The following is a 72,089-nucleotide window of genomic DNA, read 5'->3' as shown; positions in this document are numbered from 1 at the left end:
GGCCCCTACTGTGCACTGCAGCCCCTCCAGGACACCTCAAAAAAACAGTTTGCCATTTCTCCATAGGCCCCTTGATGAGCCGTTGGCCTTCTGAAGACTTGATTCAGTCATAGAGACAGACAGACAGACAGGGATGGAATTTCAATGAATAGTTAGGTCACTGTAATTATTCCTAAATATTCACTGAAAGCCCATTTGTGCTTGTTGTGATCCAAGTTGTTGGACAATTTTTTAAAATATAGAATAATGTTAGCCGCCCCGCCCCCCCCCACCACCCTGTTTGGTGACATTACTGGAAGAAAAGGGGACCTATTCCACCCTAGAGAGCATCAACCCAGATGCTAGTGGCCCTGTGGCTGCAAACCAAGGGGGCACTGCACAGCAAGCCGCTGGCCCTTTTCTGGTCACTGTCATTCAGCTAAGTGAGCGTCCCTGTAATGTTATAGGATCAAGAAAGCTATTAGTGAGGAGGCCGCGTGGAGGATGGCACCTCATTCGCTCACCTGAGGTCCGCCATTATCTCAGCAGCTGGGAAATGCAGTGGAGGTCCCGCTCTTTAGCCGCCTTAATTAGTTTGCTTTCTACCTCCTTAGCAAAGCAGTAAGATGGGGGAAGGGAAGACAACAGGCGGGGGAGAGTCGTGTAAGTCTGAGTTTTATTTTATAATTTAGTGACGCCACAGGTGTGAGTGCTGCTGGCAGATAAGGCTTTCAGGTCACTGAAGGGCCTCCTCCGCTCCTGCTCAGGACCCCAGCCAGCGTTATCTTGTGCTAACAGCTGTCCAGAGGAGCCCCGGAGTCCAGAATGGGCCAAGGCCTGGGTGGCAACTGCTCTGTGTTTCTGGCTTCCACCACTGTCTGCAGAGATGCATATCCAGGTAGGATAATGTGGGAATGGATCCCGCCATTATTAAGCAGCCCCAGCTGTGACCTGCTCTGAGCCTGGAGAACACAAACAGAACCATTAGCCACCTTAGCTCCTGAGGGAGGCCTGGCTGAGTAGAGGTCTCAGACCCAGGGGTTCTGGTGGCTGCCCTCCCTCTTTAGCTGGAATACTCATGAATACAATGTAGGGCAGAGGACCTGGGGCAGGAACCCCTGAGTTCCAGCAGAGACCTGGGTAATGCAGATGCCCAGGGCCTGCTAACTTTCCCTGGAGACAGGCATGGGAAGGAGTCGCGTTCTGGAGGTCTGGGTCAGCTTCTTGCCTTAGAGTACGCTTTGCTTCAAGGGTGAAATCCCAATTCTAACGACAACTTTCCAAATTAATTCTCAAGTGCTGAAGAATTGCCGCCTTAGCTATCACAAATGGAAGTTCAGTTGCTCCGTGCGAGGCTTTCTGCTCCCGGGACTTTACGCCTGGAAGCAACTCTTTAACCCAAACCTCTGGGTTGGCTAAATGGAGAGCCTGCCATAACCTGGGTCGAAGGTGAACACAGATCCTGATGGCATGTTTGTTAGCAACCCCATAAGGAAGGGTGCTGCTGGAGACCATCACCCTCCTCTGCTGTGTGCTCTGAGCACAGTCTGCCTGTGACGAATGGTCTGGTCGCTATCTATCCTTGGTACAGGATTTGACAGAGTGAACAAGCAGGAACAGTAGACACCCGGAGACACAGTGAAGGTTAGAGATAATCCCGAACAGCTCTTCCTGTCTGCACTTCTTGAACAAATGGCTCAGAGTGTGTGGCAGAAAGAATCTTATGTTCTCACTGTAGACAGTTACACCTTGTTTTCTTTAATCTGACTCATTTTCTGTACCCTGCAGTTTCTTCCTCCATCGGTACAAAATGGAACTCAACTCTCCCAAAGGCTGAAGTAGAGCAGCCATCATTGGAGGGAAACAAAACTTTGAATTTAAATAATTAGAATCATTAAAACACTCATGGTTCTCTAACCTTCCTGATGTCCCTACTTACCTCTGAAATGTTGAAGGTGTTCTCTTCTTTTGTCTTGTGATACCTTCACTGAGCACCTTCATGATCTGAGCAGCCCTTGGAGTAGCGGCTCTGCACTGTCCACTGGGCTCCTGAGCACGTGGAATGGGGCTGGTGCAAATGGAGCCATTTCGCAAGTGCACAGGATTTCCGAAGCTTGGGGGTGAAAAAGGCAAAGTAACTTGGTAACCAGCTCATATTGGTGACATGTTGAAATTATAAGACTTTGAATTTAAGTGACTTAATTTAAGTCACTCCACCGCTTTCTTTTTCCTCTTTGTAGCTACAAAAACATTTTTAATCATTGTGTCAGTTGGACAGAGCCATTCTATACCATGTCCTTTCACCAAAAGTGTTAAGATCAAAAGAATGAAATGGTACAGAATTACCATTGTGGACCAGTTCTGTTAGGAATGCCCTCCCAGGACCAAAAATGCTTTCCTTGGTGACTGTCTTCTCTGGCTCCATGGCTGGACACCATTAGCCACACAGGGGTGCTCGAGGCTTCTTGGGCCACACAGCGTGGTGTTGGGCTCCTCTTGCCCCAGGCAGCTGGCTCAGCCCGGCTGAGTGTCCACACCACAATCCTGATCCTACAGCCCCCGTCACACCACAGTTCCAGACCTGGTTGCCAGCCCTGACCCTGTCTAGCCCTAGACCCTCACCCCAGCTGCCTGGGAGCCACATCTCCTGCTCCCCTGTGTATCCCAACTCCAGGGTCCAGAGGAAGAACTGCCACCCCTCCCTGAAACCCCCCAGGACTGGCAACTCCCTGGCCCTGAGATGAATCCTCTTTGAGGCCCAACACCTCTAGCAAACTCAGGCAGTCATAGTTGTCCTTGTCCTTGTCCCCCCTTGTCCTCCCACTCATGCCCTGTGCTCCCACAGGACCTCAGGTCCATTACACAAGGAGGCTGTGGCCAAGCAAACTCTGTGGTGGGAGAGCACCCAGGCAGCAGCCCTCGCCCAGCACGCAGGACATGCCTGTGGAAGCTGGGTGGGATGGTGGCTCCTGGGGCCTGGGAGTGGTCACCTATGACTAAGTCATAGTTCTGTGCAGACCCCTGGGCACCTGGCCCAGGGTATGCACTCAGGGACTTTGTGCAGCAGGAATGAGCTAGAGCAGTTTCCCTGCCTCAGTCACAGTGATCGTGTTGACATGCAATTCCTGACCCGGTGCTCCTGGGCATCGGGTGCCATTCCACTTGTCTCCCAGGTCCCAGGTGGTGCTGAGGCTGCTGGTCTAGGGACTCCTGGATCACTGCTGGGACCAGCATTGTGGTTTCCTCTGAGTTCATGTTTCAGAGGCCCCTGTTGTGGTGATCCAGGCCTCCCCTGATCCAGAGGGTCTCCTGCTGGGAAGAGCAGGGATGGAGCAGGGCCTCCCCGCACAACCTCTCCCCAGCAGTTCTGCCCAGGAGTCTGCTTCAAGAACAATCCCCCCGCCCTTGTTTAGTAGCCATAACGCTTCAAGGGCATTTGGATTTCCCAGTCCTTGACTTTCTCTGGGGCTTTACATCTGCTCCTAACCCTCTCTTCCAATCATCTTCATTCTCTTTCTTCCTCATCTTCTTTTTTCCAACAACTCTGAGCCCTGTCAGAGTTGAGCCTCTCCGCCCTCACACCCAGGACCACAGCCTTGGAGTCTGGCTCATCACTGTACCCTTGACCCCGACCCTGGGCTCTGAGTTCACTAAGGAAGTCCCCTGGCCAGATGGCTTTGTTCTTGTCCTCCAGCTCTCAGGCCCACCCCTCCATTGTCACCCAAGGAATCCACCACTGCACCACCTACCCATCTGCGTGTCTGTGTGGCAATTACTCTGTGAACCCCTGGTACCTCCTCAATGATCACACAGCATTAGAGCTGACTTGAGTTTGAAGTGACTGCAGCCCATCCAAATGGAAAGGCACAGTAGGCGGCATGCAGCTCAGAGGGGGCCAGGAGCACAGGCTAGGGTTCAAGTTGTTAGCAGAGAGGCCACCGATTAGGCCTCTTTGTCTGAAGAGACAGAGGTGATGAGCATAAAAGCAAATGCCATTTCCAGGTGCCGTTGCCCCTGACTTAACTCACCCGGTCCCTTCCCTATGAGCCTCTGTGCCTGCATGGGACTATTTCATAAGATATTTTTTTAACATTTTACCTTTTATTAAGGCAAGTTTGTGAAAATAATGTAATACAACCAGATCTTTTCATGAACTTTCCACTGACAACATTTTTTAATGTAAGAAACATACAAAAAAACCTACATTTTATAAAAAGTCACCTCAATACCAGAAAATAGTTAATGAAAGATGTTGAACCCAGTTTACTTTTTAAAGAATGCTCTTTCCTTGACTCAAATTCCAAGTGTTATTCATCATCTTTAGAGCCAGTTTTGCTTAAATGCTTCACGACATCAACCCAGTTCCAGCCTCGAGGAGGTTCCCCTTCGTGGTCTGTTGTGTCTGCCAGTTTACGTTTCTGGGCTTTAGAAAGTTGTTCTTTTTGTCTTTTTTCTTATTTGATGGAGCTGTATTTGGAGTTTCAACAGAGATGACATTGCTTATAGATTTTGTAGAGTCAATGGGATGATGATTCCCATTGAACTGTTCTTTATTGTCTTTGGCATATTCAAACAATGTATAGGTCATAGCAGTTCCAAGATTCACTTCCACAGCTTCCTGTAACTTCCTGTAACTCTGCTTTACAGCTGATGATATGGTGTTGTTAAAAAAGCATTCATAGATATAATTGGAGGTGTTTGGGGATAGGTTTCTGTCCAGGAAATCTCTATTAAGAAGGCTTTGGGATCACCATTTTCACCTATCGAAATATATGCACTAAGTACTTTTTGTTCCATTTACTTTATTTCTCCCTTTTTATCATAGAATCAACTTCCACTCTCCCAACATGTGTGATATTTTTCCTTTGTTTTTTGTTGAACAGTTTGAAAGCAATGTCTTCAAATATACATGGGTAAAGTATCCTAAGAACATTCTCTTTTATAACCACAGGACCATTATCACAGCCTATATTGAAATAAAACTGGACTTAATTCCCGGAAACTTTCATCTCCTTCAAAAATAGAACGGAATGCTTCTAGTTCCATCTCCTGGTCCTCGTCCAGGCGGACAGTATTCAGGACAACTAAGAAAAAGCAAGGGCAGCGGCTGGAGGCCAGGACATTCCCCTTTGATGCAGGGTGGGGAGTAAGCTCCTCGGAGCCGTAAATCGAGTTCACGTGCACACTCGGCGGTCTGCAGCATCCAGCAGGACTAGGTGGGCAGTGGGCGGAAGGCCGAGGCCGTGGCAGGTGGGGCGTTCAGGCGTCTAGTAGGAGGCTGCAGGGCAGCAACGGCAGAGGCTCTGCAAGATATATTTTTGATTGATTTTTTTTTTTTATCATTGATGACTTTGGAAAGAAAAAGAAACTCCAAAGATAAAAGCCTCCAAAACATGCTAGCAAGGCTCCCCAACATGGTTGAGCTGGCCCTGCCCCAGGGTGCCAAGGGCCGGCCCAGGTGTTCAGGGGAAGCATTTGGTCTCCCCTGCTGTGCTAAAGAGCATAAGGATGCCCACAGGCACGTGGGACAAATTGGGCTCAAATTGCCATATGGCTTGGATTTCACATTTTCCAGGGCAGAGTCTAATCATTTCTACAGAGTCTAATGCCTTGCAGCAGATTGAAATGATAAGGTCACACGGATTAGAGACCAGTTAAAAATTATAGAAGACATATGCTATGCATTTTACTAATGAATGGCCATATTCAAACATGTTCACTAATTAATGGCAATATTTGAATGGGTCCACTAATGAATGGCAATATTTGAACGTAGTGTTGAATTTGATACCCTGTGACCAGAGCTCCATTTCTAGAAGGAGCCAAATGCTCCATAAGGTCTGGGAAATGCAGATTTGAAAGAAAAATTGGTCAGGCCTTCCAAGATGTTAAAAGAATTCTCAGAGACTGAAATCTGCCCACCAACAAGTTTGTTTAGATGAACATTGACAGTGCGAATATTATCGTCAAATCCTCCAAGAGTCTCAGCTGCTACCAAATCCTACTTCAGCCTTTGGAAACAAGGGAAACCATGAATCCAGAGGGATAGCAGGGAACTCAGAAGAAGGGCATCATCACCATAGGAGTTATTCTTTAAAGTGGTAAAAAAGAAGTAAGAAAGGAAGGGGGGAGTTAGGGACAGAGTCACTGCCATAAATTGTACCTGGCCCAGCTTCCTGTGTCCCCTGGAGGGCTGCTGTTAAGACACCTAGTAGCCCTTGCTGAGGGTTGGTTCTGTCCTGTAAGGCCCCAGACACAGCACAAGGGGGAGCCTGAGGATCCCCGTCCTGTGTTTTCCACTGGGACCTCCAGTGTGTTGGCTTCCTGTGATGAAATCTACACAAAATCCTTTCCCAGCAAACAGGCCAAACTCAGGCCAGGATGATCATGCAGACAACTGACCTCACACAGCAGGAACTGGGAAGGGACTGAATGGCGCTGACACAAGCCACCTTGACCCTGGTTCAGCCACATGGATTAGACTTAGAAGTGGTCCAGAGTTACTTCCTTGGCTGGGAGTATGTCTCTATGGTTACATAACACATATTAAAAGCGCTTAGCAGGCTGGGGATGTGGATCAGTGGTAAGCACTTGCCTGGCAAGTGTGAGGCCCTGCATTCAAACCCAAGCACACACAAAGAAAAGTCTTATGTTTGATTTGACATTCTTTTAATGTGTCTTGACAAATGCAGTGATCAGTAACGCATGAGCTAGGATGGGGAGAGGAAGAGGAACCTCACAAACTTCACATACCTGCCGTGGAGTTCCCAAACACAACCCGAATGTGATATCCATGTACCCTTTGACCCAGCCACTTAGCTTCTGGAAATGATCCCATGGTTTTCCTTTCACATATCTAATACCTGCAACATGCTGCTGTGAGGAAGTCCAGCACCGTGGCCACTCCCAGGGACCCATCCAGCTGTCTGTGAGATGCACTCAGCGAAAATCCAAAGACGTTAGCACAATGCAACATACAATATTTTACATACCACTTTTGTTTAAAAACAACATACTTATGCGTGTATGTGCATGCTCGAAAGCATCAGATATTTATGAAACAATGCACATATGAACAGGTGACCATGGTCATCTCTGTGAAGCCTTGCTACTGACCAAGGAAGGAGACTTATTTTCCACATGCACCTTTTGAAAGTGTGTTTATGTACATGTGTCATCCATTCAAAAATGACATAATCTGTTTTTTAAAACATGTGACCATGTAAATTATATTTCAATAAAACTATTAAAGAAAATGAAAAACAAATGGCCAATAAACATCTGTCAGTTTGAAAAAAACTATCTTACAGTAGAAAGTAATTTTCAATGTCCTGGTCCATAACTATAGATTGACTAGCTTAGTTCTCATCCCCAGGAACATGCCGTCCCCCACACCTCTGTCCACAGCATCTGTGAAGCGTAGCCTCAGCTGCTAGAAGCAGCTGAATGGAACTGGTGTCTTCATTGTGACCCGGTTCTGAGGCAGATACTGGTAACATTTCCACTCCATCGTGTAGCAAGCACTCGAGTTAAGACTGAAACAGCAGGTGGATGCGTCCTTGTCCTCAATGAGACAGAGGATGTGTCAGCAAAGGGTATTTTCAGAATTCCTTTAAGAGCCCTCTTGAGTAGAAATTAAACCAAGGAAAGTAAGGGACATTTCAAGGCAGCAGACCTAAAACAAATGTAACTTTGGGGACACTACCTAGATGTCACCATATTTTATGGGAAACTAGGTAGCATTGTATAAACATCCTTGGTGCATTAGTATAGGATTTGGGAAATACAGAGAAATTTGGGCACTCAGCTATAACCAGCTGCCTTAGAATCATTTATTTAGCCATTTGGAGGTCGCACATAAAAGATCGCCTTGGTCTGTTTGAATTGGAGCTTGGCACAGTTTAAGATGGCCTTCCACCACGGATTCTGAGATTTTAAGACATGGTGTGCTTGAAAGGAAATAATTTCACTTTCTTCTTTTCAAAATCATGTTTTAGTGCATTACTATCTGACACCATTTCCGCTCTGTGACATTGTCTTGTCAATACGAGTTTTGCATACATCAATGGCTGGTCACCCCACCGGGACCCCTAGTCTTTTGATATGTTATTTTTAACACAGAGAGACTGAACATACATATCTCTGCCGCCACCTTCAGGAAAGTCATGTACTGAAAAGAATCCTATTTCTTCTGTCCCCAAAGAAGTACAAATGTGGGCTTCATGCTTTTGATGTTTCCCTTGACTATAGCAAGGGGTCCTAAGATGGTATTTGATTCTCCTGTTCTTTTGACACAGAACTTCAAGAGCTGTGGAAGAAAAATAAATGGCACATAATAGAACGCTTTCCTAACAGATGCAGGCATGACAGAAAACAGGCACAAAGAAATTTTGGCTTCCATATAGAGCTCATTCAACTGTAAGTATCAAAATCTTATTTTAAAGGGTCATTACTTGTGGGTACCAACCTTCTCTTAATGTTATTGATCAGCAGTCCCTTGAACATCCTGATAGTAGTGGAAACTGTTCCTCTGCTTCTTTTTCATCCTTCCAAAAAGAAAATATACACACATTCCTTTTCGGATGTGCCTATTATGGGCATTTGAGAAGTCAGACTCAGACATCAATCAAATAGACGTCTGCACTGACGTGATTAGGAAGGAGTGACATGGCGGACAATTCTGACACTTTCTTGGTAGCGGGGATTGTGTAAGGGATTGACAGTGACATTCCTCTGTGTTCATACGTGTGGACAGAGGGAGGCAGGCCAGCATCCCCCTCCATAAGCAGAGTCTCGCCCTGTGGGAGTTGACAGTGGTATCCTAGCTTCACCTGAGTCTTCCACATAATTATCATTATTACCAGGATGCTAGGAATTCCTCTAATCAACAACGTGCTTTCTGTCACTTATATTTCCATAAAACCATATTGCATCATAAACCTACGAGAAAACTACTGTTGTTTACCATCTCCCAGAAACTGTGTTAAATATCCAACATAAAGGTTGGCCTTCTTTCCAGATACAAAATTCTAAAACAAAAAGACGTTAGGATCACAGGATAATGAAGAGGGCCTCTGTAGCCAGGTCTCTCTGACTTCAGAGGTTCTGTTTTTAAATACTAATCTATATCTGGTTTTTAACATAAACATCTGCTGTGTTATTTCATGAATTATAATATGCTGTCCTTTCACATGTCACCCAGGCCAAATTTCTTTCTCATCCTAAAGGTAAATGCGATTATGTGGCCCATAAGGATGGGCATACCTTCTGGAAATGTGTCATTGGGTAATTTTGCACTGTGGGAGCACCCTAGAGTGTGCTTGCTGATACCAACCTAAATGCACAGTCCATCACACACCCAGATGATGTGGCAGAGTCTGTCGCCCCTGCACTGCAAACCCAGGTGGCCTGCTCCCGTACTGCGTGCTGCAGGCGATGGGCACACCATGCCAAGCATTCGTGGATCTAAATGTACAAAAATGACACAGTATAACTGCAGTATAAAGGGTAAAGTGGCACAGCTGTGTGGGACTGGAAGCTGCTGTGGTAGTCAGCACATGAGCAGTGAGGAGTAAGGCCAGGATGTTGGTGCTCTGCCGTAGACCAGCACCTGCCCACTTGGGCTGTACTGCATTCATTGTAAAAAAAATGTTCTTTCTTCAGTGATAAATTAGCTTATTGTGACTTTTACTTCATACACCTTTTAAATTTTTGACTCTTCCATAACAAGTTAAAACAAACACATTGTACAGCTGTACAAAACATGTCTTTCCTGCTAGGTATGGTAATCCCAGCAACTTGGGAGGCTGAGGCAGGAGGACCACCAGTTCAAAGCCATCCTCAGCAATAGCAAGGCACTAAGCAGCTCAGTGAGACCCTGTCTCTAAATAAAATACAAAACAGGGCTGGGGATGGGGCTCAGTGGCTGAGTGCCCCTGGTTCAATCCCCAGTACCAAAACAAAAAAACCAAAAAATATTATTTCTCTACACCCTTATTCTATAAGCATTTCTATTTTTTTAATGTTAAAAACTAACACACAAACAAACTCATTACCGGGGCCAACAGGGGAGCAGGAGCATCAGTGTCCTCATCTCCCACCTTCACGTCTTGTCCCTTTGTCTTGGGGGCAGTCCCATGCGTGGAGCTGTCACCTCCTGTGATAACAAGGGCTCTTGAAGTCCTCCTGAGGGACCTGCCCATGGCTCTTCTGGAGGAGGTGTCCTGTCAGAAACACGCCCAAGGTGGTCGCTGGCATTGCTCCTTGGTGTCACCCTGGGTTTGCCTGTGGGCGCTGAATGCGCCTGAGCCTTCCTCCGTTAGTGGAGGCCGGTCAGTGCTGGGTGCTCTCTGGGTGTGGAGGGCCTGCCCAGGTCTGCAGGAGCCCCACGAGCCTGCAGGTGGATCTGCTCAGGGTCTTTACGGACCTTCTCTGCAGCTGCCTCTTCTCTGACCTCTCCCAGGGCTGTGAGCTCACTGGTTGGGAACTGTTTCATCACCTGGTGACCACTATGTGTGAAGGGCCAGTGGTGGCTGAACTTGATTGTGTGTTCATGGCTGTCCCCAACACATGTGGGTCACAGGGCAAAAATAAGATTTCACTGCTAAAAAGGGTTCAGTTACTACTCAGTTTTAAAAAAATTGACATTGGGGCTGGGGATGTGGCTCAAGTGGCAGCACGCTCACCTAGCATGCATGAGACACTGGGTTCAATTCTCAGCACCACATAAAAAACATAAATAAATACAGATATTGTGTCCACCTAAAACTAAAAAAAAAATTAGAAATTTTAAAAAAAAGATTCAAATTCTTAAAAAAAATTGACTTTGAAGTTAGCCTTTATTCAAAAGTTTATTTGTTTGTTTTTATTTATTTTACTATTTTATTATTTTATTTATTTATTTATTTTACAGTAGAATGCATTTTGTCATATACGACACAAACGGAGCACAACTTCTCATTCCTCTGGCTGTACGAGTCACTCCACTATACAATCTGAAAAAATACAATCTGAAAAAATAGTTAACATCAATTTTTAAAATGATAAACATATATTTTATTTTATTATCAAATAACAACATTCCTGATCCAAATAGATGTTAACGTGTACTTATATTTTGTCATAATATTAATGACAATGTCACTGAAGGGAAAGAACACATCTGCACTCTAATGTCCCACAACATTCGACTCCAGTCGCTAATGAGAAATGGAAAAACATGCAGCTTGAGCATCCTTAACCTGAATTCCAAAATGCTCCAAAACCTGAAACTTTTTGAGCAGTGACATCATGCCACAAGTGGACTCCACACACATGATAGGCCACAGTCCCAACACAGGCTCACTGAACACAGTGTATACAGTTGCCTTCAGGCTCTGTGCTTGTGCGAGGTATATACAAAACAATCATTTTCATGTTTTGACTTGGGTCCCATCTCCAAGGCACCTCATTATGTATGTACAAATATCTAAAGATTTGAAAAAATCCAAATTTCAAAATACCTCTGGCCCCAAGCATTTGGGGTCAGGGATGCTCAGTACCTGAGGATCGACTGTGGCATCTCTCCATAGAGACGGTTGCATTCTAAAATGCCTTCCTTTTCTGCTTCTTATGTCTTGAGATCAAAATAATGTTCAGGTTGGGTTTTTTAAAGCAAGAAGCCAGACATGGGGCAGGGGAGAAGGGTGTCCACATGGGGCGATGTCTTGAAGGGCAAGCGTGTTGGGTGGGCCGCCCTTTCTGAGCAAGGAGGACTGGGGATGTCTCTGGAATGAAGTTGGTCTTGCTGCGTCGGTTCATCTCGTTTTCATCTTTCTGCTCATATTCATCCCATCTTATGCACAACTGAGCCGAAGTCCTGGCTGATGTGACAGATTTCAGCCTGAGAGTCCCAAGCCTCTGCAGCTCTCTGGGTGTTCTAGACACTGGTGGCTTTCCCAGGGTGTCTCAGTGTCAGGGAGGGGTGACATCACCAGGGTATCACATGCAGACCCTCACCCCCAGCCTGGACAGCAATCTTGGGTGGCTGGGGACAATGACAATAGGACAGACCATATGGAGGCCAGGATCCCAGACAGTAGCCGAACAGACACAGCCTTGCACAAACCCAGCAGGAGTCCACTTTTTCTGTGTCCTTCTGTGTAAGATGCAGGGTGAGGGCAGGGGCTCCCCTAGGTGCCTTGGTAGGTGGGAGAGACACAGACAGGAGCTCTGTGCACCATTGATGGCGAGAGCCAAACAGCGCCATGCCCAAGCCTCCTGAGCCTGAGCTGCCAGACCAGTCCCACCCTCGGGGCTCAGACAACAGACATTTATTTTCATAAACCTGGAGGCGGGAAGTTCGAGACCAGGGCATCAGAAGGATTGGTTTCTTCTGAGGCCTCTCTCCTGGTGCTCAGAGGGCCACCGCCTTGTATACTCACGGGGTCACCCCCAGCCAATGTCCTGTGCTCTGATCTCCTCTTCCTATAAGGAGACTGTCATAGGGACCCATCTTGATGACCTCATTTTATTTTAACTACCACTTTAAATTCTGCCTCCAAATGCAGTGTACTCTGAGGAACTGGGGGTTAAAATTAAACATACGAATGCAGGGGGGTGGGGGATTCAGCCTGTAATAGCCCATTTCTTTTCATAACAGGCTTTCAATACAAAGGAAGCCATTGACGTGGACACAGAAATCTTCTATGTATATAAACAAATATTGAATGTGAAACTCTGGGAAGAACTTGCTTTCCTTGTTTCTAACAAGGACTTTGCTGCAATATTTATTTGCACTACTTTCTTCTCCAATGGGCTGGAAACATCTGGAAGAGAGAAAACATGACTCATTCCCCTTTGCAAGCCTGCTAAGGTGCTCAGAACATTCTAGTAAAGAGTGAAGGATCCCATCAAAATTCAACAAAAAGTTAATGTGACACAGAAAGCATCACAAAGGTTAGAGGAATGCACGTGATGGGTTTGGAAAAGGGGAAGAGCATTCAGGTGGAGGCAACGTCCCTGACCCACGCTGTTCTTTTGCAGTTCATCTTTTGCCGGGACTGTAAGGAGGAGCACCACGAGGGATCCTGCAGCACCCTGCTTGAAGCCTCGGGAGCAGCTAAACAGGTACAGATGCCACACGTCCCTCCCAGGGGCTCAGTCGCTGGTGGGTGGGAGCTACTTCCTGGCAGTCCTCAAGAGTTCCTCCCTGAAGCCCAGGAGCAGACAGCTAGTCCACAGCCCTTCTCCTCCAGGGACAGTGTAGACTTCCCCATGACATCTGGGGAATCTGTACTTCCATGACAGTTTCTCCACAAAGGAATACAAGATAGAGGTAGGGCCTATATGCATGATCAGAGGGGTATTTAGAGAGGAGATAAAACAATTTAACAAACTCTTTATCACAGAAATTAATACTGGTCCTACTTTTATTTTTTAAATATCTTTGTGTCTTTTTTTTGGGGGGGGGTACCAGCGATTGAATCCAGGGGTGCTTAACCACTGAGCAACATCCTCAGCCGTTTTTAAATTTTACTTAGAGACAGGGTCTTGCTGAGTTGCTTAGCACTTTGCTGAGTTGCTGAGGCTGACCTTAAGCTCATGATCCTCCTGCCTCAGCCTCCTGAGCCACTGGGTTTACAGGAATATATTGCCCCCAGCCAGCACCGGCGACTAAACTAAAGGTCCCCCTAGTGAATTTACTAGGATACCAAATAAAACACAGACACACAATTTACCTTTAAATCAAGCTTCAGGATGGATCCTCCGCTCTCGGCCTCAAGCTCCCCAAATAGGAGAGCGAGGAATGTCACTAGAGCCTAACGACAAATTCAGAAGTGAACTTTTATTGGGGGACCCTCATTCTTTAGAAAGTTCCATCCAAAAAAAGTCAAGAGGGGCAAGGTTACAAGGACAGGTAATTTCACCCTGGGGCTGTGGGAGGCCAAGCCTACGAATGAAGACACATTCTGCTACTTCAATGGTGGGACAGTGTCTAGGGCCACTACGAAGGTGATCAGACCACTCAAAAGTGACCGACAGAGCCTCTACCAATCACAGGAAGGAAAATGCTACTCATTCAGTGTGACCGCCCCCACAGGTGTGCGCCACCATACCTGACTCATTTCAAATCTTTGGTGAAAACTCTGGGTGACATGTACAGATGGTCCTCCCCTTGTGATTAGGACAGAATCTGATAAACATTCTAAGTTGATAATAGTGTAAATTCAAAAATGCCCTGAACACATCTCACCTACCAAACATTACTGTGCACACTGCCGTCTGGGACACGGGTGATCTGGGGACTTACTGGGAGCCGTAGCTTACTACTGCTGTCCAGCATCTTCAGAGAGGGCAGCACCACATATCACTAGCCAGGAAAAGATCAAAATTCACAATTCCAAACACAGTTTCTACTGTATAAGGTAGAAAAATCAAAACCATCGAAAGTTAGGGGCTGTGTGTACAGGGATACCGGAATGTGGAAGGCTGGCATTTGTAGCAATATCATGAACTATGCTAAAGTACGTTCCAGTCCTGATTAAGTAAATATTGTGATTCTTGAGGCTTACTTTCCAGTGTGCTATACCAGGCTCAGGGAAATGCAAATGTGTCTAATTTATTAATTATGATCAACCAAATCTTAGGGGAAACAAGTAAAGAGCTCAGCACAGTTGATGAATTTACTCATTATTTTTCTCTTAATATAGACATTAACAAGGGTCTAAACACTAACTCCATGCAGATGAATCCTCTAGTCATTTCCTTGATAGGATCCTAGTAAGCAGACATACAAATTCTATAACATTTTCATTTTATACTAAAGAATGCTAAAGACCTAAGTGATCTCAAACCAGAGCATAGAGAAGCTATTCCTGTATGGTATTCTGCGGATGTGTTTATCCAAAATCGCATAACCAAGTAAATGTCATTAGTGAACTGGGCCTTCTCATCAGCTTCTAAATTGGTGACCAGGAGCGTATAAGGAATTTAGAAAAAGCTGTCATTTCCATAGCAAAGGGGTAAATGCTCCTTGATTTATTTTAGCTCAAGGAAATTCACATGCAAGCTCTCTTGTGCTTGCTGCAGGAATGATAGTGGTATTGAGACCCTCTGCCTGGGGTCACTGCAGCCAGGAAGAAAAGCCTATGGTTCTCGGAAATGGGATTAGTCTAGCAGTTAACACCATGTGGTCTTTGGACCACAGAGAAAAGGCTTCCAAGAAGTGGTATGCTGACATCATTTCTTTGAAAACAGTACAGTAAGATGAGGAGTGTGCCCCTTGCCCTTACCCTGTCCAGGCACCTGACTGTCCCTGTAACCCTATTCATTCTTCATTCATGAGGATCCAGCCATCCTTGATGTTGAAGTTGTTTTCTTTTTATTGTATTAAAACCTTAACATTCAACTTAGAAAAATGGGGAAAAGAAAGTGAAAGGTGACCCTGAGCACAGATGGCCCTTGTGAAGGAGCTGTGTCTGCAATGCGTCAATCAGCACACATTCCACAGCCTGCTGGACTCTCCTGCAAAATGCAGTGAAGTACGGTTCTCTTCAGAGGCTTGAAGGGAAGTCATGGGGGAGCTGCACAGGAAAACGGATAATCGCAGCAATATGCCAAACCAAAGCACAGCAAATATAGCACTTCCCGGGAGTCATGGAAGATGGCTCAGAGCTAGCTTGTCAAGAGGATGCAGATTAGGAATGATAGACCATTCCAGAAGTGAACACTGCATGGGCAAAGGTTTGGGGCAGGGACCTCTTCAACCAGCCTCTTCCATCCATCCCTAGTCCCCAAGTCAAGAGAGAATGTGGTGCATACACATTTAATAGATGTTTGTTGAGGGTTGGTAGCATCTATAATGAAAGAGGCATCATTCCACTTGACAAAAATGTATTAAAACACCTCTGATATGTTAGACATTGTTCTGATCCCTGGAAATAAAGAGCAAGATAAAGTCCCCGCTCTCATAGCAGTTCTATCACTTCATCGGGCAGCACAGGGTGCTCAAGCAATTCATATGAGAGGAGTTCCCAGTCCAGACCAGGGCGAGGTGGCCCTGCCCCTAGTCCTCCCAATGATGAGCCCCCTCCTACTTCTAGCCCCTGGTGACAGAGCCAGCCTCCTGTCCTCTCACAAACAAACCAAACTGACCAACAAACCTAAATCAGAAGGTCTAGAGTATCCGGTGGGTCCACGCCCACTGCACAGAGCCTGCATTTGCTGCCATTTCCCGAAGTCTCTGAATCAATTAGGACTCCACAGGGAAGTGACCCGGACTCAGACGGGCACATGGAGGGGGTCTTAATGGAGGGATGACCTACGGCAGTGGGGTGGGATCACAAGAACCAAACCACTGGAGTCTAGCCCAGTGGGAGCGGGACCTCACTAGGCCAGTGGTGCCAGTGGAGGAAACGGGGCTCTGTGAACCCCACAAGTGGGAGCTGCAGAGAAAGGGGCCTCATGACAGGAGGAGTGATCCCAGAGGGTCCAGCTTTGCCAGAAATGGGCTCCAAGCAGGTCAAGAATGTGGGTGGACATCTCAACTTCTCTCTTCCACCTTCTGCGCTCTTACTGTTGTCTCCCACTGGCCAGGTCCAGTGGGAAACCAGCCCCAGGGACCCTGGGGACACAGCTCATGAGAGTCAGCCCTGCAGGTCAGGACAGTGGAGGGAAAAGAATCATGCTCTGTGAACCAGTTTGCCAGGGCTCCAAAGCCTCCTTATTTCAGCCCTGGTTGCTGAACCCAACAAGCTACAGCACCAACACTAAGGCCAGGTCCACTGGGTAGTAGAATGAGGGTCTGGGTTTTAAGGGAACCCCTTACTTTCTATCCCCTACATTTCTCTCAGTCTGCAGAGATCTCATGGAGGATAGCCTCTGAACTTCCACTGACCAAATCCTTTGAAAGGACCATGCTATGCACCTCTGACCATCCAAAGTTCACCCGGCCCCTTGAAGTGCATGCATTAGATGCTCCTGGATGTCTGAGTTTTGCTAATACAACAAACTACCCTCTTTGGTCCTCTCCACATCTTCTTTCCCATTGAGCTCACCTGCAACTTTTTTCCTCTTAGCCACTCATGGCTGCTCTCCACTCTCTTCCTCTAGAGGTGACTGGTTTCTATTCTTTGCTATTACCCTCTCCAGCCTGGCAAGTCATTTCCCCTGGGGCCCAATCAGCTTTTCCCATGGGTTGGGCAGCTTGACTCAAAACTTAATGCATTTTTTGATTAATGCAATATTTTTTTTTCAAAAAAAAAGCAAACTCAAGAATTGGTTTTAAATTGGTTTTAAAATATTGAACAATCTTTAAGTTGAGACTGCTGAGAGTTTGGGAAATCATTGACAGATGATCAATCCATCTCAAGCTAATGAGAATCCGGTCCTGTGTACCTCTTCTGGCTCTCGCTGGCTTGTTCTCCTCCCCTGTTCTGTTCCCTCCCATGTCCCCCAGAGGCTTTCTAATAACTAACCACTTGCTCTTGCAAACCACATAGATCAATGCACCCTCCCAGTGGTTCTAAGTCATTGATGTTACTACTCCCTATTTAGTGGAAGGGCAAACTGAGACATCTTGAGTTTTAATGACGCTATCTAAAGCCACAAGGGAAATCAATTTCAGTGGTTATCCCTGATCAAGTGGTTTGGGAACAGCGACTGCTCTCTCTGGTTAATAATCCTCCTGTGTCTAAGAGGAATGTGCCCATCCCTGCCCACTGTGCTCCTACTTAACCCTCAAGACCCAGATTAGATGTCCCCCCCTCTGTGAGGCCATCTGCCCACCCCACTGCCTCCTCTAAGCCTTGAGACAACTGAAGTGTGTTCCTCTCTCCCCCCGGAAGGCTGAGTTTTGCTAGTGCAGAATTTGCACCTGCTTGTCCGTATCCCCCAGGGCCTGGCACATAGTCGGTACTCACTGATTGGATGAATGATAACTCCCTCCTTCATCCTCACACCTTTCTCTTCCTCAGGAGGTTGAAAAACCACCTCTAAAAAGATGGTCAGTCGCTTCCAGACTGGGTTCCGTCTCAGTAATCATTTGAAAAATAAGATTCCCATCGTCAAACGCGGTTCCCTCTGAAGTGGGAGATTAAGCCACCATCTTGCCTGGGATGACAGGAACCCTGTACACTTACAGAGGATGTGTTCACAAGGCTCTTCCAAATGCGCCCTCTTGTTTTTAGCCCATCACAACTTTGTGTGGTAAATATGATTATTGGCCAGGGCTAGGGAGGGAGAGAGGCCCATGGGGCAACAGAGCTGATGAGCACCAGGTGATCATGATGCCCAGGCATGTGGGAGCTGCAGCAGGTGGGACCGTGGACCACGTCAGCCCCGTGAAGCAGCAACATGGCCTGTCAAGTCTTCCTCCTGGGCCCTCTGCTTTGACAAAGAGGGACTAGAAGGAAAACTCCAACGCCAGCAGAGACCAGAACCTTACAGGAACAAAATAGGCTTGATTCAAATCAGGGACTCCCAGCATTTTGATAAGGAGACAAAGATATAGTTCACTTTTGTGCTGTCTTTCCTAATAAAACTGCAATAACAAAAACAGATCAGAACCTTAGCCTGGGCACAGTCATACACAGGCCCACAGTAGAGGCTGCAAACCTTGGAGTACGCGGCTTGTCAAAGGAAGTGGCAGCCACCCAGCTCCTCAGCGCCAGTCAGTGTGTGCCACACAGAAAGGTGGGCCTGTATTAGCCAGCTTTCCATCCTGTGACAAGTCAAATAATAAATAATAAATCAAATTCAGTGGCTCACAGTCCTGGAGGCCGGGAAGCTAAAAGCAAGGGGCTGGCGTCTGGTGACAACCTTTTTGCCACATCATCCCATGGTGGAAGGCGGAAGGGCCAGAGGGGGCAAACACAGTCCTTTAAAATGGCCCGAACCCACTGGACACAGTAGCACACACATATAATCCCAGTGGCTCAGGAGGCTGAGGCAGGAGGATTGCAAGTTCAAAGCCAGCCTCAGCAACTTAGCAAGGCCCTAAGCAACTCAGTGAGACCCTGACTCTAATAAAATATTAAACAGGGAGCTAGGGCTCTAGCTCAGTGGCAGAGTGCTTGCCTAGCATGGGTGAGGCCCTGGGTTCAATTCTCAGCACCACATAAAAATAATCAAATAAAATAAAGGCATTCTGTCCATCTACAACTACAAAAAAAACTTTTAATATTAAAAAAAGCTGGGATATGGCTCAGTGTTTAAGGTCCCCCGGGTTCAATCGCTGGTACCAAAAAAAAAAAGGGGGGAGGCACAAAACCTGCCCATCAAGGTGATGAAGGTGGACCCTCCTGGCCTCCTCCTCTCTTAAAGAACCCTCTCTTATTACTCTTATGAGCAATTAATTCACAAATTTGGGAGGAGACAAGCTCTCAACTGTAGTGACACGGAGGCTTGGAATTTGGGTTCACTTTGCGTGTGACACACTCCCTACATTATATACATTCCAACTGTGTCTCAGCTAACTCTTATTTCTTCTAACAAATGGAAAAAAAGGAGTTATAGGGATGTTCTCTAAGTATTTAAAGGTATCTATCCTGTACATGCATCACCTGCAGTATCTTGAGCACTCAGGAAGACATATCTGGCCTCTGACCTCACGACATTCATAATCTAGTGCAGCAGAAGAAGCAACTGATCAGATTATTAATTGCTGTACTCTGAGAGGAACAAGAGAGGAAGGATAAGAGGCTGTGGATGCATAGAAATGACATCAGTCTTCTGGGAGCTTCAAGGAAACATGTTTTATTCCACTGTTTGCTGCTGTGACTAAAAAATCTGACCAGAACAATTATAGGAGAAAAAGTTTATTTAAGGGCTCAAGGTTTCAGAGGTCTCAGTCCACAGACAGCAGGCTCCATTCCTCGGGGTGCAGGTGAGGCTGAACATCATGGCAGGAGAGGGTGGCAGAGGGAAGCAGATAACATGATGATCAGAAAGCAGAGAGAGAGAGAGGTCTCCACTCTCCAGACACAAAGTACACACCCCAAGTCCAGGCCCCCAGGGACCCCTACTCCAGCTGCACCCCACCTGCCTTCAGTCACAACTCAGTCAACCTCATCAGGGATTAATCCAATGATTGGATTAGAGCTCTCATAATCCAGTATTTTCTCCTCTAAACTTCATGCATTGTCTCACTTGTGAGCTTTGAGGGACTCCCCACATCCAAACCATAAAAACCTTTCCCTGAAAGAGGTGAAAATTGAGACTTTTAAGGATCAGCTGTCCAAGCACAGAGAGGACTTTTGGGTGTTCTAGGGAAAGAAAGGAGGTGTGCAGAGTTCTCCAGATGACAGAGCGGCATGTCCACGGGCAGGAAAGCAGCTCATTTAATCATGGCCTGAAATGACAGTGGCAACAGCCTGATCTGGAAAAGTAAGCAGAGGCCAGCAGAGGCTGACAGGTCACATTGCAGAGGTTGAAGTCCAGGGCAGTGAGAAATCACCCATGGACTCCACGAGGTCAACCTCATCAGATTGGTGTTTTCAAAGGTCACCAGTGATAATAAGAACCCCAGATCGTGTTTTACAGGAAGAAACTCTGAGCTCTTGAGACCTGGTTGTGGACGATTGTTACTGGGGTGCCTGGGGGACTGCACTCTGCAGTGGGAAGGAAGGGAGGCTGGACAGAGAGAAGGGGAACTGCCATGGGTTGCAGCAGCCAAGCTCACAGGAGTGCTGTAGCTGGGACAGTCCCTCGGAGCCATTCTGTATCAGGAGGAGGGCAGGATGGTACCCCGTGGGCATGAGCTGTCCTCCCCTCTGCTCCATGCCCAGGGGGTAAAGCAGCTTCCTTAGGCTGAGGGCAGTTCCTCGTCAGGGACCTGGTGGGGAGTTGTGAGCTGCCAATGAAGCCGGTGGCTGAGGAAGCAATTATCTGAATCCTGAAGCAGGGAGCTGGTCAGTCTCAGTGTCCACTACAGTCCACCTGATGCTGCCCAGACCTCTGCCTCTTAAGCAGGGAAGAGACTAGGGAGACTTGCAAATGGAGATGGGAGAGGTGAGCAGAAGTTCACACTGCTGCGGGGGTCTCTGGGTTGCAGCTAGCTCCAGTGGTCCCCCTGCTAAGACCACTCTATACCCTCTCTCAGATGAGAACCTCTAGTGGCTTACCTGGTGGTCACCCCAGTGGTCCCCACTCCTGATTGTATGCCATTCTAAAGCCATGACCACTGAACCTGACTAAGCGTTGTCAAAATCAGCCGAGGAGTACCAGAGAAGCCACAGTGCACCTCCCAGGTGCCCAATGTACCCTGCCCATTCTCATACTCACCCCCCATAAGGGCCTGTCCCTTTGCTTCACCTGTGAGTCACTTAGAGACTGGAACTCGAGGTGTCCAGATGACTGCCCTGACTGAGCTTACCAGAACTCTCCGTGGGCTCTCTGTAGACATGTAAGCCAGGGCCCTGTATCTGCAGGGCACGTTGCACAGGGGAGCAGAGATTCCCAGGTGGGGCTGTTCCTCCTTAACCCCTTGATTCCTGGACGGTTAGATTCTGCTTGTTGGCATTGTGGAGCTGTGTGGTGGCTCTGGGTGTAGGGCCTACACTTTGTCATAGGGGCCAGCGCCCCATCACGCAATGAGGAGCTCCAGCTGCAGGTGGGAGCTGGCCCATCCCTCTCACCAGTCCACAGCTTCTGGGAAGTGTGATACATAGAAGGACAGAGTGGTCATGTCCCCACTGGGACAGTTCCTTTGCTACTGGTCCTGTGAAGGGTCATGCAGGGTCCTGCCAGCATCAGATGGTAGAGCCGCCTGAAGCTCTGCCATCAGGAAAGGCCAACCCATGCCCAGAAGAGGGCTGGTTCCCCTCAGGATGGACTCCTTCCCCTTCCAGGGCTTCTCTATGACCAACATGACCTTAGAGGGCCACACTAGCAACTCAGTGCTGCCTCGGCTGACAGCAGCTTGGACAGGGGCAGGAACAGTGGCAACCCCAACCTTAGTGAGGAAATGCAGACCGCAGGGTCCACAGGGCTCTCATCTTGCCACCAGTGCTGCTCGGCTCTAGAAGCAGGGTTTTGTGGCCAGTAATGAGGTGGGCCAGGTCACGGAGCTGGGTCTTCTGCCTGCCTAGTTGTTTAAGGGTGCTTCTCAATGCATGCTGTGGACATTGATGTGAGTACCTGGATGTTCCTGCTTCAAGCCCTCTCCATGGCGGGTCTGCCTGCCTGCTCTGCAGAGCGCTGGTCTTACCGGCCCTCAGTCATCTTACTAGTCACCAAGATGTTTGGCCTGCTTGTGAGTCTGTATCTATTCTTGGCTCAGCCCTTTTCTTTTCACACTGAGCATGTAGTCAGCTGCCGACTGCTCGCATCTGGAGCCCTGAAACAGAGCACTGTGGACTGCGTAGCTAAAAACAACAGGAATTTATTTCACACAGTTCTGGAGGCTGAGCAGTGGAAGATCCGTCGGCAGCAGCTTGGTATGGTGAGGACTCAGTTTCTCGCTGCACCCTCACATGGTGGAAGAGGTGGGTCTGCTCTCTGGGGTTCCTTGTATAAGGACACTAATCACATTCGAGAGTGCTCCACCCTCCTGACCTCCTCACCTCCCAACAGCCCCAGCTCCTAACATGGTCACCGTGGTGAGTGGATTTCCAGACATGAACACTGAAGAGACACCAACACTCACCCCAGCGAGTGCACTTCCAGTGCTGCCCACTGGGAGCCCTGCTCACTGCTCTCTGCCAACACCAGGAGGAGGTTCCAGCAGAGCAGCAGCCCATCTGTGGCTCACACCCACAGGCCAAGCAGTTCACCTGTAAACCACACGGGGATCCTTCATCTGCCCCCAAACAATTCCCCCCCGTGGTGCCACCACCACCACGGGGCCATGGTTTTAAGAGGCCACAGTGCCACAGTGGTGGGAGCCTAGGGATCTGTGTTGCCGTTGACACAGCTGCCTCATTCCATGTGGCCCGCCTTGTGCTTGGCCCTGGAAATTCTGGGTCCATCTTATGAGGATGTGGCTCAGAAGCACCATCTCTGCCAGGCATAGTGGCACTCTGGGGGCTCTTTTTCAAATGCACAAAACTCTTAGTGACTGGAGTCCTCTGTGGGGATTCTCTGCCTGGCTTGCAGCAGCTGCATGTGATGCCGCACAGCTGGACTGGCAAGGCCCAGGAGGGGTAGGCTTGAGGCCAAAGCCACAGAGCAGCCACAGAGCCTGGTGCAAATCAGAAGACAGGCTATGAAGTGGCCAGTTAGTGTTGATGCTTGGATTTCTGACTGGGTGGCAAGTGGTGCCATTCCCTGGGAACACAGCAGGGGAACAGAGTGTCCAGGGAGCAAGATCAGTTCACCTTGGCCTCCACAGAGGAGCTCAGTGGGCAGAGGAATGGATGTACAGAGCCCTGATAGGGGACAGCTGGCCTGGAGCCAACAGTGAAGACGGGATTCTCCTCTCCAAATGATGGGATTCTCCTCTCCAAATTCTCCTCTCCAAATCACTAACCCCCATCCCTCCCCAGGGGCTCTGCTGCTTTGTCACCAGAGGCTCAGCTAAGAGCCTCCCCAGATGAGAGTGAAGCAGCAACCACTCCAGACAGCCTCGATTCTTCTGGATGTTTTGCCTCTGTGCCTCTCCTCACGTACCTCCCAGCCATTTCCTGCAGTTATAGGAGCAGAGTCCTTGAACTGGGGACCGGTGAGATTTACTATTCCTGGAGATCTAGCTCCCTAGTTATTTGGGAGTGTGCTTCCTGAATCACTTGTTGGTTTAAGTAAAACAGTTTTATTGATGTCACTTGTACAGAATCCTTGACTCTGGACGCACAGTCTAAATGGATGTGCATGCGGGACAGGAGGGCTGTGATAGATCTCCATTAAGGCTGGTGCAGCCTCCCAGCCTGCAGTCCATCTCGGGCAGCTAAATAAATGCCAAGGACAGCACTAGCCTCTCCATAGTGCGTTTCCAAAGAACTTAGCCTGTGAAAAAAGGCTTGCTCTGGGGAGACAGAAATGGCCCTGGGCTGGTCGTCACACAAATCAGCTTGATCTTCTGCACTTCCAGGCAAGTCACTCAACCGCGTTCAGCCCTCTCCCCCCTGCCACATGGGGCCCGTAAGATCTTCTGAACCATAAATAATGAAATGAGAATGAATGTGAGGCATTTTATAAGTCATAAAATACTATAAAATGTAAAACTTTGGGGTTCGAGTTTTTCATGGCTGAATGCTAAAAATGTCAAGCACTACAGAGAAAAGGAATGATAAGATTGAAAGACAAATGAGACGTGCGTGCACACGCACAGACGCTCTCCTGGTCTGCTGTCTGCTGCCTGCAGGACAGAGGAGGTAGTGATTTATACAGGAAAGCACAGCTTGCTGTTCTGGAAGTCAAACATGGTACATCATGGGTTCAGCTTCTCATGGGGGCCTCACAGTGGTTTTCTTAGGAGGAAAGCAGAAGGCAGGTGGGTATGTAGAGAGAAGGGAGGGGACAGAGAAGCCATCCTGTTTGGTGACAACATGCTGGCATGAGAACTAATCCAGTCTGACCTCTGGAAAGCTCCACCTCCCCACACTGCAGGGTCCAAGCCATACTTCACCTTGAGTCCTGGCCAGGGGTGACCCCATCACACTGCAGCACTGACACCCGGTGCATACCCCCTAGGACATACGCCCCAGGACATCCCGCCCCTCCGACAGACCCTACCACAGATCAGGTCCCTTTTCTTTGGGACCCTCCCTGTCTTGAGACACTTCTCTTTTCTTCTGGGCCTGTCACTCCACAATGAGCATCACCCGCCCTGCTACAGCCCAGCAGCAGGGGGCTCCCTCCAGTCTGGGTCCACCCATGTCACACTACAAGTCCTGAGCTCTCCCACCTGGGCCCGAGCAGACCACACCTCCTTCCCAAAGCCCCCAGCTCCCCAGGAGTGACAAGGTGTCCCAAGAGCTTCAGATGCCAAGGGGTCTTAGGATCCTGGCACCTGATCCACCAAGGCTTCCAGGGCAGTCCCTGGCCTGAGGTTCCCAGTGTGTGCCCTGTGTGCCAGGGACCATCCGCAAGCCACAGAACCACTGGGTAATGAGGAAATGTGTTCGCAGAGCCGCTGTCACTCACACACGTACACATACCACACCACACAGCATGGCACACACACTCTATACCCCAAGTGCTACCTGCATTCGCCCCACACACTGCATACTACCACAGACCCACAGTACACAGCACATAAACAACACTCGCACCACACACAGGCCCCTGCACAGTTCACACACCACGCCCACCCCACACACCACACACACACCACACACCCACACATATCATACATGCACACGTGCCCAGTCCCTCCCGTTGGGGTTCTTTGCAGGAGCAGGCGAGGGAGGGCTGCACAGAGCCGCTGGCCACCAGAGTACGCTGATCCCTAAGGCAACGTGACATTCACAAGCTGCAGAGCTGAACCACCCTTGGTTATTGCACAGTGGCGCTGGCATCAAAACAGCAGGCCACACTCAGTGACACATATGACCCTGTTAAACACAAGATTCTGCAAAACAAAAATGAAATGACCTGGGGGGAGTGGGGGGAGCATGCGCCTCAAGGGAAGCCCCATCAGGACCACAGCCCGGGCTGAGACCACAGGGCATGTCCCCAGAGGGCGTTTCTGAGAACAGCCTGCATCGTGGGCTAAGGAGAGGTCTCGTGGGCAGCCTATGTCCCTGCACGTCAATGCTGTGGCCTTAGTGCGGAAGGGGCTGGTGGGCTCCACCGAGGCTCCCTGGCCGATGCCCCTGGGTCAAACGCAGGTGCCAAGCACGTGGTATCGGGGCTCACGCTTCCTTTCTTGCTGCAAGAACCAGCTGCCTCACGTGGGGCGTGGAGGTGGGGGGGGTATGAGGCCAAGCAGGATGCGCTGGAGGCCAGGGAGGGTGGGCTTTCCGCCCTCGCCAGGCCTTAGAGTGAACCTGCAGGTCTTTCTTATGTGGTTGTTTCTCTGCAGAACCCTGGCTGGTCATCCTTACGTGAATGTTGTCCCCATGACACAGAACACTGTGAAGTTGGGGGGACTTAATGAAATAACTCATGTGTGGTACCTGCCTCAGGGCCTGAAAGTCACTGTGTGAGCTGAAAGTCACTGTTCCCACATGGAAGCCCACAGGCAGGGATCTTCATTGTTTATTCCTCAATTCTCCTCTTCACCAATGTTCCTAGTGTCTAGGAGAGTGCCTGGCAATCTTAAGGACCCAAAAAATGTTTTACAGGTTAAAGAGCTTCTGTGCCAGCTGTAACAAAAATAACATTATGCCCTTCTCACCCCTCTGCCCTGACACCCTGGTGTCCTGCTGGTGAAGCTTCTGCATTCTAACTCTTGTCTCTGTTGGTCATTTTAGTCACTGACACCCTAAGAGAACTGGAGATCTCCTTCATCTATCAAATTAGCTTTTCTTTCTCGCTCAGGTTAGATTTTTTCCACTTTCATCTGCTTATGGTAATAGTTAACACCAAGTACTTTAAAACTTCCCAGCAAGTGGTACCTATTGATAATCTTTCTACTTTAAAAGTATGCTGTTCTGTTTCCCCATCAATTTCAAAATAGCTTAACAGACATTATTAATATTATATACTTCCCTCCCCTTTATGAGGCATTGAGGCCCCAAGGAGCAGGACTGTTTAAGATCTAACCTGTGGCAGTTGGTACACATTCCACTGAGAGCAGAAATCACCACCACCCTTATCATCATTTACAGGACGGCCACACTACATCCTAAGTGTGCCCCAGGAAGTTTGGAACTTGATGGAGAAAGTGTAGCCTCATGTCCACTCATTCCTCAGTCAGACACTCCATTAAATCTCAGCACTCTGGTGAGTTTTTTCTTTGAAAATATATAAAAATAATAAGTTCAACACACACACTCATTCCTCTAGAACAGATAGTAATAAAAGAATGTCATGAGACAATAAAACAAGTTTTGTGGACCTTCTCTTCTCTCATTAGCATTATTGATTAGCTCAAGGCCCTTGGAAGGTGGTGCTGTCTTCTTGGTCACCAGCAGGGGGCGGACTGCTCACAAGCAGAAGGCTGCAACTGGACCTCTGCTTGACTTTGCAACTGGCAAGGCTCCATTGGAGGGTTTCAGTAATTGTTTGACAAGTGGGTGTTAACCGGCCTTTCGATTTTGATGAGGAAAGTGAAATTTACCTGAAAAGATTCGTTCTGAATTAAGCCAACCATTTTTTCAGTGATTAATGACAATCTGATCCTTTTTGGAAAATAGATTTAAGTTAACTTCTAGGATTCTTGTCCAATTACTGGCCAACCAGGGGTCACAAATAGTCCCCTAAAGCAGGGAGGATAATGCATACACATTCTCTCAGGCTGTTCCAGCTTATGTGGACATTAACAGAGCCTCCCAGGCATGAATTTGGTGTTTACAACCTCTGTGAGGACACCTTGCTTTGCCTGCGTTTTTAATGGAGACTTAAGACCAGTCCAGGTGGCCTGGGCATCCATGCAACTTCCCATAGTGTCCATCTGCCCCTCTCTGTCCGCCAGAGATGCTGGTGATGATGACAAAGTAGCAAAGCTTGTGATGTGACCTGCAGCTCGTATCCAGGATGCATGTGCTCCAGGTCACGATGACCCTTGTGAGAGAGAGACACATTCATCACACGTCTGCAGGTGAGCAGAGACAGGCCAGAGCTTCTGTGCAGGGACATGTGCAATGAGCAGAGAAGGAATCTGGGCCAAACCCCAGCCACTTCCCATGACGCAGACATCTCCAGTTCACTGGACACTGATCACCACTTAAAGCAAGGACGATCATCCCCTCTTGGCTGGCGGATTACCTATTGGCCAGCACTTGGCCTTGTAGAGGCCATTTGACACTCCCTTCCACTCTCTTTCTCCCTTTCTGACTCTTTCCCATTTTCACATATAAACTACAGTTAAATATCAGAGAAAATCGCTATTTTTCAGCCATCAAATATGTCAGTAGAGAGACTTCTCCCTTCCACCCTCCCCTGCGCATACACACACACATGCGCATGTGCACACACACATACATACACACTTCCTTCCTAAGGACCTTCCTAAGGACACTACCCCAGACCTTCTGAATCCAAATTTCCAAGGTGTAAGCACAAGAATCTGCAGCTTTTAAAAGTCCCTTGGATGACTTTACCAGCAAGCATCTGGCTACTACTTGAGATCATTCCAGAAGGGTTGGAACACTAGCACTAAAACCACTCGTAAAGGATGCAAAGCAAAGGATGCTTGTCTCAGGAACTGATGGTCAAAGATCTAAGCCAGGCCCCAAGCACAGGCCGAGCCTGTCAGGCAGGCCAGCAGCAGTGAGTGGTCCCTCACTTCCATGGGTGAAGGCCAGATATGGGGAGGTTGGGGGCAGGGACTCCTGAGAAGCTTCTGGGTGACTCTGCTTTGCTACGAAGGAAGATGGCCCAGGGGTTAGCATCAGTGACAGTCGGGATGATAAGGACAAAAAGGCTGGGCTTTGGCAACTGGAGTCCCATGTGTCCTTACTGTGTCATTTCAGCAGCTCAGGCAGAAGTGGGAGCCCCCAGGTAGAAGTGACTGCAAGCAGAGTCAGGGGTCAGGGCCAGGAGGGTGGTTGTCACTCCGGGGACCCAGGAGGTAGGAGAGAGCCAGAGGCGATGGCCAGGAAGGGCCCTCCCCACAGTTACCAGGACCTCAGCTGCCTCAGCTCCCATGCCTTGGTCCCTTCATAGCATGTGAAATGAGCACATTTCTCTGGTCAGAATGATGGCTGATGTTGTGCCTCACCTTGGGCCCAGAGCAATGGAGTTCTCCAAACATGGATGAACCTCTGAAACCATACCCCAAAATAAACATTTTCTCCTCTAAGTTGCTCATGCCGGTCATTTTGGTCACAGTAACACAAAGCTGACTCAAACAACCTGGTTGTAGTAGCAGAGGGGCTGGAAGTGTGCAATCTGGGGCCTGGATTCAGATCCTGCTGCTATGGGCCAGTGACCACACTGGGGCTGGGCTTTCTTCCCCTGAGCCAGGTGACCCCAGGCCCTGCCTTTGGGATGCTGCGCTTACTCAACCAGATGATCTGATAAAACCACTGCCACACAGCACCCTCCTAAGGTCACAGACATGCTGCTACTGCTGGTCCTCCAGCCTTTCCCTCCTGGGCACAGTATCAGGGCCAGCTGCCCTCCCCTGCTGCCCACTTGGCAGGTGTAGGGACATGATTCTGACGCACGGCTTCTCGTTAGCCCATGCACAGGTGTAAATCATCAGATTAATGGGGAAACTGGCCACTCCCAAGAGACGGGTTCCATGCACACAGGAGGAGAAGAATCTCATCTTGTTCCTTAGGAAAGAATGGCAGAAATGACATCTCCAGCTCTGTGCAGATCCAGTTACTGTCCTGGGGGATGAACCATTACCTTTTAAGAATCTCTTCTCTACCAGAAAAAAAAAAAAAAACGTCTTCATGCCCCACAAGCTCACCTGTTAGTGCCCCAGGCTATGGAAGACCTGGTCCCTCATAGTTGTGGGTGGTGATTTGCACAAGGCTACCACCCACCCAGGAGATCTGGGCGACTGTCAGGCAGGCTTCCGAGACTCCCCTAGTTCAGAACTAAAGCAATAACATGGTTCTCCATTTGGCTTTCTTCCAAGGTTTAGGTGTCTTCTCCTTCCCTGGGCTTTTTCCTCTTGTCTTTCTATATAATGTGTTAACACAACACCACACACACACACACACACACACACACACACACACACACTCACACACTCACACACACACACACTCACACACTCACACACACACTCACAAACTCACACTCACACACTCACACACACTCACACAGTACTGTGTAATATTTTTTCATGATTTAAATATGCATATTTCAAGATAATTGGTATCTATACAATTTGTATATTCAATATTCTCCAGTCGGAATGGCAGCTATTATGAAGACAAACAATGATAAGTGTTGGCGAGGATGTGGGGAAAAGGCACACTCATACTTTGCTAGTGGGACTGCAAAATGGTGCAGCCAATATGGAGAGCAGTATGGAGATTCCTTGGAAAACTTAGAATGGAACCACCATTTGACCCAGCTTTCCCTCTCTTCAGTCTATACACAAAGGACTTAAAAGTGTTCTCAATAGCCCATGTGTTAAAGGCTTGGTCCACAGGGTGGTGCTCTTAGAAGGTGGTAGACGCTCTGGGAGGTGAGCCCTGGTGAGAGATCCTTAGGTCACTGGGAGTGTGCCCCAAAGGGGAGAGGGGCACCCTGGCCTCTTCCTCATCTCTGCTTCCTGGCCATGAAGTGAGACATTTTGGTCCACCACGTGCTCACCACTGTTGCCTTGGGCACCTCCACCAGAGGCCAAAACCTGAATCCACCTGATGTTGTATTGAGGATACCTCTAAAACTGTGATCCAAAACAAGTCTTTTCTCTTTAATAAGTTAATTCTCAGGTATTTTATTACAATGATAGAAAGGTCACACACACACACACACACACACACACACACACACACACACTAAGAAACCCTCCTCTGGATCAGGGTGGGTGTGGTCAGGCAAGTAGTGAGCCTAGATCAATGCCCACACCCTGCTCTGTCCCCCCTTGAATATGTTGCCTTATATGGCAGAAGGGACTATACGATTAAAGGTTGATCACCTTAGATCATCTGATGTAATCTGCTTCTGTTTAAATGTGGCCTCCAAAGTTCATGTGTAAAAACCTCATCCCCTGGGCTGTGTGGCTCAGTGATAGAGCACCCACCTTGCACCCTCTAGGGCCTGGCTCTGTTTGACCTCAGCACAGAAAAAAAAAGAAGGAAGGAAGGAAACATGATGCCCAGATTCATATGCTCATTAGTATGTGGAGACGGGGCCTGTGGGGTGCTCAGGATCAGATGAGGTCTTGAGGCTTGGCCCCAAGATGGTACTCAAGGCTGTACAGGGGGAAGAGAGACCCAAGCACTCCTGCTGTGCATTGCCACGTGACACCCTCTGCCTCCTCCTCCTCCTCCTCCTCCTCCTACTGCGAGACATCCCCAGCCACAAGCCCTGCAGATGCTGGAGCCATGCTCTTAGATTCCTCAGCCTCGAGAACCATGAGCCAAATGAACTTCTACTCCTAATAAATTTTCCAGCCTTGGGTGTTCTGTTGTAGCAGTAGAAAACAGACCAAGACAGGGCCTAATCTCATCACATGAGCCCATAAAAAGAGAGGCCCTTTTCCTGGTGAAATTTGAGAAATTGGGCATGTGTGTGTCAGACTTAATGTTGCTCTAACAAATCCCTGATACAATCAGCTTAAAAAGTAAAAAGGTTGATTTTGGCTACAGTTTGGGAGGTTTTAGTCCATGATTGGTTGGCCCCATTGCTTTGGGACCTGTTTTGAGACAGCACACAATGGTGGGGAGTGTAGGCAGAGCAGGTCATCACCTCCTAGCCCGGGAAGCAAAAGAAGAAGAGACTGGGGCCCCACAGTCCCTTCCAGGGCACAACTCCAGAGCTAAAACCTCCACTAAGCCTCCCTCTGAAAAGCTTCCCCCACCTTCCAACAATGCCTGGAGACCCAGCCTTTAACACATGGGCCTCAGCAGAACATTGTAGATCCAAACTCTATCAGGCAGAAGAAGCAGGAGCAGTTCCACATGACAGAGACTCCATCTGTCAGTGCTGCTGCCAAAGACAGAAGGTGCCAAGCGCTCGGGAGTGACACCGCTCAAGACTGAGAATGCCACCCACTGGACAGACAGCCAGGGACAGGTCATTAATCCTGCAAGAACCTGCAACTCAACTCTGCCACAACAGAGGCACTATGCACACACAGGCAGGACCCTGCTACAGACCAGAGGCCGTGTGTGCCACTGTGGTTGGTGGGACACCTGCAGTTGCTTCTGACACTCAATTTTATGACTTCTATTACTTTCTATAATTTTATTCTATCATTTATTTCCTTCTTTTAGGCTTTTATGTTTCGTTTTTGCCTTTTCCACTTATTCTACTTTTTTTTGCTTAGAAAGAAAAATCTTTCTCTTTTACCAGTGAACCTAGAAATTTAAGCATATTAATGTGAAAAAGTCTACTATATGATCTCTCACAGGTCATTCTTCTCCACTGTGATTTCTAACCAATGAATTAAGTGTCATTTTTACATAACTAATATTGACTCTTTCTCTTTGCTGAGAGCTGTTCCTTGAAGCCCACGCCTTCCTTCTGAACCTTTCCTATCTATTCTTTTAGTGAGGTTCTGTGGTTGGGTAGCATTCTTTATCTTGTGGCTGAAAGTCTTCATACTTCAGATCAACTTTACTTCTGTAGAGTTCTAGTAGCTGGAGTGAGCTTCCAGTACTCTGAAGGTCATGTCCGCTAACACCTTTGGCTAGGAAGTCAGCTGTCAGAATAATTGTAACTTCTTCGCAGATGATCTGTTTTATTTGCCACTGTCCCTGTAAATGCCATTTGTCCCTTCTGTTCTTTGTCATCTCCTTCTAGAGCTCTAGAGAAGCTGGGGTTTCTCACCTTGAATACCTTTCCATATCCTCCAGGTCCTTTCCTGCGGGATTTCTGTGGGATTTCTTCACTCCATTTTTCAGTTCACCGTCCCCTCTCCTTGCATCTAATTTCTGTGGAACTCATGAGCTCGTTTCTAACTTTATTAGTTTTTCTAGTGACAGCGGAACGAGGCTAGTTTTCTCCTGTTGTGAGTTTTCTACTTTTGACCTTCCAGCTTCCTGGAGTTTTATATTGTGTACTTTCTCCCAGGTTCAGCTTTCTAAGGTGCATTTCCCCACAGTGGCTCTATTCGGTTCCGATGGTTCTGGAACATGTACAAGTCTCCCTCTGAGCGGAGCCTGGCTTGAGCCCAGGCAGCTGGTTCCAACCGGCTCGCGTTCTAGCCTGTGTCCACAACTCCAGAAACCTTCTTCTCTGTCATATTCTCGCTCTCGTTGCTGTCTCTGTGACATCTTTGGAGTCCCCATTTCCCAGGTGCAAGAAGTAAGGAAAACAAGATGTAGAATGAAGGAGAGATTGTGGAGTCCCACAGACTCTCCAACTTACTGGTATTGAGCTATTTATTCGATTTGTCTGACCCTCAAAGTGAAATGAAGACTAGTGTACTCGTTTCACCGGTGACAGAGTGTCTGCTAAGAAGCACGTGAGAGCATTGGTCACCACACCTGACGCTAGTCCCCAGGGAGGTGGCATTCCTCACAGTGATGACGAGGACAGAGGGAGGGCTGCGCCCTGTAGTCGTCTTATCAGCTTGTTGCTGCGTGCCAAGAACATGTGTCCAGCGTGTGTCCAGAGTTGGCCAGCCCTGATCAGGCCAGAGGATGTCCCAGCTTCTGGGATCTTTAGGCACCCCTGTTTTTAAAGTTTTTTTGCACATTAGATTTTCAAGAAGCTGAGACCCCAATGACAGTCAGAGACCGAGTTTGACTTCCTCTTGTCTACCCACCAGGCCTACAGGGTGAATGAGAGAGCCGCAGAGCACGCGCGCTGGGAAGAGGCCTCTAAGGAAACCATCAAGAGGACCACCAAGCCGTGCCCTCACTGTGGGGTGCCCTTGGAAAAAAACGGTGAGTCTGCACTGGCCGCTGGCCAGGGGAGGATGTCCTGTGCTCTTGCTGCATGGCTGCACCCTCGGGGCTCTGGGAGGCGCGCACCCCTCATACCTGCCTCGTCCATTCATTTAGAGCCCGGCAGCCAGCGCCCTGGAGCCCCTTCTAGACGCGCCCCGTTTCTGCCAGTGACCAGCCCCAGCGCCAGCCCAGGCGAATACCAAACCCAGGCGCTGCTTTCCCACGGCCGCTCTGAGCAGCGGCTAGGCCCTGGTGGGTAGAGGGCAATCCCCGGGGCACTCGGTCCCCCTGCCCCAGCTGTTGTTCAGCAAGCACATGCCACCCAGCTCAGCGGCAGGAGCAGGCGCAGCACCGGCCAGGTTCTCTGGAGAACTCAGCCCAACCTGGACCATTCCCCGTGGGCAGGATGCGTGGGACGCGGAGGACCTGCGGGTCCAGCCCACCTCCCCTAGGCTGCCCGCTGGCACCGGGAACACAAGGGGAAGAAGGCACAAGGCCTTCACTGGAGGGGAGGTGGTGGCTATTGAGGGACAGGGCCAGCACTCAGAGGCGCAGGGATTTTTAAAATGAATTCAATACTGAGGCCATTTTGCTAGGATTAAAGAACTTTTGTGTACATTTTGTTGTTGTTTTGTTTTTAATATAATCCTCAACGTTGGTAAATTCCAGACTTTTCTGGAAACCACTTGGCAATATACATATGTAAAGAAATTAGAGTGTCTCTGTTCTTTGACCCAATAACCCTAGTTCTGGAAATCTATACTAAAAATACATATGAACAGGTACACATACATACCACATACATGCATGCAGGTACCACATATCCATGTGTATAAGCATGTGGGATGTGTGTATGTGTATGTATATATGAGTGTGTATTTGTGTTATGTGTATATGTGCAAGATATTGTACATGTGTGTTTGTGATGTATGCGAATATGTGTATGCATGTGTATGTGTTCACAGTGTTTGTATATAGTATATTTTATGTGGGGTGTGTGTCTGTGTGCTGTGCATGTGTATGATGTATGTGGTATGCATGTATATGCTTAGAGTCTGCAGTGCAGGTATGTGCATGTGTATGTGTTGTGTGAACCTCTGTTGTGTGGGATGTATGTGTGCATATGTATATGCATATATGTCCATGTATGTGGTGTATCTATAAATGTGTATATGGTGTGGGTGGGTGTATGTATGAATGTGTATTTGTGATATGTATATGTACATGGGGTATGTGGTGGTATGTGTCAATGCATGTGTGTGTGTATTTGTGTAAATGGTGTATGATGTGTGTGTGATGTGTATGTGGTGTGTTTATGTCTGTATATGAATTGTGTATATGTTTATGGTATGTATATGAATGTGATATATATGTGTATGTATCTTATATGTGTATGCATGTCATGTGTATAGATGCATGTGTGTGCATACATATGTGTGCAAACACATGAATATGTGTATGAGTATGCATGTATGTACACTGTTGTGGATGTATATATGTGATGTGTCTTTGTGATGTGTTTGCATGTCTACTGTGTGTATATAGATCAGTAGTGTATATATTATTGTTTGCAAGCATGTATATATATATATATATATATATATATATATATATATATATATAGTATGTATGTGGTGTGTTCATGGTATGTATAAATGTGATGTGTGTACATGTGAGAATGTATATTTGTATCTGTTTTATATGTGTGGTGCATATATATTGTTTATGTAATGTATATGCATGTGGTATGTGCTTTTGGTGTATCAATACATTATGTAAGCTTGGGATATATGTGCTATGTGTATGTATGTGTGAACTTGGGGGCACATTCACATACACCACATGTAGAAACACACCTTACAGATACATGCATTTATGTACATGCACATACCTCATACACATAGCACATATACATACACACATGCACAGACACCACATATCCACCACATGCATACACACACATTTATACACATACACCACAGACACACAACTCATATATGCCACACATGCACATACACCACATACATACTCAAATAAAAATACACACATGTACCTACATACATACCACATACATACATAGTATATGTACCACAAAACCTACACACCACAAACATACACCCTTACTCAACACACACCCATATGTACAAACACCACATACATGCATATGTACACTACATGCATCCATGCATGCATACACCACTCATATACAAATAGACATACATATCCATATTACATATGCACATACACATCAGCACACACACCACATGCATACCCATATGCACAAATATACAAAAAGCACAGTCATACACAGCCACATACACACATGCATATGTACACACATCACATATACGAACACACTCCCATCACATCACACACATACACACATGCCACATATATGTACACATCCCCAAACATACACAGCACACCATGCACAGAACATATATATAGAAATACAAATGCCACAAATCTACATAGACCACACACACACTGCACATACATATATACCACAAACAACACACAGGCATGTTTATACACATGTATACACTCATGTCACATACATAGACACGTGTCCACATGTTAAATGTATGTCACATGCACATGTACACATATACATGCTTATACATGCCACATGCATAGACACATGCTCATATACCACATCCAAACACATATTGCATACATACACTGAACACATATGCATACATCCATACACGACACATGCATAAACATACACATATACGTGATGATACATACATATACATGCCCATAAATACACCACATGCATACACACATGCACATATATACCACATATAGACATGCATACCACATGCATGCCTACTCCACAAAACACACACATACATGCATATACATGCACATGTATCCATACACATGCCCAAACACACACCACATACATACACATATGTACACATACACCACATTAAGCACACCAGATACATAGCAAAAATACACATCCACATGCATGTATGCATGCAATGCCATACATGCACATTTTTGTACATGCACTCATGCACAGCACACACATTACACATAACATGCACATACTACACCTGCAAACACACAGGCATGCCACATACACATATGCCAGACACATGCAAAACATGTACCACCAACAGACATTCACAAGACATGCATCAAAACACATGCCACACATATGCACATACATGCACAGTGACATGCTTCAGATACATGCACATGCGTGCACATACGCATGTGCACATATCACCTGAGAAAACACCATACACCAAAAAAACATAAACAGAGGCACCCATATAACACATACATAGACACATTTACATACCACATATTCATACACACATGCGTGCCCATGTTAGGCAAAAACTGCTAATTGCAGTATTATTTATGTTAGGAAAAACCCAGTCCTCTAGCTGTGGCTTCAGAATGAGAAAGCTTGGTTTGCCATATGAAGCCCTGGGAAGCATCACGCAGCCCCTCCTTGCTGTACCATAGGGGCTGAGAACACAGACTCTGGGTTCCCAGGGGCTTTTTGGGGTCTGGGTCTGCTGTGTACTGTGTGGCCTTCTGGGCCTTATTGTCCTCGTCTGTGCCATGGGTTTATACTAGAACTTGCCTGGGCTTTGGCTTCTTAGCGAGCCCAGTTGCTCTAGTGTTAATCACTGCAGTGTAGCCAAGGGTGAAGCTTCGTTACCGAGGTCTCCTTTAGGTCTGCCCCACATTCAGCAGAATCTTAGGAAGCAGCTCTCCTTAGTGACACTGACAGGAGAGCCGTTTCCATGTAAATGTAGACAGAGTGAGCCTGGGCACATGCTCCTGGGATACCCTGCAGGCCCCAGAAATGTCCTTGCTTACTCTGTCTCACACAGACGGGACTCTGGATCCATTCTCTGACCAGTGATTGCCTGTTGCCAGGTACATTTGCTTTCAGGTGGCTCCGGAGCTTCAGTTCATTCATTAAAACCCAGAGGAGGGGCCGCTGGCCAGAGCAGGGACAGCACCTGCAGGGGGCTGGGGCCAGTCAGTGGACAGGACTCACTGGAAGGAGGCTATGGTCCCTTCATACAAATATCTCATATCTGTGCGCACCTGTCAGCAGCTCCCAGCTGCTATTTATGATCATGTGTCACCTGCCAACAGGGGCTGTTCTGAGAAGTGTCATCAGACCACTTTGAGATTGTGTGAACATCCTGAGTGCACCTTCTCAAATCTAGACAGTGTAGGTCAGCCGCAGGAGGCCTTGGAGCCACAGACTGCTTTACAGTAAACAGGAAAGCACTACTAATGCCATCCCCTCCTCCACTTCCTGTCCTGCTCTGTCTTCCATTGTGATTCTGTTTCTATTGTAAAATGTGATTTGTTATGCTAGGATTCTGGTGCATTAAAATTTTGATGTAATAGGAAAACATTCTTATTGACATTTAGAATTACTTTAATTCACTGAGTTTTAATATATTGCTCAATATTTTTTATTTGATTTTTAGGAGAAACTAAGTGGTTTTAAAGCACCACACTATTTTATTGGATTATTTACATCATAAGGTACAATCATTAAATATGTTGAAATGACACTCCCAAAATGGGAAGTATTAAGATAAAAATGTCATTAATAAGTTATCTGATTATTTTTTATACGGTCAATTTTATTCATTTTATATGCAATTTTTATGATCTTTGAAACAAACTAAAAGAAGCAGAAAGTAGAGGACTTTAAATGTATCCAAGTTATCCTAAGGTAAATGCCTGTGTCTATATATTCATACATATTTTCAATTAGTGGAAGTTCTCAAACTAGTTTTCTAGGAAAAATGAGACAGTACTGAAGCAATTATGTGGCCATTAGTGGGAGAACAGAGATACTTACAAGATAATTGGTAAATTGAAGAATGGAGTGCTCAATGCCTCGCAGAAACACCGCTAGGCTCCTGTGTCCAGGAAACCAGTGCGCAGCCGTGATCTCTGTGCAAGGCTGCCCGCACACGGCTCGCTCCACGTGAAGCAGAGCTGGTTTCCGCTCCCCAGAGCCAACAGAGACAGCGTTTAACACCTGGGGGAGCCAGGCAACCCAGAGTAGGACCCAGAGAAGAGGCAGAAGAGGCAGGCCCCGCTACAAAACCAACCGGAACCTCACGGACCTCGGTTAATCCCAAGCAGCAACGGTGAAAAGCACTTCGCCTTGAGAAAAGTCTACAACCAAGTTATCCTCTGAGTTTTTGAGCAGTAAATGAGTCATCAGACCCCTCGCTAGCTCCTTTGTGTTCTTCTCGTCCTAAATTAAATTTAGAATAGCATTAAGGGACGTATTCCCTGTTAGAAGTAATATACTGTCCCAATTTTTGTTTTATGAATTTTGACAAGCTATGTATCTCCAAAGAAATGACAAAAGTAATCATAAAATATTATCATGTTAAATTATTAAGTGCATTTTATGTATTTAAAACATTGAATTCAATATATATTTAAATTTATTTAAATGAGGATTTGACTGTGAAACACAAAGCACTTGTCTCTAAATCCCATTTCAGGAAAAACAGAAAAGCTCAGATTTACAAATAAAATTTGCCGTGGGTGGAGGGGTGCTGTTTGCTTTGCCTCCTCAACAGCGTCCCAACGTCAGAACGCCCTCGCTGATCTCCCATTCCCTCCCCCTGCTCAGACTCCCTGAGAAGGGACCCCTAGACTAGCCTGTGGCCTGGGGTGTGTTTTCCAGGCTGCTGCAGACCCACCGTGGCTTGTCCTTTGTCTCCCGCAGGAGGATGCATGCACATGAAGTGTCCGCAGCCCCAGTGCCGGCTGGAGTGGTGTTGGAACTGCGGCTGCGAGTGGAACCGCACCTGCATGGGTGACCACTGGTTCTACGTGTAGCTGGTGCCGCGGGCGCTGCGTCCTGGCCACGCCATCCTCTCGGAAGCACCCAGCGCCCTGCCTTCGTTTTCTACTTCACGTTTCTCTAAACACATCTCACACACACACATACACACACTCACACACGTGAACACAGGCTTCAAGGTCTCTCTACAATCACAAAAGCAAAATAACAGAGAAAGCTCCTGGATCTCTCTTACTACATCCATGAAAAACAGCAGAGCCAATCTGGACACCAGCAAGAGGTATTTCCAGGCCTTAGAACTATGCCCAGAGTAAAGTGCAGCCTCTCTATTCCGAATAGATCCTTCTTCTTGCATGGATTCAAGTCAGGCTGGCTTGGCACAGGGAGCGAGGTCTCCAGATCAGTTTCCTGCATTCTACTTTCAACAAACACAGGGGAGGAGCCACTGGCAAGGTGGGGACAGCTCCTGGGGTCTGTTGCCTGAGGGGCCTCTGCAAGGTGGACTGCAGGGACTCTCAGAACTGAGTTCCTGGCTTTCAGAGCAATATTCAACATTTAACTTTTCAGAGAGCATCCAGTCCTCAAAAAACCCCAGGCAGTAGTAAAAAATATGTGTTTATCCCTAAGAATTCTATCTTTATAAATTGTGCTGATGAAATATCAACTATGCACAAATCAGCTTGTTAACTAAGTAAGAAATTATGAAAGCCAATTTGAATGTTGAATGTTTAAATTACAGGGAAGAAAGCAACACTTAATGTGCTTTCATTTCATTTATTTATTTGCTACTTTAGAAAGAAATCGCTTATCTGAAAATATTACAAAATCAATTGTTTGATTTTTAAGTATTCATTTTGCAGCTTGGAAATTAGCTTGTGCATTGGCACTACTGTAAATGTAATGGATAAAGGGCTGTAAAGGAGACATTTTCAAAAACCATTTCATAGTGATATTGAATGCTAACAAAAGTGCAGGTTATTAAGTAGAATCTTTAAAGAAAGAGCCTTTCCAAGGCGTCCAGATGAAAGCATTTATGACCCTCTTCATTAGAAGGGTGAAGGCCCCATGTGTCCCCACTCTCCCTCCACTGCTAGCCCCAGGGAGCCATGCATGGGCAGCCGGCTCCTGCAAGGAGAGTTCTTTGCGTAGGACAATAAACTCACTTATTCCTCAGGTTACCTGCATCAAATTTGAGTGTTGCTCAGATTTTCAACTTTTCTCTTTTGGAGGCAAATGCAACACATCAAAAAAAAAAATTACTCTAGATACTGTGAGATGCATTTTCTACCGCAAAAATGGAGGTGAAAAAACACAAGAGCTGCCTGTTGACAGCTCCTCAGGAAGACCGTGAATGTACCTGAGGGCAAAGGAGTTCTGGCACAGGGGGCCCTTCTGGGTTTGGGGAGCTGGAAATTCTAAATCGGTCACCAGTCCTCTCCTCCTGGGTGGGCTCCCTGTGTCCTTGCTGGTGGGAGGAGAAGGGGTTTCCGAGGTTACGTCCCAAGGACCTTCTTTCATGCTCCAGGGAGCATTCTGCCCTCCACCCCCTTGCGGGTACTGTGTTGGGACAAGACAGGGCAATGACGCCCTTGTGCACAGCTGCTCCAGCATGTTCAAGGCCACAGGGAGGTCGGTGGCCGTGCTGAGCCCGACCACAATTAGGACACATGTCACTGAAAATCCCAGCCAATTGCAGCTCCTTGCACCAACTCAGGGTGACACCCCAGATGGCATCGCCTGTCCTGTGGCACATGGGGCACTTTGTATCAGTCTTAGCTTTTTCTTTGTGATGCTCTCATTATTGCTTCTTCCAAATCCATGTAGTGTGTTGGGTTTGCCACCGTGAGTTGCAGGTACTGTAGCAGCCCCTGGAGCTGTTCAGCTGTTGAGCATGTTCTCCTTTATGGTGATTTTTTTTCCAGAATAGAATAGTAATTCTTAAAATAACTTAAAGGAAAAATAGGCACTGAGTATGAACATGAATCACAATATTATTTGAACACGAACACTGTAATAAAATATAGCACAAGAATGGAAGTAAGATCTTTGCAGAAAAATCTTTATTTTCCTCTGAAATGTGTTAAGAAATATCTGACAGGTATGTCTGCGAGTGTGCTTAATTATCAATAAAAGCATCCTAAGAGCTCTTGGGTCTGTCTTTGAGAGTATGTTTTTCACAGCTGGGGAGGTAAGGGAGGAAGCACAGATTGTGATTTTTTGGTACCAGAGATTGAACCCAGGGGCACTTAACCATTGAGCCAAATCCCCAGACTTTTTATGTATTCATTCATTCTAATTAGGCGTGTATGACAGCAGAATGCATTTTGATTCATTATACACAATTGTAGCACTTTTCATTTCTCTGGTTGTACAGGAGGTAGCGTCACACCATATGTGCAGTCACACATGCACCTAGGGCAATGATGTCCCTTTTATCCCACCATTTTTTATATTTTATTTAGAGGCAGGGGCAGGATCTTACTGAGTTGCTTAGGGTCTTGCTACATCGCTGAGGTTAGCTTTGAATTTGTGATCCTCCTGCCTTAGCCTCCCAAGCTGCTGGGATTACAGGTGTGCACCACTGCACCTGGCATTAGGCAGCATTTTTGAGGTTACTATTGAGCATAAAATCTTCACTCAGTATTTTTTCCTGTTAAATTTCTTTACAATGTTTTTTTAATAATAAAATAATTGTTACTTATTAATGCACATTTCAGAAGCTAAAAAAGGTGAGAAGGAGAATAAAATCCATCTAGAAATAATTATTTTGCTTCTTATTTGCACTTAGGAATGCATGGTATCAATGGGCTCCTAAAATGAGCATTTGGGGGGCTTCATCATGGCCTGCATTGTATATGCTAATTAATGAGTTTTTTTTTAAATTTTCAAACCCAATATAACCATTCACAAGTAATGCAGTTATTAAACAGTATAGATGTGGAAACGATTGTGTGACATGCACAAACGTTTACACTAGGGCCGAGGGTTTGGCCCAGTGGAGAGTATTGGCTTAGCATGTACAAGGCCCTCGGTTGGATCCCCAGCATTGGGAAAAAGGAAGAAAAGAATGGAAACATTTACAATAGAATGTTGAATGGAAAGCAGTACCAAAGTTGCATGTTCACTATAATTGCAATTATGCAAAAATAAATAAATTCTAAGAAATAAACAATTGGAGACTGCTGTGGTCAGATTGTATTGCCCCAAAGTCTTAGGGTGAAATGCTGCCCAAGGTGACAGTGTTAGGAAGGGGCCCTTGGGGGATGAAGTCATGGGGATGGAGCCCTCATGAATGGAAAAAGTGGCTGAGAGATCCCTCACCCTTCACCATGTGGGACCAGGTGAGAAGACGCCATTCTATGAAAGAGGAAATGGTCCCTTGCCTGACTGGGAGCCTGCCAGCACCTTAATCTTGGACTTCCAGCTTCCAGAACTGAGAAACAACCTTGTGTTGTGTGAAAGAAACACAGTTTGTGGAATTTTGTTATATCCACTAAGACGGAAGATGTGTTACAATAGAGTCTGCTCTGTTGATGAAACTGTATGTCAACTTGACTCATCTCTGCTCTTCAGGGTTTGGGGCAGTATGAAAATATCACTTTATAATGAAAAAAAAGATTTTTAAATGTCCTGTGACAATCCAAGGTGGCCTACCACATGCCCCTACGCAGCAAAGATCTTCCCTCACTCCATCTGTTTCTGATTACATGAACTTTCTAGACTCATAGTGAAACATGGTGAGACATTGCACTGCCCGGTCAGAGGAATGTTACCAGGTGACTCTGGCAAGGATGGAGTATGAGAGATGAGTTGAAGTGACTTTCTAGGCAGATGCCCTGTTCTTCCAGCCCTGGCATGAACATGGCACTTCTGATGGCACTTCCTGTAGAGAGGCTGAGATGGGATATGGGATACAGAGAAAAAGAACGCTGGGTCTCAGGGGAGAAGCAGCTGGGAGTGTGACTGGGGACATGAACATGTGCTCCTTACCTTCCTCAGTAACCCTCTGCCTCATGCTCTGGAGTGCACTGCGATTCTTCTCCATCACACACATCAGGGACCCCATCGTCCCCAGTAGAGTCCCCTCTCCAAGGCCTCCTAGAACACTCCTCCAGTGACAAGGCCACCACCTTCCTGCTTTGCCCAGGACTGAGAGGGTTCCCCGCACGAGGGATGGGGGACTTTCAGTTTTAAAACCACAAAAGCCAGTGGCTGTTCCTGTTGCCTGTGATTCCAGTTACCCAGGAGGCTGAGGCAGGAGGATGGAGGCCAGCCTTGGCAACTTAGCAAGACCCTGCCTCAAAATAAAGAATAACAAGGGCTGGAGATGCAGCAGAGTGCATCTGGGTTCAGTCCCCAGCACTGGGGGGCCGGGGGAGAGAGAAAGAAAGAGAAAGGGAGGAAGGGAAGGGAAAGAAGGAGGGAGGGAGGGAGGAAGAGAAAGAAGGGAGGAAGGGAGGAAGGACAGACGGACGAGCTGGCCACCCTGTCTGTGAGTAGCCAGCCCCCAAGCAGCAGCGGGCCTTACTGGCCTCTCAGCCTCCTTGGGCTAACCTTGGCCTCTTAGGCTTGAGAATGTCCTCCATGCGCATCCCCTGGGCCTCCTGCAAGCTGACCTAATCCAGACGCTGATGACTCTCATGTCATCGATTCCCAAAAGAGTTGGGCCCACTCAGAACAGGATCAGTGGGAAGCCTGGCAAGCTTCAGATTCTCCCGAGGGACCGTCACTTGGTACTTATGAACTGCCTCTCTCATCAGCACCTGGCTTTGTTTCCAGGACCATTGCTCATGCAGGCTGGACGCCCTGACCGCCCAGGTGTGCTGAGGACTTGTCTGGCCCTCTCTCCTTCAGTGAGCTGCTGGCTCCCCCACACCTCATTCCGCTCCCACTCCTCACTTGTCTCCCACAGAAGCCTTCCCACCAATCCATGCAAGGTCCTCTGTCCCCATCCCTGGCATGCACTGCTATCTACATGAATCCTAACTGGGCTGTTTGCAGGGCTCTGTGTCTCCCTCATTGGCATGGTAGGTCCACAAGGGCGGTTGGTGGCTGTCTCTCTGTTGGTTTCATGGTTGACTAGAGGACAGCTGTCAATCATCAGCTGAGTCGCTCACTGTACCCACCTCAAATCTAGGAAAGTATGGAGAGTTGCTGCATCAGGAGGACAGGCATGGACACCAAGTGCTATGGCTCTGGCTGTCCCTAGAACAACTGCCATTCTTCCTTTCAGCAGGGATTATCGAAGTCGCCTGTTTTCATTTTCTTGCCATCAATTTCTACTTAAAGTTCTAGGTGACGTTCTTCAGTCTTCAGGTCTTCTCATTCTTTTTGTCTTGGTAGCTCAAACAACCTTAGTTACAGCAGGTCCCTTAGTTGATTCACTGCTCATCGCAACTTTAGGAAGAATGGGAGGCACACGGCCCCCCAACAGGTGACTCCCCCTAACTGGAGTTTCTTCTGAAGTTTCTCCACAAATAATCCCTGGCCCGTGTAATTTAAACTACTAAAAAGCATCAGTACAACCCAGTTTCAGGTGTTTGGAACAAGAACTCTGAACATCAGGGAAAGAGCAGGGGTTGGGATTCAGAGACAGGCAGTGATCACCACGGCGTGGAGAGTAAGTAACTGTGTCATCTTGTTTTGGGTGGTGCTGGAGATCCCTCCGCCCTCCCAGGGAGAGGAAGTAACTGTAGACACGGTTCATTTTTCCTGGGATCCTCCACACACTGAGAAGCACCTCACATGTTGCCTGATGGTTGCTGTCCTCGAGTGGTTCATCATGAATGGCCCCTCCCGCCACGCCTGCAGGCCTGGTTTAAGCCACCAGGAATCTCCATTAGCTCAGCAGGTTCATTGAGGGGCCTGTGAAAGAACAAGGTAGAAGGTGACCAAAATTGGTTTTGTGATTCCCAAACCTATTTTCTAGGATCAGCAAAATGTTATTTGACTGCTTTCCCAGCTTATTTTATCCTGGCTCATGGTGATCCTCATGGCTAGAAAAGCAGTATGTGATTACAATCACAGAGCTGGCCATGACCATGCTGGGGATCCATGCTGGTCTGGAAATGCTCTGGAGAGAGCATTGTCAGGTCAAGAACCCTAGGGCTCTGGTGGACTAACAAGTCCATCAGCCATTGCCCGTACCAAGGACCGGTCACACTCCTGTAGAGGGCTAGGAGTAGATAACCCAGCCTTTGCTGGCCATAGGACTGTGTCCAAACCCCTCACCTCTAGCTTTGCAGAGTGGAAACAACCAGGGACAGCGCACAAGGGAACACACATGGAACCCACTGGTCTATGTCCCTCTACAATGCTACCAAATATGGGCAGCGGTCAAAATGGCCTAATGATTGCTGAAGTTTGTTTATCGATTCCCAAAAGAGTTGGGCCCGCTCAGAACTGAAAATGGGCTGGGGTGTGGCCCAGTGCTACAGCACTTGCCTGACATGCTTAAGGACCTGGGTTCCTTTCCCAGCACTGCAGAAAATGCCATTATTTTGAAATAACTGAAAAGCTTAATAGAGCCAGATATGAAGTCATGTAAAATGGGAAGCACTAATATTTTTCAGACTTACATTAAGTATTCAACAAATAACTACAAGGTTTTGAATAGGTTGGCTGCCAGGGCTATAAAAATAAAGACAGGTTTTCTCTGCTCAGGATTCTCACAAAGCTGCTGGACAGCTGGTGTGGGAGAAGTGACATCAGGCAGATGGATGCAGTAGCACATGCCTGCAAACCCGGTGACTCAGGAAGCTGAGGAAGGAGGGTCAGAAGTTCAAGGCCAGCCTGGGCAACTTAGGGAGAACCTGTCTCAAAATAAAAACTAAAAAGAGCTGGGGATGTAGCTCAGTGGTAGAGTGTCTGGTGCCCAATCCAATGTCACAAAGGGAAAAAGAAAAGAGTGAGATCCTGCCAAGGGGGAGAATGCCGTGTCCCCTGGCATAGCCACAGTCTTCCTGTGGGGGCCTGGGCATGGGAGATGTTGGGCCACATGCATCAGAGGAAGTGGTTACCAGATAGCTTCGAATCTGTGAAGCAAAGTTTGCACTCTCTTATGGGTTATGGGAAGCCACTGAGAGAATTTAAGAAAGGAAAGGACACAGTCAAATCTGTGTCTTAGGAAGCTCTTTCTGTAGGAAACAGCTGTAAGGAGAGCAAGGCCACAGCAGGAGAGCCTTGCAAAAGCTTTCTATAAAGTCCAGGAGAGAGACTCGCGGCCAGAGCTAAGGTGGTGGCATGGCCATAGGAAGAAGGAAGATTGTGTGTTTAAGCATTGAGTCAAGTCCTCAGGGGGCAGGAGCAGGGTGTTAGTGGGGAACTGGCGAACAACAACAGATGGTGCCGCGGAGGGGGCCGGCCGTGCAGACCTGGGGACAGAGCCTGAGGATTCCTGGGCCCTAGGTGGCTGGACAGTCCTACGTAGACCTTCAGGCCGTAACACCTCTCCCTGCTCCTGTGCCTCTTTCCTGGCTGCCTGCTCCTTCTCTTCTCTGAGACTCCCTAGTTGCACTTACTGTGGATTATTCTGCAGGAACTGGAGGACTTTCTTTTAGTCAAAAAAACGGAATTCCTACACAGGTATTTAAATGTGGGCACCATCCATGTGTCACTAGGATGTGGCGCATGCCTAGAACGGAAGACTGCTCGCCATACGAAGGAGTGGAGCACGATACCTGGCTCAACCCTCAACATGAGGTGAGTGAAGAAGCCAGCACAGACCACATGCTGTGGACGATGCCGTTCTGTGACTCTCCAGAGAAGCTGGTTTACACTCAGACAGTAGAGCCCTGGGGCTGCGGCTGGGGCTCAGAGCTGGGGACAGGGAAGCCACTGCTAGGGACAAGGCACTTCTGGGTGGTGGCATGAACTAGATCTTACTGTGGTGACAGACACGCAACTCTGACCCTACTCTGACCCTATACTAGAAGTCACTGAATTGCACACATTCTTGGATGAGTTGCACGGTGTGTGGATAATAGTTCAATAAAAGTGTTACCAAAGGATGAAAAGAGGATGGGGAAGTAGACAGAAAAATATGACCTTACTATTTTGAGGAATCTTGTGGCCAAGGAGAGATGAAGGGTTGAAGTGAGTTTTAAGTTTCAAGCACATTAGTGATGAAAGGACAGGAGCCAGAGGTTGAAAATACAGGGCAGCGGCTGGATGTTCTAGAAAAGAGAAGACACGGATTGTTCTGAGAGGAACTAGTGGCCAGCAAGAGGCTTACCCTGTTCACTGATGGTCCTGTCCTGCCCAAGCCTGGGGACCAGTTCAGAGACAGCACCAGAGACCACCCTGTCCCATGGGGATGCTCGTGTGAGAGACTACAGAGAGGGGCAACCCTGTGGGACACCAAAGGACAGAGGTGTGCAGTGAGAGAGCCACCTCCGCCTCCCCACAGAAAACCCAGTGCCCTCCCTGACCCACACTATCCTCCACGCCCAGGAGGGAGAAGCACAAGCCAAGCTTGGAGACCAAGTGTTCATCCAGTTCTATGGAAGAGCAGAGGTGGACAGGAGACACCAAGGGGTGCTCACCATTAGCAAGCCAACCGTGAATGCCATGGCCTTCCAGTGGAAATCCACCCTCTGAACGCTAAACATGTCATGGCATGTACTTTGACATTTAATATATGTTTCAGAGAAACCTTTACAAATGTGGTCTGTGCCATCATCAGACATGCAGAGGAGGGGAGGAGGTCGGGGACAGAGCACTTGCCTGGCACCTGGAGTCCCTGGGTACCATCCCCAGCACTGTTGAAGGAAGGAAGGGAGGGAGGGAGGGATGGAGGGAGGGAGGAAGGAAGGAAGGAAGGAAGAAAGGAAGGAAGGAAGGAAGAAAGGAAGGAAGGAAGGAAGGAAGGAAGGAAGGAAGGAAGGAAGGAAGGAAGGAAGGGCAAAAGGGCCAGTCTTTCTGCTGGAAACCAAAGCTAAGTTTGTCTTTTAGTGTTTAAGCAGTTACTTTAAAATAGTTTTCTAACAATCAGTTCAGAAGAAGTAGAGATCTTGACTCTCCTAACACTCTTTTCCATAATCAGTGGGTACTCGTGGTAAGACCTGGGAGTACCCACGTGGTTGAAGTCAGAACAGCCTCTTTCCCCAGGAGTCGTTATGAACACACTCCAACCTAAATTAACTATGTTTGAAAAGCAACATGTAGTCTAGGTGTATTTTGAATGTTCCATAGCTCAGGTGGTTGTTCAAAATATACATATGTCCACGTGTGTCTTCCCAAATGGTGGAGGCAGATGGGAAAAGGTCTTCCCTCCGTTGCAGGAGAAACACCTCATTCAGGACTTTAGATGAAAGAAGTAAAATTTTAAAGCCACTTTCGATGAGTTGGGAAATGAGGAGTTTGTAAGTGATTAATTAGTTTTTCTAGTTCAACAACTCGCTTCAACTTCCTGGATGAGATTGGTCTACAGCAGGGAGTGGGGGCAGACATTGGTGAACATGAGAGGTGAGCAGAGGGAACAGTCCAGGCAGGCGTCAAGGCTGTTGGGTGTGACAGGGATGGAAAGGAAAGGAACGGCTGGAGATGAGGCTCAGTGGTGGAGCACTTGTTTGACATGTGTGGGGCCCTGGGTTCCATCCCCAACACTGCAGCAGGAAGGGAAAGAAAGAGAGCTGCCATCTCTACACCACCCACATCCTGAGTCCTGTCTGAGTGTTCCCACTTGATCCTTACAGCCACGGTATACACACTTCTATTATTCTTATTTTCTGGATAAAGAGAAATTATTTCACAGAGATATGAAATTGACCCCCAAGTCATTCTATATAAAAACCATTTGCAAAAAAAATGGCGGACTTTGGTAACCAAAGAGACATGGGTGTCAAAGACAGCCCCTGAGTTATGAACACAGGCATCTCTGACAAAAATCTTACAGGCAAGAAGGCAAGCTAGCACCCATCACCCAGCCAATGGGAGCCAGACTTCTCCTCAGCACCATGGCTCTGGGAGGTCCACCCACAACCCCCCTCCAAGTATATTTCCTTGGAGTTGTCCCTACACACTATGGTTACCAGCAGATCAGCCCCTGACTCCCCTCCAGTCACACCATCTTGCATCTTATGATGTGGTTCTCCACCTCCCCCCAGACTGTGACCACACTGAAGACAGACAGCACCGGGCACAACAGGATGTTCATCAACCCACACGCACACCCCACACCCAGGACCTGTAAGAAGAGAGCCTGGTGATGGCGGTTGCCAGTGTTCCAAGGGCCATGAGTGAAGGAGGAACTCGCCGTAGCCGCCCCGTCTGGCCTATCTATCCTAGTTCATCAACGTAAAGGAGGAAAGGTGTTTTGAAGAAATGTAAAGGGAAATTATACAATGTCCCAGACAGTTGCTGATTCACATTTAAATTTAGAAACTCTCGATAGATTCAACGGGCCTTTCCTAGTTACCTAGTTAAGGACTCGTGTGGGGTCCTAGGGACCGGGGAGGCATCAGGGAGTCCATGTGAATCCCAGGCTTGTCCTGACCAGGTGTGAGGCCGTGGGTGGCCCAGCCCCTCTCAGAGCCGCAGGCCCTCACCTGGAACCAGGAAAGGACTGTGGTGGCATCTGCCCTATGGGGACCGTCTAAGCCAAGTGCCCAGCACAGCCTGCCCACACCGAGTGCTAAGTACTCACTGGTGCTGTGGAGATGGTTGTGACTGGATTACCAGCATCTTCACAGGGGCAGGAAATTCAGCCCCTTGCCTTTGTGCCTCCATTTTTCATCTATAAAATGGGAACAGTGATGGCAGCCATGCTGCCTCATGCTGTGGAAACGCATCTGGGTGGTGGAGCCCTTCAGGAGAGCTGGGAAGTACATTCCGTGATTTTAAAGTAAACCACGCAGGGCACACGCCAGTACTTCCTGCAACCACAGGATCTCAGACCTGGGGAGCACAGTGTTCCTGCCTGTGGTGGCATCCAGACTCCTGGAAAAGTCTCAGATGGAGCTTTACCAGGGTGACCTCCCTTCTTACCTGCACCCAGACTCAGCTGAGTGTACCAGGGACTCAGCAAAGAGCTGTGCAGGCAGACAAGCCAACAAAGGCAGGGTGTCTGACATTCCAAAGGCCTTGCCGGCACACGCATCAGAACTCTGCTTTCCCCAACAAGGGCCTCCCCAGCCACAGCACCGGGAACAGCAGGCTGGACAGCTCCTTCCCTCAGGGGCTGTGCTGTGCAGCACACGATGTTTAGCAGCATCCCTGGCCTCTACCCAAAAGATGCCAGTTGCCCTTGTTGCCAGCCCTGATTGTGACAATCCAGAATGTCACCAGACACTGCCAAGTGTCCCCTGGAGGCCAAGCTGCTCCCCATGGAGAACCACTGCCCTGCCATACTTCTAGAACTTTTTATGTTTAGGTAACACCATTTCAAATCTCCCATCCGTCTACACCAGGTTAGTTTTTGACCTAAATTTTTTGATGGCAGAACGTCTGCCTGTCTCTCTGCAATGACCAGGTGACAACAGTGAATTCCCAGGGAAGATGGACATGGTGTGACTGGTTTTGGGAGAAAGCCCAGGAGGTTCTGGTGGAGCTGAGACGTACCTTGTCAGCCACAGGAGAAAAGACCCAGGCTGGAGGTGAAGCCTACAATTATTGTCACTCAGCGGAAGCTTGAACTCTGCAGCTGTGCTTTGCTTGTGGATAACAAGGACCCTGCTCGAGTGTTCCAGGATTCCTTCCTGTACCTGTCGAGAGTGTCTAAAATCACACAAAATTAAACTCCAGCCAGGCGAGATGGTACACCCCTATAATCCCAGTGGCTCGGGAGGCTGAGGCAGGAGGATCATGAGTTCAAAGCCAGCCTCAGCAATGGCGAGGCACTAAGTAACTCAGTGAGATCCTGTCTCTAAATAAAATGCAAAATAGAGCTGGGGATATAGCTCAGTATAAGCATATTAGTAGTCAAGTGCCCCTGAGGTCAATACCCAGTATCAAAAAATTTTAAAAAAAAAATTAAAATCCAACTTTCTGGAAGTAAAATAACCAGGACTAGGGTTCTGCTGTGCTCAACAAAGTTTTCCATTTCCTCGCTCAGCTAGGGAGTTTCTAATCGCTACTAAGATCTCACAAACACTAGAAAATGATTGTGAATTACTTCTAGAACTAAAAATGTACTCTCAGACATTTAGGTGTTTTATAAATCCAGCCACTTGCCCAGCTACAAAATGATATCGTGGGTGCACAGTCCATCCGCATGACCTGTCACACCGCATTACTTTCCCTATCCCAGGGACCGTGCAGTTTCTGTTATATAAAAGTGCCTCTCACTTTATGTACCTGGCAGAAACTGATGGAATTTCACTTCCCAGCACCAGTGCCCCACTCCACGAGGTAAACAGGGGTGCCCCCGGGTGCCGGCCAGAACTTGGCTTTCTAGGTTCTTTGGGTCAGGGTGTCCCTGGGGCGTTCAATGTTCTTTGGGAATGAGTGGTACTGTGGAGTGTTGTCATTTGTGATTTTAAGTGACACAAGTCAACTCTTTACACTTGCCACGGAGCAGGAAAGGAAACAATAGCAAGCTGAGCCCACAACAGGTCCCTGTGCCCTGCTCAGCACAGGCCCGTGTGCACCAGGAAGTGCAGACAGGTCTGGGTGTCTGGCCTCCACTGCTGCCATCCTGCCTCCAAACAAGGGTGAGTCCCCCATGTCATTCACACACTGCAGTGTGAAGCACAGACCACTTACTTGGGCAGGCATCAGCCTGAGGGACACAACTGCTTTAGGCCCTGAAGAAAAATTGATCATGTATGCAACAAAATAAAACTGAATCCCCTCCTCTTGCCATGCACAAAAGTTAACTCAAAATGGATCAAGGACCTTGATATCAAATCAGAGACTCTGCGTCTGGTAGAAGAAAAAGTTGGCTTCGATCTACATATTGTGGGGTCAGGCTCCAAATTCCTCAGTAGGACACCCATAGCACAAGAGTTAATAACAAGAATCAACAAATGGAACTTACTCAAACTAAAAAGTTTTTTCTCAGCAAGAGAACAATAGAGAGGTAAATAGGGAGCCTACATCCTGGGAACAAATCTTTACTCCTCACACTTCAGACAGAGCCCTAATATCCAGAGTATACAAAGAACTCAAAAAATTAAACAATAAGATAACAAATAACCCAATCAAAAATTGGGCCAAGGACCTGAACAGACACTTCTCAAAGGAGGACATACAATCAATCAACAAGTACATGAAAAAATGCTACCATCTCTAGCAGTCAGAGAAATGCAAATCAAAACCACCCTAAGATACCATCTCACTCCAGTAAGATTGGCAGCCATTATGAAGTCAAACAACAACAAGTGCTGGCGAGGATGTGGGGAAAAGGGTACTCTTGTACATTGCTGGTGGGACTGCAAATTGGTGCGGACAATTTGGAAAGCAGTATGGAGATTCCTGGGAAAGCTGGGAATGGAACCACCATTTGACCCAGCTACTGCACTTCTTGGACTATTCCATGAAGACCTTAAAAGAGTGTACTACAGGGATACTGCCACATCAATGTTCATAGCAGCACAATTCACAATAGCTAGACTGTGGAACCAACCCAGATGCCCTTCAATAGATGAATGGATAAAAAAAAATGTGGCATTTATACACCATGGAGTATTACACAGCACTAAAAAATGACAAAATCATGAAATTTGCAGGGAAATGGATGGCACTAGAGCAGATTATTCTAAGTGAAGCTAGCTAATCCCTAAAAAACAAATACCAAATGTCTTCTTTGATATAATGAGAACAACTAAGAACAGAGCAGGGAGGAAGAGCAGGAGGTAAAGATTAACATTAAACAGAGACATGAGGTGGGAGGGAAAGAGAGTGAAAAGGGAAAGTGAATGGAAATGGAAGGAGACCCTCATTGTTATACAAAATTACATATAAGAGGTTGTGAGGGGAATGGGAAAATAAACAAGGAGAGAAATGAATTACAGTAGATGGGGTAGAGAGAGAAGATGGGAGGGGAGGGGAGGGGGGATAGTAGGGGATAGGAAAGGTAGCAGAATACAACAGTTACTAATAGGGCATTATGTAAAAATGCGGATGTGTAACCAATGTGATTCTGCAATCTGTATTTGGGGTAAAAATGGGAGTTCATAACCCACTTGAATCTAATGTATGAAATATGATATGTCAAGAGCTTTGTAATGTTTTGAATAACCAATAAAAAAAACTGATCATGATCAAAGCTTTGAGAAATTCTACTTCAATTCCTCAAATGGCCAACCCCTTTCTAAGAAGTGTCTGAGAGTAATGCTACGGGTCCACCTTTTCAATATTCTTTGAGAGATTTTCTGAACTGGGACCTTTAGGTGTAAGCAACGAGGTCTCAGTTGTTTCTGGGTGGACAATGTCACCTCCACACCTTTGCCTCATATTAGGCTTCTTGCAAGTTCTCACCTGCTGCCACCTCTCTGATGAACTTGTCTACAATGTCCCTTTTTATTGGTTTGTTTGGTGGTGCTGGGGGTGGAAACCAGGGCCTTGTGCCTGCTGGGCAAGCATCCAACCCTGAGCCCCACCTCAGCCCAGCACTGCTCCTGTGACTTGTCTTTCTCTCAAATCATGGAAGAGAAACACCTCCACACAGACCATTTTTCATTTTTATCTCTTATTACAGCTGAAAGCATAGATAAGATTCTTCCCTTCTTGTTACCCCATCTTTGTTCCCTTTTCACTTTTCTTTTTATTTCCTTAACCCAATAAACCCCACATTCTCAATTCTGTGAATATTTCAGGGATACTGATGCAGGTATGTTAAAATAGGATGAAAATTATAATTCATTATTATTAATATTAATAAGATTATTAATATTTATGCTATCATAAATAATATTAATGGATATTATCACTAATCACTTACCTATTAGTTTTCTCAAAAGCATAAAATATTAAAAACATGAATATTTTTGACATTACCATAAGTGCATATTTTTGCTCAGTTTAAATCTTTTAGTTGTCCCCTAAAAGGGACAATGGGACATAATAGTTCAGCTTCACTTCAGCTCACTCTCTTCCAGGGGTTTTGCATCATTGAGGGTACAAAGAAAAGTACAAGACAGCCCAGAGCACAGATCCAATATGGTACCTGAGATGAGTCCAAGGTCAAAGGGGAGACATTCTAGAACTTTCCACATTTAGAGAAGATGACTGCTTAAAAACAGAATGAGCACTAGCGTAAAATTTGCAATCATAAAAACCTTTTAAGAAGCTTCACAAGCATTGAGTGTTCTATCATTTTGACGACATAAAATCAGTGCAATGAACGAGATCTCATTTTCAGACGTGAATTAGAAGGTTGTTAAGTAAGGCCAGAGATTTTCATGCTCCAAATAAACATTAAAACAAAATCCATTGGTAAGAAATATGGGAAAGATCTTCCTGAGAGAAACTATCTTATTATTAAGGTTCCATTCTTGTCACCTAATAAAGAATGGCATCTTAATAATAAGATAATAAGTGTCTAATAAACACACCTAAATGAATGCATGGGAAAATGGAGCAGGGGTTTCCCTGAACAGGAAAACAGATGTCTGTCTACGTATGCTAGGTCTCGGTACTCAGGAGTCTTCTCTACTCTTGAGTCTCATTTTCATTCTGGCCAGGAATAGAATAAAATGCAGGGGCCTCAGACCCAGTTCTCAAACTAGACACGGATGACTGGACAGGGAACCTTCCTTTGCTTCCATCTAAAGAAAGAGTCACCGGAACTTTCTCTGTGCATTCTGGTTTTCTAGACTAGAAATCGAAACATACCTTTCGGAGTATATTTCTTGTTCAAAACAACATGTGGTTTGAGTTAATAATACTTGTCACTGTTGTCAAGTAAGTGCTAAGTGTTTTACCCGAGTGACCCATTGGCACTTCTCCTGAGAGGGTGGCTTTATCTGAGCATAGGAGGCTGCCTCATCAAGGTCCCCATCTAGGCATGGACTCACCGAGGCTTTGGATCCATAGGGACGCATCCTTCACTACCGAGTGTCTCGCTGTCAGTTGGGGGACAGCTTGTCTTACAGAGACTATTTTCTCACCTAAGCATTGAATTCAGGCAACGGGCTTCAATCAAATGGTAAAAATACATCTGACTCAAATATTGCAACTACATCCAGGTTCACTGGAGCATGTTTCATGTGACACAGGCTAATCTGTGATAGCCCAATGATGTCACCTAATTTTTTTTGGGGGGGTGGGTACTGGGTATTGAACCAAGGGAACTCTACCATTGAGCTACACCCTCAGCCCTTTTTATCTTTTATTTTGAGACAGGGCCTCCCTAAATAGGCAAGGCTGGCCTCAACTTGTAAGCCTCCTGCCTCAGTCTCCTAAATCATTAAGATTACAGGCATGTGCCTCTGCATGCCCCATCACTTCCCAATTCTGATCTAAGCTCAGTACCCTCCCTTCACAGTGGGAATGGTACGGTACTCTTCAGACAGGTTGGTTGCCATTTCATCTATCAAAGATTGGGGTGGTTCTAATGTGTCATCATTTTCTTTTAAGAAATCTATCATTGATTTAAAAGATAAAGGATAGAGTAATGAAGTTTATAAAATAACCAAAACATGTCCTTAAATTCCACCATTTTAACAGTAACCTGCTTCCTAAACCACAGATACTGATATTCTTCTGTCATCCTGTAGGAAATCATTCCCTAGTGGGAGCAGATGGAGTCCCTTGGAGGCTGAGGATGTAGCTCAGTGTCCCAGCACTTGCCTATCAAGCCTGTGGCCCTGGGTTCCGCCCCAGCACTGTAAAACAGAAATAATTACTTGGTTTTTGGCTATGTCCCCATTCATTTTAGGTAATATTTGAAGGACGACTGTGCAGGAGGAAATGTCAGGCATTTGGACTAGGAGAAGTTGCCCAGAGATCATGAGGGATAAAGGAAACCTATTGTCTAAAAACAGACACCTGCCCGGCTTCCAGCCTGCTTGCCCTAGTTTGAAAAACTGTGGTGGCTTCACATCAGATGTTCTAGGGAATCGTTTTTTTGGGAAAAGAAAGCAACACCTTCCTGGACACAGGGTGACTGTTGGGCTGTCTGAGGCTGGAGCATCCTTGGTGCGCCCACTGCGTCACTCCAAATGTGGCACAATGGGGCTTTCTTCTGGACGTGTCACCAGAGAGCCCTGGAAGAACAGGAGGAGGGGATGGTGCTGAGAGCTGGGGAGGGACTTCAAAAGCCACCCTCAAACCTGAAGAGTGAAATTTCAGTTTTCTAAACAAATTGCTGAGGAGAGAAGGAAGCCAAATGAAAACAACAAAACAGAACAGAACAATAACTCAGGCCCCAGGGTTTCCACCCAGCAGCGGCTCATTCTAATGCACAGGCAGTCAGGAAGAGTCCCTGGGGTGACGGCTTTGATGGCCCTGGAACTTACTGAACGGTGACTGCTTCCAGCCCATTTGTGCTGAAACTGGGCTGCAGGGTCTCAAGAGCCCAAGTGGGAAGTGTTGGAAGAGACCAGGGAACCGCGACCCCCCAGGTCAGGGAGGGACTCATCTGGCTCTCCCAGCCTCTAATCCCCGGCGGGTGGGCGGGTGGGTGTGGTTCCGAGCTCCTGTCTCGCGTGGTCTGACTCTTTGGAGGCCATCTACATCCCCAGAGGTGGGAGGACAAGACAGGCAGCAGGACTCCAGCAACCCCCAAGGGTGCACAGCCGCGTGCTGCGCACATGGGTCTCATTCCACAATGACTCCACATCCTGGGCTTTTGCTGGAACCATTTGGCCTAGAAGAGAAGAGGTTTCCCCTCAGATACGAGGAGGGGGTCCGGCCGCCCTGGGCACGTGCTGTCCGCGCAGCATAAATGGTGCTGTCGGGATCTGTAAAAACCTCTTCGTGCCGGTCACCACTGGCCCTGAGGGTGACCACAGAAGACCCTGTGCCCTCCTTGCGGCTAGTGGGGGACCCTCCCTTCACTGTCCTCTCCTTCCCCTGCTCATTTGTGCGGTGTCTGCTTCTGATGGTCACTGCTGGAGGTCAGCATGGTAGCCAGGCACTTGGGAGCACTAGGGCCTTGTAGGGTCAGGGAGAGGGCAGCGGCGGCATGGGCAAGCAGGATCCAGGCGTGCCAATGTTTCCCTTTGACCAAATGCCTGTTTCCTTACCCTGAGAACCTAAATGTCACCTAATGACTAAAAGCCACGGCTGCAGATTCTGACTTCTGCCAGCTCCAGGTGTCTGTCCTGAGAAGAACTCCAAGGCGCTTTAATTCCCACAGGGAGCCGCCCACCTTTCCAGGCTGAAGGCACATCCAAAGAGGTTTGTTTTCATTCTTTGCCATTCAACTGACATTTATTTGGGGACTCCTGTGTGTGTCATCTTAGGCCCAATCCTGAGTTGGATGGTTATGCAGGGAGGGGTCAAGGGGCAGATTCAAATCTGAAAGTTACATTGTGTCCAAAAAAGAGCTACAGAGCACATAGTGTCAGAGCCCAATGTTGAAGAATGCTGCATTCCCCCAGATAATGCTCATATTATGATTGTGTAGAAATTTTTAAATATTTCTTTAGTTGTCAATGGACCTTTATTTTATTTATTTACTTGTGGTGCTGAGAATAAACCCAGTGACTCACAGGAGCTAGGCAAGCACTCTACCCCTGAGCCACAACCCCAACCCTGTTCTGTTGTTCTTGAATGACATAAGTTGAGGGGTCAAGTGTCATGATATCTACAACTAACAAATTGTTTCACTAAAACTTTATGTGTATATGTATGCAGGTAAATACTCATATACAAACATATGATGTGTACATGGTGTATATATCCTATGTGTTACATGGAGAGAGAGAGAGAGAGAGAGAACATTGCAAATAGTAACAGTTGGTGAATTCAGGTGAGGAGTATAAGGATGTTCCTTGTCTCTATCCTGCATTTTTTCTGTAATTTTAATTTTTTTTCACAGCACAAAGGAAAATCCCTCATCTCCAATCTCAAGGAGCTCACAGTCTATAGATCACTCATTTCTTTCTAATAATAAGGAAGATGGGGAGGACTAAATCAGAGGGTCAGAAGCCTTTGGAGAAGGTCTTGGCTGGCTCATGTCAGTATCACCCGCAAGCTCCAGAGGTGACAAGGACTCAGCAAATGTGGCAGGTGCTGCAGGGCCCTGCTTCTGCACAGAGGTCAGTGCTTCCCTGGGACCTTGGAGGGCACGGGGCAGCCTGTCCACAGCAGTGGACCAACCATAGCAGGAGTCCAAGGAGCCTGCTCCAGGGTCATTCCTGTCCTGGGACCAGGCAGGGCCCTCACACTGCAGGTGCCTCTTGAGCTCCGAGAGGACCAGGGGACACCTGGGCAGGATCCAGTGGAGAAGGCTGCAGGAGGGTGTTCGTGAGCCACAGCGGAGCGGACGTCCTACTCGCTGGAAAGGACTTCATGGAAGACGATGGGAATGGCTGCAGATACCACTGGCATTTGGGGCCTTGGGGACACTTGCCACTGTGGAGATCATGGACCCCCTGGGAGAGGAGGAGGACCCTGGGGTTCTCTGTGGATAATGTTACTGCACGGGGAAGAAGAGAGGAGGGCACTTAGGGGCTTGCAGGGTCAGGGAGGAGGTAGCTGGCAGCGTGGGAAGGCAGGATCCAGGCTCTGGGACCAATGGCCACACTGGCATTGACAGGCTCAGAAAGTTGAGGTGCCCCTGCCACGTCCAGCTCCCACAGCCTAAGGAATGAGACTTCCCTAGAGCAAGGCTGTGTGGCTTCAGCCTCCACCGGCCCTACCCTAGAGGTGGCATGAGCTGCAGTGACGAGGCCAGGCACCTCCCATCACAAACCAACAGGAAACGGCATGAGAACCCATGAGGAGATGGCACTGAGGAGTGGAGGAGAGCAGGAGGCCCTGGGATGACCTCCACTGGACAGGTACCCTGCCTGCCTCCCCCAGAACAGTCAAGGTGCTGGCACACTGGTGTGATCCAGGACACAGACATAGGCCTGTTACGCCACCAAGCCCGAGTTCTTCCCGTACAGCTGTGAATCTGCAGAACCACTCACTGGATGTCTTCCCCTCACTGAACCCGAACCAGGTTTCCTGTCTACTCAGTGGTGCTTATGGTGTCCACACCAACGTTGACCTTCCCACACCCCAGCTGCCTGGTTCCTGGACCGTCTCACTCCTGCTGTCGGGGGCCACCCCAGCTAGCAGTCCTAGACAAGGCCCTGGGTGTCCACTCCCAACGCCAGCCCGGTTTCCATCTGTCCCAAAGCCCCACTTCCCAACACTGTCGCATAGCAACACTGAATATAGACGGAACAGGTTCAAGCTCTCGAGGCATCCCAGGCCTGTTCTCGGGGTCCTTGTCCTGGGCTCATGCACTGGGTCCTCTTCAGTGCTTCCTACAACTGTGTGCTCCGAACGCCCTCAACACGGAGCCAGAGTGTGGTGTGGGGGTTTGTTGTTGTCATTGGTGGTGGTGAGGGGGGGGCACTGGAGATTGAACCCAGGGGCACTTTACCACTCACTCACACCCCAGCCCTTTAAATTTTGTTTTGAGACAGGGTCTCACTTGGTTGCTGAGGTTGGCCTTGAACTTGCGACCCTCCTGCTTTGGCCTTCAATGACTTCGGAATCACAGACATTTGTCACTGCAATGCACTTACTTTTGACTTAAGCAGGTGCCTCTTTTTGCTGAGTCTTGTTCGATGACACCACCACCATGCACCTGAGATGTCCCTGGGACCACCACTGTGCACCTGAGATGTCCCTGGGGCGTGTTGACCCACTCCACTTCTGCTGCATACCGTGCCCCTCTCTGCACCTCCTAACCTCACGCTTCACCTTCCACTCTACAACATTCTTAAAAGGCAGCCACTGTTAAGAGGCACCTTTGACTCATGGAAGTACTGAATTGTGACTTTAAAACCCTTACAAGGTACTGTGCTATGGATCATGGTCCAGTGTTGGACACAGGCAGAGGGACTTGTGCCTCTGGCTCACAGTCGTCCTGCCAGTTACAGAGAACAGCCTCCCTCCTCCCACGTCCCAGGAATCCATCCACTGTGCCCCTGAAGCTGGGCAGAAAAACCAGGGCTCTTGGCGAACACAACCCTGTGTCCCTTGTGTGTGTCTGGCCGGCACATCATGAGTGACCAAGGCAAGGTTCCCATGCCAGAATTGGGGACTTGGGTTCCAGGAGATTATGCAAGTCAGGGACACATCTGAGAACAGAACCTGTCCAGCCTTGAGTCCCTAGGGCTCTGCCTCTCCTCCTGTGGTGCGCTACCCACACCCTTTGTTCCAGGTGGTTTTGTTTGTTTGTTTGTTTGTACCAGGGATTGAACCTAGAGGTGCTTAACCACTGAGTCACATACCCAGGCTTTTTATTTTTTTTTATTTTTTTTTGAGACAGAAGTCAAGCTAAGTTCCTGTGGCCTTCACTAAGTTTCTGAGGCTCTTGAATTTGCAATCCTCCTGCCTCAGCCTCCCAAGTCGCTGGGACTACAGGTATGTGCCACCACCATGCTGAGGTGATCTTTCAGGAATTCATGCCTGTAAATACCTATACCCCCAAATACAAAAGCATAGTCTAATTTCCTGGGACAGAATTCAAATGTGTCCATCATCAATTAAGTGATGGAAATAACATTTTTCCTTTTATTCCTGCTAATGCTGGCCTGGCATTCTTAGAGCAGCTAAGTCCCCTTTACGATTCTGATGTTCTCAACAGGTAAACCCACGAATGGTTTTTCAAAGTGATCAACTCAAAGCTATTGGATTATTTCAAAAGGATGGTGAGTAGTGCCTGAGGTCACAGGACGGTGTGTCCTCCCCCTGATTGAGCAGCTGCTGTGTGGGGGCTGGGGTCGCAGGCTGGGCAGCTGGGTCCAGGCCCCTGGAGAGAGGAAAACTGTGAGGTCAGCGGGAAGCTCCATTGGACTCACAGAAACCCCCCACTTCACAGGGCCTATGTGAGAGGATGGGTCAGAACTGGGGCATGTCATGGACATGCTCCTTACAGAGGTGACCACAAAGGTCCAGAGGTGTTCAGTGGATTTCTTCTGTGGGTCCTGGCCAGAGGCAGCCTAAGCATGGGCAGCGGGGGGCTGGGTGCAGCCTAAATGGACAGAGTGGGGCTGAAGTATGTTTAAGAAAGTGGACAGAGGCCTCCGGTTGCCCCAGGGAACTTTCTGTCTTCGAATCTCAGAGGAGTGAGCGTTGGGACAGGGTATGTAACAGAAAATGGTCCGAGTGAATCCAAATTTGTGGGTCCACACAGGAGCACAGCTAGGGGACCAGAGGTCACTCCCACGTGGCAAAGCCACCTCTGGCCAGCATCTTGAGTGATCCAACTCTAATCTCAACAGGTCAATGTGTCTAAGAGGGTGTTTAAACTTCTGAATGGCTTTTCCCTCGGCATCTCTTCCTATGGTGACTTCTACAAACGTCTTCATTGGTATCCCTGCCCCATTTTTGTTTTTGGAGAAATTTCTTTCTTCCTCTTCTTTTCTTTTCTTTTTTCCTTCCTTCCTTCCTTCCTTCCCTCCCTCCCTCCCTCCCTCCCTCCCTCCTTCCTTCCTTCCTTCCTTCCTTCCTTCCTTCCTTCCTTCCTTCCTTCCTCTTTCTTTCTTTCTTTCAGTACCAGGGATTGGACTCAGGGGCACTCAACCACTGAGCCACATCCCCAGACCTACTTTTTATTTTATTTAGAGACAGGGTCTCACTGAGTTGCTTAGCACCTCAATTTTGCCAAGGCTGGCTTTGAACTTGTGATCCTCCTGCCTCAGCCTCCCGGGGCACTGGGATGACAGGCATCGGTCACTGTGCCCAGCTTGAGTAATATCTTTCTTATGCAAAAAAAAAAAAAAATGTTTCACTTGCACAGGACCCAGAGAGAAGGAAGAGTCATGGGACACATCTACGGTCACCAGCTATATCCTCTGAAGTGTGGCTGGTTCATCACACTGAGCTCATTCTGTCCTGAGGCTTCACAGAGATTCATCCAAAGATAAATGAGAAAATGGGGCTGTGAGGGGAGGACCCTGCCCCAGCTGTGTTCAGGTCTTAGGGGGCAGGGACGCTTGGAAACAGGCCTGTGCCTCCACAGCTGTCCTGGGCAGGGCAGACTAGGAGGTGGAGAGGCAGGCAGAGGCCCCAGCGCTGAGGACACAGGGTCCAGGGTGGGTGTTCAGGAGGTCTGGTGGTGACCAGATGCCAAGATCTGAGTCCTCTGAGGCTCAAAGGAACTTTCTGTTCTGGTCAGATGCTGACTGTATCTCACATCCTGCTGTTTTTATTCCTCCTGGCACTCAGGTGACTGGCCTCTGGCGCTGGAGGGAAGAGGCATGGGACTACAAGGGTTTGAATACAGACCCCCACCACCGGGCCTGGAAGTCCCTGCCATCGGGTGTTCCTGCCCTACAGCCAGGGGACAGTTGACTAACCTTTACCGTCCCCTTGCCCCTGCAGGGCATGGAAGACGGTCTCCAGGGCTCAGGCTGCTGAGCCAATCTCTGCCTTTGCTGGAGCCACAGGGACTGAATCCTCGTGCGATGCAGGAATGGACACACCCAGCACCCTCTCTCTAGCTGCCCTCTTATAAGCAAGCAGCAGTCATTCAGGACCTTGACCAGAAGAATCTTATGAAGCCCTGGGAGTGTTGCCTCTGCATTTCCCCAGAGTGACTCACTGTAGCCTTAAAAGTGGAAGGGACCCATTATAGGCTGGATGATGACCCCACGTCCCCAGGGAAAACAAATTCACAGTTGATGTCCTAACCTCTCGTGGCCATGGATGAAAAAGGCTTTTAGAGAGGTGATGAAGTCAAGACGGGGTCACTAGGGTTGGGCTCTAATCCAATATGACTGGTGTCCCCATAAGAAGAGGAGACGAGGACACTGGTAGGTAGAGGAGAAGGGAGCCCTCAGCAAGCCAGGACACGCGGCAGCTGACACCCTGCTCTTGGACTTCACACCTCAGGGACTGTGAGGAGGAACTTGCTGTTGTTTTCCGACACACACACCTGGTGGTCAGTCTTAGGCGTGAGGAGTAAAGGCGAGGACCTGAGGGAGGCCACACTAGGGGGGCAGAGGTGGCACAGTCCCCAGGACCCAGAGGAAGCTGGCCTGAAAATGGATGGGTAGTTCATAGGAGAAAGGTCCCCATGAGGTTCCTGCCTGGTACCCCAGAGCAGATGGAAGCCCTGGCCAAGGAGAGGAGGGTTGAGTTGGGGAGCAAGCTCCTTCCCCCTACACACCCCAGCTACAAGGAACGAGGGAGAAAAGGTAGGAGAAGCCTGCAAAGCAGATCCAAAGGTGCAAGAAACATCCAGAGTCGAAGCAAAAGGGCGACCAGTCTCAGATGTGGACAGCACGTGATGGGCGCCAGGCTCAGGGGTGCAGAGCTGAGACAAAACTAGAGTGGGGGCTCCAGGACAGCTCCTCCTAAGCAGCAGCATGCTCTGCCTCCACCTCCAGCCCACCTCCACGTTGGCCCTGGGGTTCAGCGCCGAGACGCAGAGCTCATGGTTTCTAGGCCCCCTTCTGTACTAAATCTCTATGGTTTTGATTCATATTGATGATTCATGGTGAGTCAACAGGGAAAAGGTTAAATTATGTTCTGAATATTTCAGTTGAGAAAACAGCAAGTTCTCTCTTGCACAAATACTTCAGAGTTTTGAGAATTTGAAAACCATTTTGTTTTTTGAACATGAAAGGTTCAGATATCACGAAAACTGACTTCAGCGGAGCTCACCCCACATGGTGCTGAACGGGGACTGGCTGTACCTGCCCAGCAGCAGTGCCTCCACAGAGGGAGTCCTCTCCCTGCCAAGGGATTGCGTCCTGTGTGCCTCAAGGTAGAGAGCTCCACGGCCTGACAGAGAAGATGGCATTAGTGTGTGTAACAGCATTTTAATGGACGTGCCATATCTGATTCCAATTTTCTTTCAGAAATGGGATTATCCAAGAAAACACAAGTTGGGTGTTTATCATGCAGTTAACATGGTCTTTCCCAAGAGCTCTGGTTTCCAAATACCAAGATTCTGTCTTATTATTATTTTAAGATTAAAAGGAAGGAGATTGTATCTTTGGAGATTGTATCTCTGTTCCTTTTCTCTTGGCTGAAGACACATCTGCTGCTTTTCTCCATATGTGAATAGACCAAAGTTCTATCCTCAAAGTGAAAAGAACAACCTCACGGTACCAGCAGCATCTGCCACCTCCATCTCCAGCTGCAGAACACAGGCGACTCCAGAGTGCCAGGGAGTTGTTCCTCTCTGCACGGTCCCAGCCTGTCCTCCTTCTCTTGCTGGAGTCCAGGTCCTTCTCCTCCCCCTCCCTCCCTCCCTTTGCATCCTCAGGTGAGCCTTCTTACCTAAAGGACAAGATGCTTGTCTCAATGCAAACTACTGACAACACTCGGCCCACTTTGGTGCTCTGTGATGGGTAGAAAGTACCCGACATCCTGTGGACAGGACAGCAGATGCGCAGGGCCATCCAGCTCCTCCTGCCCTGTCAATAACTGGGGACCCTTTCTCCGTTGGCTCTCAAGAAACACCAATAATTATGTTTACATTCACTCATTTAATAGACACCTGTCAGAAGCCTTTTGCACTTAGGTAGACGAGGATGCTGGATAGTAGGGAATCCCAGAACCGATTGGGGACCCTACCTCCATTGTGCAGTGAGAAGACAAGCTTCCAGAGAAGGGAGCTTATGAAATGTGGTGGCCACAGAACAGGACAGTGGGCTACTCCACCAGAGCACGTCTGGGTTGGATTCACCCTGCAGGCCAAGGACAGTGCGGTTTCCAGACCAGAAGGCTCACCCCATTTTCACCTGGCACACGCAGAGGCACGGACGGAGCTCCCAGGGCCTTCAGATGCACAGCAGGTCAGTGATGAGCACAGACAAGGTAGCAAAGGACTTCCTCCTAACCCTCCTTTGCCCTTGAACGTGCCTCCAGCCCAATAGGCTGACAGCCACAGAACAAGACACCAAGACACAAGGGTCATTGGCTTCGGTCCTTTTCAAACACTGATAAAATATGATATAAGAGTTATCATTTGACTATGGTGGCGTGTGCGGTTGAGAGGCATCCAGTACCTTCTCAGTGCAGTGTTTCCACCACTATTGTTCATTTCTAGACCTTCATTGTCTCAAAGAGAAAACTTGGGCTTATTTGTTGTGGGCAGAATCACATCCACCCCAACATTCATGCTGAAGTCCTGACCCCGGTGCCTCCGAATGGTGCTGTACTTGGAGATATACAGGGTCTTTAAAGAGGTAACGGGATTCTTCACAATATGGCTGTGTCTGCCTAAAAAGAAAGTACAGGGGATGGCGGCAGAGCCTGTTTTCCCCTCTAAACAGGGAGTGAGCAGCAGAACCCGCAGGCAGGTGGACAGGTAAACAGAGGGGACATGTCTGTCCCCCAGTTGCCAGGATGTGGGAGCTTGGATCAGGCAGAAGGGCTGGAGACAGCTCGTAGGGTACCTTTGCCATCCTGCCAATGCTTAGATTCCAGCCAGTGTCCTCTCAGTGACCATCGCCTTTGTGGCCCTGGTCAGAAGGACAGAGCCATATGGACCAGAGCATGAGTGGCTGCATGTGACTCCAACCAGGAGTTTCTCAGGGCACTGAGCAGAGGCCTGTAGAAGGCAGCATCCAGAGGGCTCTGGGCACCAAGGGGTGGGGCTTGTGTAACAGATGGAAAAGCTCAGTAAGCCTCAAGTTCAAAGACACAAAGGTGCAAATGTGAAAGTTCCTGATACTTACAAGGTCTGCTTTATTCCTCTAGTTCTGATTCTTTTTGAGTATTAGCCAAAGGTGGAAAGATTTTGGCATAATTTAAACATATTTAAAAATAAGTCCCCTTTGGACTTAGGAAAGAAGAGTCAGTCCTCTGTCTAGGATAGATAAGAGGGACTTGGCAGTAGCTGGAATGACAATGAGCCACCCTGGAAGCCTGGGAGGCAGGACATGGGCTCTGGACCTGGGTCATCTGACAAGTTACTCCTCTGCATCACAGCTTCTTTGTCTGCGGAATGGGGTGTGAGGTCTGAAGCTCCCCCTGGCCTCTCCATGGTTCTGTGAGGTGAATTTTTGTTTCTACGACTATGCCCTAATACAGGCATTGTCCAAGCACAAAACTTGGGAACCTTCTAGAAAGGCAAATTCTCAGGCCCCACCCAAATTTACTGAATCAGAAACCCTGAGGTTTGGCCCCAGAGCTCCATGCTCTGACAAGCCCTACAGGTGATCCTGGTGTCCCCTAAAGTCTGAGCAGCACCGTTTGAGTGAATATGGAAGGACTGGGTTGGTGGGACATCTCCAGGAGATGTTAGAAAGGGAGCAGCACTCGCTCAAAAGTCACTGGATGTTAGAAAATACAGCTTCTGCACACTAGCTTCAGGACCAGGTGGGTAAGTTTTCACACATTATTAATAAATATGTAGTTTTCCATTTAGTGTAATGCAATTAGGTGTTTTTATTTCTTTGAAGAACCAGCAGCCTGGTTATCAGATATCCCTATTTAATTAAATATGCAATACACAAAAAGCTTTCATAAGCAAAGTCACATAGAAATAAGCTTTATTGAGACCTATGCAAAATACCTTTCAAAGCCATGCCATTGAGTTTTTCAGAGGGCTAATTTGTAAAAACAAAATGAATTCAGATTTAAGTGCCTCAATTATATGCTTAAGCACAGGGCTGTGAGCGTGAACATCATTGTTTCTTTCAAGGCTAGTAGATGACCACTAGTGATTGGCAGCTGTGTACAGATGTCCAGTTCTTCAGCACAGAAGTCTCAGGTTTCTATTCATGATGTGATTTGGACAGGGCACAGAGATGAGCTCTGGGTTGTCCGAAGTGAAGCAGAATGTCCCTTTAACTTGCTCTCGCTGTGAGAGAATGTCCTAATCTAGGCTGATGTTACATGGTGTCAGTCACCTACCTCCCACCACAGTATAATCCACGACTGAAGCCCGAGATGTTCTTGTTTCTGTGGGCTTGTTTTATTTTACCAACTCAGAGACCTGCCATGACACAGTGCCTACACTCCTCTGCATGTTTTTTCTTGAAATAAGAGACTTCATGGCTACAGCCACATTTGACAAGATCTGAAGGATTCGAGTGGCACCACCGATGCCTTATTTTTCCAGAAAAACACATTTGAAATTGGAGCTTTGGGAAGTAGCCCAGAGGATGCTATAGCAAGTGGACACTCGGAGGTAAGTTGCCCTTTAATGCCTGGGTCCCCACTGGGCGTCTTTGGTGCTTCCCTAGGGTCTCCACAGCGAGGCTCAGTGTTCCGGGAGCCTCCAGGTCTTTGTCCTGTCAGTCATCTTCCCTGTTCTCATCACGCCTGCTACCTCTTATCTCCTTGGGTTCTGTCTGTGCTCAAAGTGGCCCTTCTCTGAGGGACGCCAGCTGTGAACATATTGAAAACTACAACTTCAAGGTGGAAAGATTCTACCATGAGCCCCAAAGCAGAAGTCATCTTCAACACTTTTATCACTTGAGTCAGGACAGCTGATGTGGTGCTCCTGTCCTCCACTGTAGGAAGCAGTTACAAGCAGCTTCACAAAATGCTCGTGCTATTGGGAGGCACCTTCCCCTTGGGGTTACCACCGGCTTTTCCATCATCCAAGTCACTGGTTGACTTCAGTCCCTGTCGCACTGGGGACCTCAGGATCACTTCCTCCCCTCTGGTGGCCTTTCTTCACCCAGGGTTTCAGGTCACCACACTTCCAAGGTGCTTTCTGCCTTTTAAGGTCTTCTTCATTTATTCCTTTTCTTCTCTCTGGCCTCTTATTGCTGTAGGGTCCCAGTGGTCATCTTCAGACCTCTCTTGTCCCCACTTTTACCTCCCAGATGTCACTGCCACATTTGACATATAAAAATACAAAACTCAGAGTTTCAGATGGACAGCTCCTGTTGTAGTCCAGGTACATCCCAAATATTGCCTGGCCCCAAATACTGACCTGGCTAACAAGCAAATATTGCTTGAAACAGACTTGTGCTAACACTATTTAAACCAAATTCTAGAAATTGGGCCTGCTGAGCTTTGCTTTCCAACCCTAAGATGAGATCACCCAGTCTGGTGACTTTGAATGCATCTCTAGGCTAACTCCACCAACACTCTTATCTCTAGCCTACATCTCTCTCCTGAATTTCAAACTCCTGCTGCCTACACCCATTCTCACTGGTTTCATTATAGATGTCAAAATCAGTGCTAATCTTTAGCTCAGATCCTTGTTCTGCTGACAGGTTTTTCATTCCCACATTTGCTCAGCCAAAACACTTGGACTCATCTTTGTTTTGCTGTTGTTATCATGTCCCAAGTTCAATGTACTAGCCAGTTGTTTGATCCTGTCTTGTTGGCTGGATCACTGTGATTGGTTCTTACCAATACCCAACAAGCCAGCCCGCAAAGAGTTGGAATTAAGTAGCATGCTGGCCAGCCCTGGTTTTTAAAAAATGCTCAATTATAGTCTATGCCATGCTGTAAAGAAAGAAGTCAATGAGACCCATGTGGAAAACCAACAAACAGAATATCTACCAAAGAATTGCTCGAAAATGCAAACTATTATGTTCTCTGCCAATCACATCCAGCCACGCTTCCCGATAATATTGTTCCTGAAGCCCTTTTCAGAAGTCAAAGCCAGAGTCAATGCCATTTCAGTACACCCTGAACAAACAGAAATTGACTTTAAAATTATAATTGATCTGGAAAAGCCTAAAATTTGTTGTTTTGGAGGGGAGAACTCACATTTTCCTTTGGATAACACTTGGAGAGGTTGCCGTGAGTACTTTTTAGATTTTTCTTTTATTTTTTTCAGTGTTGGGGATCAATTCAGGGGCCAATGAATGCCAGCAAGCACTCTACCACTGAGCTACACCTGTGAGTCCCTCTTAAGCTTTTCTTTTAAATTGCAACAACATAAAGGGGCACAAATCACAAGTATACATATATATCAGTTCATTTCCCCAAAATGCATACACCAAAAAGTGCCTACCCAAAACAAGAAGTACATGGTCTATTTCATTTCCTGAAAGCCTCCTTACCCCTTCCCACCCCCTACTTTTTCTGCGTTTCCATGGATAACGGCACATACATCTTGACTTTGCGACACAGACCCATCTTCCCCAGTTTCCAACCTAACGTGGGGCAGAGTAGGGAATCTTAGTGCCTAGCTTCCTTGGGTCAAAATGTTCATGGTATTTTTTCTTATCATTGCGTGTCACTGAGTTCCATTCATTACCATTGCTGAACCGCATCCCACAGCAAAAATGCCGCACAACCTTTCAGTTTGTCAGCTCTGCTGCTGCTGCTGAGCCTCAGGTCACTTGCTGCCCTTCGCTACTGCAGCTCATGCCGCCAGGGCAGTCACCATGTGCGCCTCCTGTCTCCCATGCAGGCAGTCCTGGGTATGAGCCTCGTGAGGACTCGCTGGTCACAGGGCACGTGCATCTTCAGCCTTCACAGAACAGGTCCCTGCTTTTCTATTGTGATTGCAAGCTCTTCCTCCCTCTGAGAGGGCAGCCACAATTGCTCGACGCTGTTGGTAACGGCTGGTCTTGGCCACCCTGACTGGTGTGTTTCAGGAACGTTGGCCATCTCTCCAAAGGGTTTTGGTGATTTAGATATTCTCGTTTATAAAATGCCTGACCAAGTTCTTTGCATTTCCTATGGTGCGAAGGATCTCTTAACACATGCTAGACCAGGGCTCTTTGTCAGTCAGACACACACATCACAATATTTCTTGCACTCTGCAGTTTGCTTTTGACTCTTGATAGGATCTTTTGATGACCACAACTTCTTTATTTTAAGCCAATCCAGTTTCTCCGTTTTTTCTCTCTATAATTAATGCTTTCTCTCCCCGAGAGTCATGAAGAAGGTCCGTTCCTATTTGTCTTTCAGATGCCTTCTTATCTCATCCTTCATATTTAAATCTGTAGCCCACTTGCAAATAACTTCTGGGCACCGTGTGAAGAAGGAGCCGATGTGAGGAAGGAGTTTTCCAGTTGACTCAGAACTTGATTTTTTTTTTCTTCTTTACTGACTACTCTTTCTCAACTGCCCATAGGGCCACTTCCGTCATTAATCAAGTGTCCCTAGTACATGGGTCTATTTCCACTCTGTACCCTAGTCTATTTTCTACTCTTGCACTCTCTCAATTAGGTTGGCTTGTAGCCCACTCACAGAGAATGTGCCTCAATTACATGATGTTACGGGTTCAATCCCTGGCACCACAAAAGCACTGAGATCTATTTTTTTCAAATATATTTTTCCGTTTCCTATTTAATTGTTACCTGAATGATTCATGGACATTTATACATATTCATAATTCTTTTTATCATTTGTAGTTTTTTTTTTTTTTTTTTTGGTACTGGGGATTGATCTTGGGGATATTCAACAACTGAGCCACATCCCATCCCTGCTTTGTATTTTATTGAGAGAAAGGGTCTCACTGTGTTGCTTAGCACCTAGCCATTGCTGAGGCTGGCTATGAACTCACAATTCTCCTGTCTCAGACTCCCAAGCTGCTGGGATTATAGGTTTGTACCACTGAACCCAGAGATTTCTAGCATTATTGAAGCAACTTATTTTTCATAGATCAATATTTTTACCTACCAATAAAGAAAAGTCCACAACTAGATAAATTCTCTGGCAATTCCTACCAAAACCTTAAAGAAGAACTAACACCAATATGCCTCAAATTGTTCCATGAAATAGAAAAGAATGAAACACTTCCAAACTCATTCTATGAAGGAAGAATAACCCTGATACCAAAACCAGACAGAGATACAAAGATACTTTGGACAAATATCCCCAATGAACATACATGCATCAACTATTAATGAAATACTGAAAAAAATACATATAAAAACATTTTAAAAACATAGTGCACCATGATCAAGTGGGGTTCATCCCAGGGACACAAGGTTGGTTCAACCTATGGAAATCAAAACAGAATTCATTAATAGACTTAAAAAACATAACATAATTATCTCAATAGTTGAAGAAAGAGCATTTGACAGAATACAGCATCCATTCATGTAGAAAAACTAGGGATAATACGAATGTAACTGAAGATTTTAAAAGCTCTATACCAAAAAACCCAAGACTAACATGATTCCAAGTGGAAAAAATGGAACATTCTTTCTAAAAACTAGAAAAAGACAAGTGTGCCCTCTTTCACCACTTCTATTCAACGTATGAATATTGAAATTCTAATCAGAGCAGTTTGGAAAAAGAGATTAAAGGGATATGAATATGAAAAGAAGAGCTCAAAATATCCCTATTTGCTGACAACAATATTTTATATGTAGAAGACACAAAACTACAAAACTAAATTTTTAAAACTCATAACTACACTCAGCATAGTACCAGGATATAGAATTAACACTCACAAATCAATTATGATCCTGTACACAAATTATGCATCAGCTGATGAATCACAATGGATTCAAAAAAATTTTAAAAATAAAATAATCAGGAAACAATCTAAGAAGTGAAAGACCTCTATTATGAAAATTACCAAACACTAAAGAAAGAAATTGAAGAAGACCATAGAAGATGGAATATTTCAAATGTTCATGGATTGGCAGAATTAATGTTACCAAAATTGACATACTACCAAAATGCTATAGTTTTAATGCAACTCCTATTAAAATGGCAATGATATTTCACAAAGAAATAGAAAAAGCAGTCATAAAATTCACTTGGAAAAACAAGAGGCCCATAATATTCAAAACAATCCTTAGTGAAAA

At 47.3% G+C, this 72,089-nt stretch overlaps 1 protein-coding gene and 1 pseudogene across 1 annotated transcript; one reads left to right on the top strand and one right to left on the bottom strand.

Moving 5' to 3' along the window:
- Positions 1 to 4,094: 4,094 nt before the first annotated feature.
- Positions 4,095 to 10,474, bottom strand: LOC143389309 (RWD domain-containing protein 4-like; annotated as a pseudogene).
- A 2,459-nt stretch (positions 10,475 to 12,933) lies between these two features.
- On the top strand, positions 12,934 to 39,380 carry LOC143641283 (E3 ubiquitin-protein ligase parkin-like). The gene is made up of 3 exons (XM_077108559.1): positions 12,934 to 13,086; positions 33,404 to 33,521; positions 39,268 to 39,380. Exons 1-3 carry the CDS (start codon positions 12,934 to 12,936, stop codon positions 39,378 to 39,380), a joined length of 384 nt encoding a protein of 127 aa, XP_076964674.1.
- The last annotated feature ends 32,709 nt before the right edge of the window (positions 39,381 to 72,089 follow it).

This window comes from Callospermophilus lateralis, unplaced genomic scaffold (genome assembly GCF_048772815.1).
Source record: "Callospermophilus lateralis isolate mCalLat2 unplaced genomic scaffold, mCalLat2.hap1 Scaffold_94, whole genome shotgun sequence".
Classification (NCBI taxonomy): domain Eukaryota; kingdom Metazoa; phylum Chordata; class Mammalia; order Rodentia; family Sciuridae; genus Callospermophilus; species Callospermophilus lateralis.
The sequence above is the reverse complement of the archived record's forward strand: the minus strand, read 5'-3'. Positions and strand labels throughout refer to the sequence as shown.

What these genes read in the sequence shown, in the direction of transcription:
- LOC143641283 (XM_077108559.1), top strand. Translation starts at nt 12,934, where the DNA reads ATGGGTTTGGAAAAGGGGAAGAGCATTCAGGTGGAGGCAACGTCCCTG. An exon ending in CCTCGGGAGCAGCTAAACAG is followed by an intron (nt 13,087 to 33,403) that starts GTACAGATGCCA and finishes TCTACCCACCAG; the next exon opens with GCCTACAGGGTGAATGAGAG. An exon ending in GGTGCCCTTGGAAAAAAACG is followed by an intron (nt 33,522 to 39,267) that starts GTGAGTCTGCAC and finishes TGTCTCCCGCAG; the next exon opens with GAGGATGCATGCACATGAAG.